Below are 63909 nucleotides of genomic sequence, written 5' to 3' on the forward strand. Positions count from 1 at the left end.
CAGAGACTCAGGAGCAGCGCTCATCAAACGGGGATCCGCCCAGTAGCAGAAAGGTAAACGCTTGAAAACCCGCGGGAGGAGCCGGGTCCTGCGAGTGAGGATTCATTCTGTGGCCTGGAGGAGGGTTGCAGGTTAAGAGCCCGGAAGGAGAAAGGCGCACTTGCCTGTGGCTCTCCGGCATAAGTAAGCACCACCCTGAGCCCCTTTCTCTCTAGTCGTACCTGCGGCCCGGGCCCTGTGGGGCTCCAGGATGACCTAGGGAGGGCATTAGTCCACTACAGAGAGATGACAGCCCCAAGGGGCCCCTATGGAATCCTCCCCCAATAAGTTCTCCCCTTACTTGGCCCAGCTGGCGGCATCCATGAAGGATCAGGGCAAAGGCAAGTCGGATAGAGGAGTTCAGGTACCCATTATTTTTTTGTTGAGGAGATAACACCTTGGGCTCCTTGTTACTGGGAAGCTCCCCTATAGCCCGGGTTGTGAGTTTCATTATAGTGAATGCTGCTGCCTCCTCTTCACATTCCTTGGAACAACCAGCAATCCCAGGAAAAAGAAGAGCTAACCCAGCCCTGACTGCTCCGCCCCAGGTAGCTGAGCCTTCCCTGCCTCTCTGCCTTTATAGCCCTTGGATGTAGGGTGTAGCAGGTAGGAGTGCCGAGTCTTTTGGATCTCTGGGCCACAGGTCTGGCAACTGTCAATAGCCACCCCTGTTGTCCTGACAAATGAGTCTTCTTAGTGACCAGAGTCCAAAAAAGGGACCTCTGGGAAACAGAATCTCTCTCCAGCCAATACAGGGCAGAAGCCCTCCTCACCTACAAAAGGTTCAGAGAATACTTCTCAACCCTAGACTGCAGAGAATACTCCCCTTCTTTGAATCCTTGATTTTCCCCATGCCCATCAATGTGTGTAAGTGTGGGTTCAGCTAACTCAAGAGAAAATTTAACTTATTTTCAGGGATACTGGATAGTTTACAGGATCAACAGGAAGGCTGAAGAATCGAGGAAAATCATTTCAGGAAACACCACAAGGTCACACGCAGGAAAGCCTGGTTAGTACACTGCTGCTGGCATCCCTGTCACTAGACTCTTGGCATAAGTATCTCACACTATGTGTAATCTTTCAAGTCTACTTCCATCCTTACTGACTTTAATCCTTCAGATTCAAATCTTGTGTGGGATTGTTTGATTGGCTAAACCTAGGACATATGTAGGCACCAGCTGTCAGAGATGGGTAGAAAACAAACATAGTCCTTTAGGTTTCTAAATAAAAAGCTAAAACTCCCTCACCAATATTGACCTTCTTTGGGGAGAGTCTCCTCAATCAGGAAGAGTGTTCAGAATCTAGGAAAATTATAAGTGCCACTACAGTCCATCCCTTTGGCTGCCCAACATCCACACATGCATTTCTTTCTAAATTTACAGTCTTTTCCCCCACAAAATGCTCCCATCCAACATCATGCTACTGTCATTCATACAGAATGCATTCAACTTGTCCCCAAGGGAGACAATCCAAACCCTCATAGCTCTAAATTCAGGATCTTCATTCTATTCCTCCTCTAATTCTTCTGGAATTCTATCAGCATTCTGCAACCTGTGAACTAGATAAATTGTAAAGTTAATCATCGTCACACTTAATAATACAATAGCAAGGGAATAAGAACTAGAAGAAAATGCAAATGAGTTCAAATATATAAATGTCTAATATGATAGAAGGTCAGGAGGTAAAAGCCACTTTCTGCAATATGAGATTCTATTTTGTATTTATGACATCCCTCCTCCTTTTTCCATTCTATGTTTCTTTTGCCTTCAGCTATCACCTGAGCTGGTTTGCTCTTTACCCAGGGGAGGAGCAAGCTTCTGTTCCTGAGTGATCTGGGCCCTTGATGGTCCTGCCTATGAAGGGTTGTAGTTAACTTTACCTTCCATTAATGTTTTAAACTTTAATTTCCATTAACTTTTACCACTGGACATAACAGCATTAGGAGGCACCCCAGGGGAACACCACCATAAAAAGCTAAGTTGTTCTAACAAAGAGTCCCAAAACACAGTGACTCAAACTAGATAAAAGTATTTTTCTTTTACAACCAGGGAAGAGAGATAGCTCTGCTCTATGAACACATCTCAAGACCTAAGCTAATGAGGAAGCTCTGCCATCCTCAGTAAGTACCTTCCAAAGTTGTTGGTCCTGGCCAGCAGGAAGGAAAGGGTGCAGCAACTCCAGGGCAGGCTCTTCAAGATGACTTGAGGGCTTCCCTGGTGGCGCAGTGGTTGAGAGTCCGCCTGCTGATGCAGGGGACGTGGGTTCGTGCCCCGGTCTGGGAGGGTCCCGCGTGCCGTGGAGTGGCTGGGCCCGTGGGCCATGGCCACTGGGCCTGCGCGTCCGGAGCCTGTGCTCCGCAACGGGAGAGGCCGCAGCGGTGAGAGGCCCACGTACCACAAAAAAAAAAAAAAAAATGACTTGAAAGCTGTACTTATCAATTCTACTTATATTCCATTGAGGAGAACTAGCTACAAGGGAGGTTGGGAAATGTAGTCCCTATGTGGACAACCATATGCTCAGGAGAAAGGGAGGATGGGTTTGAGGGGACAAGCCATAGTCTCCACTACACCATTTCATTGATCTGTAAAGTCAGCTGCTTCTGGGTGATGGAATACATAAGTAAGATCAGTGAATATCACGGACGTTAGCCTGGATTTTAAACTGCAATATGAATTCTTGTTAAGAAGCGGTGTTGTGTAGGAAATCAGTTATAGGGCACAGACTAAAGTCATGGGAAATAATATTGGCAGAAGCTTGATGTTCAGTGAAGGCACATCCAAACCTTCTACTAGATCCCTCCCTGGTCCCCCTGGGTTGATAGAATAGGGGACCTGGGGTTGATTGCTGCTGCTGCTGGCAAATTGGGCACTTTGCCGTGATGGTAACCAGGTTAGCTTTGGTGAGATGTTGAGTTCAGGTATAGCTTTCATTTCAGTCTTGGGGCCATTTGTTTGGGAGAAGATTGAGCAGGCCCTGGAGTTCCCTGGGGAGAGAGACTCAGATCCAGAGTGTGTTATCTTGTCTGCCTGATTATTAAGAACCCGTTCTATAGTGGGAGGCTTTTGGTGCTCAATTTCATAAAACATGAATATTTTCACACTCTGTATCCATCTCCAAAGATTCTTCTTTATACTTTTTCTTTCCACTTCCTTGCCCCACGTCTTTAATCTCATTCATTTCAAGTCCTTGACCATCTGTCTAAACCATCAGCTACCACCCATATATTCACTGCAAATCCTTACCTCAGGCCAGCTTCTGTCGACAGACAGAGAGAGCCACAAAATGTACTGTTTAACATTCTGCCCACTGGAAAAGTTTCTCTTCTCTTGCTTTTCACGGCCACCCTTGAATGGGACTGTACAGCAATGGTCTGTTTCTGACCAGGATTGGTGTATTGCACTATAAACTAGACTTGAAACTTTTCTTCCTCTATCACCTGGTGTTAGGGTATTCCTCATGAGATCATAGATGTGGAGTGAGGGGTGGCATATTGTAGTATGCGTGAGGGTGAGGCAAGTTGGCTGCCTGTTGTGAAAAATACAAGGAGGCATTCACTCTCAGGGTGTGCAAGTACTGGGTCAGCACCTGAGTGAATGCCTCCATAAATTTTACACCGTAGGTATCTTGTCTACCTCCTAGTCCAGACCCTGGTCAGGGCCTGCACAGACACTTACTTATGCCTTCAGGACCTACTTGGACCTGATTCCGTAGATTCCACTTCTACTTGATGACAGACTCTAAAGGGTACAGCCAACACATAGCTAGACAGATCAAATAGCAGCCAGCTCAGTTCATCTTGGTGTCTCGTGTACACCTAGTGACTTACAGCAAACCAAGCCCCCTTCTGTGAGTAGCTATTTTCTTTTCGGAAAAAAAGGCTCTTGGTTCTTTCATGGACCATGAGAGTTACCTACACTGTGATTATTATATCGTGACATGCCATAGGCTCCACATAGCACCCCTATGTGCTCTAGAAACTTTGAACTTTCTCCGAGCCTTATCCATGTTCTTCTGTCTCTTGATAATTAAATGCAGATATGATAGGAATCATCACCCTTCACTTTTATAGTCTTTCATGGTATAATTTTTGCAGTTCACTCAGGATGTAGTTTTTGATCTACTATTGTGGTACAAAGTGAGAGCTCCAGGGGCTTCCACTGTGCCTTTCCAACTACTAGATTGCCAATGTGTGTTTTTTGCTAGTTCCTGAGGATAGAAAGGAAGATAACCATGGAATGGTTTATATTGGGCCTGCTGTAGGGCAAATTGAGTCAAAAATTATCTCATGGAGACTGGTTCAAGATGGCGGAGTAGAAAAATGTGTGCTCACTCCCTCTTGCGAGAGCACCAGAATCACAACTAACTGCTGAACAGTCATCGACAGGAAGACACTGGAACTCACCAAAAAAGATACCCCACATCCAAAGACAAAGGAGAAGCTGCATTGAGATGGTAGGAGGGGCGCAATCACAATAAAATCAAATCCCAAAACCTCTGGGTGGGTGACTCACAAACTGGAGAACACTTATACCACAGAATTCTACCCACTGGAGTGAAGGTTCTGAGCCCCACGTCAGGCTTCCCGAGCTGGGGGTCTGGCAACGGGAGGAGGAATTCCCAGAGAATCAGACTTTGAAGGCTAGCGGGATTTGATTGCAGGACTTCAACAGGACAGAGGGAAACAGAGACTCCACTCTTGGAGGACACACACAAAGTAATGTGCACATCAGGACCTGGGGGAAAGAGGGTGACCTCGTAGGAGACTAAACCAGACCTACCTGCTAGTGTTGGAGGGTCTCCTGCAGAGGCAGGGGATGGCTGTGGCTCACTGAGGGGACAAGGACACTGACAGCAGAAGTTCTGGGAAGTACCCCTTGGTGTGAGCCCTCCTGGAGTCTGCCATTAGCCCCACCAAAGAGCCTGTAGGCTCCAGTGCTGGGTCATCTCAGGCCAAACAGCCAGCAGGGAGGGAACTCAGCCCCACCCATCAGCAGACAACCAGATTAAAGTCTTACTGAGCTCTGCCCACCAGAGCAAAACCCAGCTGTACCCACCACCAGTCCCATCAGGAAGATTGCCCAAGCCTCTTAGATAGCCTCATCCACCAGAGGACAGACAGCAGAAGCAAGAAGAACTACAATCCTGCAGCCTGTGGAACGAAAACTACATTCACAGAGAGAGAAAATGAAAAGGCAGAGGACTATGTACCAGATGAAGGAACAAGATAAAACCCCAGAAAATCAACTAATGAAGTGGAGATGGGCAAACTTCCAGAAAAATAATTCAGAATAATGATAGTGAAGATGATAGAGGACCTTGGAAAAAGAATGGAGGCAAAGATCGAGAAGATGCAAGAAATGTTTAACAAAGACCTAGAAGAATTACAGAACAAACAAACAGAGATGAACAATACAATAACTGAAATGAAAAATACACTAGAAGGAATCAATAGCAGGATAACTGAGGCAGAAGAATGTATAAGTGACCTGGAAGACAGACTAGTGGAAATCACTGCCGTGGAACAGAATAAAGAAAAATGAATGAAAAGAAATGAAGACAGCCTAAGAGACCTCTGGGACAATGTTAAACACACCAACATTCGAATTATAGGGGTCCCAGAAGGAGAAGAGAGAGAGAAAGGACCCGAGAAAATATTTAAAGAGATTATAGAAAACTTCCCTAACATGGGAAAGGAAATAGCCACCCAAGTCCAGGAAGGGCAGAGAGTCCCAGGCAGGATAAACCCAAGGAGAAACTCACCGGGACACATAGTAATCAATCTGACAAAAATTAAAGACAAAGAAAAATTATTAAAAGCAACAAGGGAAAAACGACAAATAACATACAAGGGAACTCCCATAAGGTTAACAGCTCATTTCTCAGCAGAAACTCTACAAGCCAGAATGGGGGGTGGCATGATATATTTAAAGTGATGAAAGGGAAGAACCTACGACCAAGTGTACTCTACCCAGCAAGGATCTCATTCAGATTTGATGGAGAAATCAAAAGCTTTACAGACAAGCAAAAGCTAAGAGAATTCAGCACCACCAAACCAGCTCTACAACAAATGCTAAAGGAACTTCTCTAAGTGGGAAACACAAAAGAAGAAAAGGACCTACAAAAACAAACCCAAAACAATTAAGAAAATGGTAATAGGAACATACATATCGATAATTACCTTAAACATGAGTGGATTAAAAGCTCCAACCAAAAGACACAGGCTTGCTGAATGGATACAAAAACAAGACCCCTATATATGCTGTCTACAAGAGACCCACTTCAGACCTAGGGACACATACAGATGGAAAGTGAGGGGATGGAAAAAGATATTCCATGCAAATGGAAGTCAAAAGAAAGCTGGAGTAGCAAGACTCATATCAGATAAAATAGACATTAAAATAAAGAATGTTACAAGAGACAAGGAAGGACACTACATAAAGATCAAGGGATCAATCCAAGAAGAAGGTATAGCAATTATAAATATATATGCACCCAACATAGGAGCACCTCAATGCACAAGGCAAATGCTAACAGCTGTAAAAGAGGAAATCGACAGTAACACAATAATAGTGGGGGACTTTAACACCTCACTTACACCAATGAACAGATCATCCAGACAGAAAAGTAATAAGGAAACACAAGCTTTAAATGACACAACAGACCAGATAGATTTAATTGATATTTATAGGACATTCTGTCCAAAAACAGCAGATTACACTTTCTTCTCAAGTGCACACAGAACATTCTCCAGATTAGATCACATCTTGGGTCACAAATCAAGCCTTGGTAAATTTAAGAAAACTGTAATCACATCAAGCATCTTTTCCAACCACAACGCTATGAGATTAGAAATCAATTACAGGGGAAAAAGTAAAAAACAAAAACACATAGAGGCTAAACAATACGTTACTAAATAACCAAGAGATCACTGAAGAAATCAAACAGGAAATCAAAAAATACCTAGAGACAAATGACAATGAAAATGTGATGATCCAAAACCTATGGGATGCAGCAAAAGAACTTCTAAGAGGGAAGTTTATGGCAATACAATCCTACCTCAAGAAACAAGAAAAATCTCAAATAAAAAATCTAACCTTACACCTAAAGGAACTAGAGAAAGAAGAACAAACAAAACCCAAAGTTAGTAGAAGGAAAGAAATCATAGACCAGAGCAGAAATAAATGAAATAGAAACAAAGAAAACAATAGCAAAGATCAATAAAAATAAAAGCTGGTTCTTTGAGAAGATAAACAAAATTGATAAACCTTTAGCCAGACTCATCAAGAAAAAGAGGGAGAGGACTCAAATGAATCAAATTACAAATGAAAAAGGAGAAGTTACAACGGACACCACAGAAATACAAAGCATCCTAAGAGACTACTACAAGCAACTCTGTGCCAATAAAATGGACAACCTAGAAGAAAGGGACAAATTCTTAGAAAGTGTAACCTTTCAAGACTGAACCAGGAGGAAATAGAAAATATGAACAGACCAATCACAAGTAATGAAATTGAAATGGTGATTAAAACTCTTCCAACCAACAAAAGTCCAAGACCATATGGCTTCACAGGTGAATTCTCTCAAACATTTAGAGAAGAGCTAACACCCATCTTTCTCAAACTCTTCCCAAAAATTGCAGAGGAAGGAACACTCCCAAACTCATTCTATGAGGCTACTATCACCCTGATACCAAAACCAGACAAAGATACTAAAAAAAAATAAAATTACAGACCAATATCACTGATGAATATAGATGCAAAAATCCTCAACAAAATACTAGCAAACAGAATCCAGCAACACATTAAAAGGATCATACACCATGATCAAGTGGGATTTATCCCAGGGATGGAAGGATTCTTCAATATACGCAAATCAATCAATGTGATACACCATATTAACAAATTAAAGAAGAAAAACCGTATGGTCATCTCAATAGATGCAGAAAAAGCTTTTGACAAAATTCAATACCCATTTATGATAAAAACTCTCCAGAAAGTGGGCATACAGAGAACCTACCTCAATGTAATAAAGGCCATATATGACAAACCCACAGCAAACATCATTCTCAGTGGTGAAAAACTGAAAGCATTTCCTCTAAGATCAGGAACAAGACAAGGATGTCCACTATCATTCAACATAGTTTTGGAAGTCCTAGTCATGACAATCAGAGAAGAAAAAGAAATAAAAGGAATACAAATTGGAAAAGAAGAAGTAAAACTGTTGCTGTTTGCAGATGACATGATACTATACATAGAGAATCCTAAAGATGCCCCCAGAAAACTACTAGAGCTAATCAATGAATTTGGTAAAGTTGCAGGATACAAAATTAATGCACAGAAATCTCTTGCATTCCTATACACTAACAACGAAAGATTAGAAAGAGAAATTAAGGAAACAATCCCATTCACCATTGCAACAAAAAGAATAAAATACCTAGGAATAAACCTACCTAAGGAGGTAAAAGACCTGTACTCAGAAAACTATAAGACACTGATGAAAGAAATCAAAGATGATACAAACAGATGGAGAGATATACCATGTTCTTGGATTGGAAGAATCAATATTGTGAAAATGACTATATACTACCCAAAGCAATCTACAGATTCAATGCAATCCCTATCAAATTACCAATGGAAGTTTTTACAGAACTAGAACAAAAAATCTTAAAATTTGTATGGAGACATAGAAGACTCCGAATAGCCAAAGTAATCTTGAGGGAAAAAAACAGAGCTGAAGGAATCAGACTCCCTGACTTCAAACTATACTACAAAGCTACAGTAATCAAGACAATATGGTACTGGCACAAAAACAGAAATATAGATCAGTGGAACAGGATAGAAAGCCCAGAGTTATTCCCATGCACCTATGGTCAACTAATCTATGACAAAGGAGGCAAGGATATGCAATGGAGAAAAGACAGTCTCTTCAATAAGTGGTACTGGGGAAACTGTACAGCTTCATGTAGAAGAATGAACTTAGACCACTCCCTAATACCATACACAAAATAAACTCAAAATGGATTAAAGACCTAAATGTAAGACCAGACATTATAAAACTCTTAGAGGAAAACATAGGAAGAACACTATTTGACATAAATCACAGCAAGATCTTTTTTGACCTACCTCCTAGAGTAATGGAAATAAAAATAAACAAATGGGACCTACTGAAACTTAAAAGCTTTTGCACAGCAAAGGAAACTATAAACAAGACAAAAAGACAACCCTCAGAGTGGGAGAAAATATTTGCAAATGAATCAACAGACAAAGAATTAATCTCCAAAATATATAAACAGCTCATGCAGCTCAATATTAAAAAAACAAACAACCCAATCCAAAAATGGGCAGAAGACCTAAATAGACATTTCTCCAAAGAAGACATACACATGGCCAAGAAGCACATGAAAAGCTGCTCAACATCACTAATTATTAGAGAAATGAAAATCAAAACTACAATGAGGTATCACCTCACACTGGTTAGAATGGGCATCATCAGAAAATCCACAAACAACAAATGCTGGAGAGGGTGTGGAGAAAAGGGCACCCTCCTACACTGTTGGTGGGAATGTAAATTGAAACAGCCACTATGGAGAACAGTATAGAGGTTCCTTAAAAAGCTAAAAATAGGGCTTCCCTGGTGGCGCAGTGGTTGAGAGTCCGCCTGCCGATGCAGGGGACATGGGTTCGTGCCCTGGTCCGGGAAGATCCCACATGCCACGTAGCGCCTAGGCCTGTGAGCCATGGTCGCTGAGCCTGTGCGTCCGGAGCCTGTGCTCCGCAACGGGAGAGGCCGCAACAGTGAGAGGCCTGCGTACCGCAAAAAAAAAAAAAAAAAAAAAAAGCTAAAAATAGAATTACCATATGACCCTGCAATCCTACTCCTGGGCATATACCCAGAGAAAGTTATAATTCAAAAAGACACATGCACCCCAATGTTCATTGCAGCACTATTTACAATAGCCAGGTCATGGAAGCAACCTAAATGCCCATCGACAGACGAATGGATAAAGAAGATGTGGTACATATATTCAACAGAATATTACTCAGCCATGAAAAGGAACAAAATTGGGCCATTTGTAGAGATGTGGTTGGACCTAGAGACTGTCATACAGAGTGAAGTAAGTCAGAGAGAAAAACAAATATCGTATATTAACGCATATATGTGGAATCTAGAAAAATGGTACAGATGAACCAGTTTGCAAGGCAGAAATAGAGACACAGATGTAGAGAATGTATGGGCACCAAGGGGGAAACTGGGGGGTGGTGTGGGATGAACTGGGAGACTGGGATTGACATATATACACTAAGAGGTATAAAATAGATAACTAATAAGAACCTGCTGTATATAAATTAATTAATTAATTAAATTTAAAAAACTTATCTCATGACCTCCATGAGCCTCCACTCTGATGGATCACAGGGACATTCATGTTAGCTGAAAGTCAGTGACTAATAATTTCTCAAAAGAAGGAGTGTTCCTCTTTCTCTAGGGTTTAATTCCCCATGGAATGATTGAGGATTCCTTGAAGGAAGGCCGAGAGGAGAATTCAATATAGTTCTGTGGTCAAGAGCACAGGTCTGAAGCTGTAGTGTGTGAGTTTGAAATTTGTGTCTTAGTTTCTTACACTGTAGAATGGGAGTAAACAGTGCCTACTTCATAGAGTAGTTTCCCCCCGCCAAGTCATGTTTAAGATGTAACTTGCATACAGCAAAGTTCACCTGTTTTAGTGAACAGTTTTATGAGTTTTCACAATGCATCCATTTGTGTAACCGCTGTGGAGACTCACAAAGTAGTAGTAGTGTGTGGTGAATACTCTTCTCAGTGTAGCCAGCCAGAGGTACTCTCAAACTGACCTGGGAGGGGCGACGGGATAGACTTATTGGAGGATGTGATCTCTCAGCTGGGTGTTGAAGGGTGAGGAGGAGTTTGCACAGTCAAGATATAGAACATTTTGGGGACTTCCCTGGTGGCACCATGGTTAAGAATCTGCCTGCCAATGCAGGGCACACAGGTTCGAGCCCTGGTCCGGGAATATCCCACATGCCATGGAGCAACTAAGCCCGTGTACCACAACTACTGAGCTTGCACTCTAGAGCTCACGAGCCACAACTACTGAGCCCGTGTGCCACAACTACTGAAGCCCACATACCTAGAGCCCGTGCTCCGCAACAAGAGAAGGCACTGCAATGAGAAGCCTGCTCACCGTGGCGAAGAGTAGCCCCTGCTCGCCGCAACTAGAGAAAGCCTGTGCGCAGCAACGAAGACCCAACGCAGCCAAAAAGATAAATTAATTAATTAATTAATTAAAAAAGTATAGAACATTTTCAACACCATCCCCCTTAAATTCCCTTATACCCTTTTGTAGTCAGCCCCTCCCTCATCCCCAGCTCCTGGCAACATCTGTTCTGTCTTCTGTCCCAGTAGTTTACCTTTTCTAGAATGCTATGTAAATGAAGTCATACTGTAGGTAGCCTTCTGAGCCTGGCTTTTTTCACTTGGCATGATGCAGTTAAGATTCATCCATGTTGTTGTGTGTGTCAGTAATTCATTAGTTTTTATTGCTGAGTAGTATTTCATTGTATGGATGTACCACAGTTTGTGTATCCATGCACAGTTGAAGGACGTTAGGGTTGTTGCCAGTTTGGAGCAATTAAGAACAAAGCCAATATGAACATTCATGTTCAGGATTTTCTGTGAACGTTCAAGTTTTATTTTTCTTGGGTTAACTACCCAGGAGAGGGATTGCTGGGTCGTGTGATAAGTACGTATGTATATCTTTATAAGAAACTGTCAAACTGTTTTCCAAATTCCACCAGCAATGTGTGAGAGCTGTAGTTACTCCATACCCTGGCCAACACTTGGTATGTTTAGTTTTTAAATTTTTAACCATTTTAAGGTAGTGGTATCTTATTGTGGTTTTAATTTACATTATCCTAATGGTTAATGATGTAAAATCTCTTTCCATGTGCCTATTTGGTAAAGTGTCTGTTCACTTTACCAAATCATCTGCCCATTTAAAAAATTGGATCGCTTACTTTCTTTTTATTGAGTTTTGAGAGCTCTTCATAAATCCTGGATACAAATCCTTGATCAGATATATGTTTTGCAAATATTTTCCTCCAGTCTGTCTTGTCTTTTAATTTTCTGAGCAGTGTTTACTGAAGAGCAGAAGTTTTAACATTTTTATGAAGTAGAATTTATCACTTTTTTCTTTTATGTATAGTGCTTTTGGTGTTATGGATAAGAAATATTTGCCTAACCCAGAGTCATAAAGATTTTCTCCCATGTGTTCTTCTAGATGTTTTATAGTTTTAAGTTTTACATTTAGATCTGTAATGCATTTCAAGTTAATTTTTGTTTAATATGCCAACTTTTTTTGGTATATGGAGTATAGGGTAGTTTTGAGGATTAAATAAATTAATATATGTAAAGCAGTTAGAACAGGGCTTGGCACATAATGAAATTCAATAAATGATAGCTATAATTATAATTTTTAAAAATAAATTTATGTATTTATTTATTTTTGGCTGTGTTGGGTCTTTGTTGCTGCGTGCAGGCTTTCTCTAGTTGTGGTGCGCAGGGGCTACTCTTTGTTGCGGTGCGCAGGCTTCTCATTGCAGTGGCTGCTCTTGTTGTGGAGCACCAGCTCTAGGCATGCAGGCTCAGTAGTTGTGGCTCGCGGGCTCTAGAGTGCAGGCTCAGTAGTTGTGGTGCACGGGCTTAGTTGCTCCACAGCATGTGGGGTCTTCCCGGACCAGGGCTCGAACCTGTGTCTCCTGCATTGGCAGACGGATTCTTAACCACTGTGCCACCAGGGAAACCCTATCTTCCTTTTACTTAAGGGTCTTTGGGTCTGTGAAATGACTCAGGTCTGGGAATTGAGGGAGGTGCCTCATTCTCTATCATTGGGGTTTACTAATCTATCACCATTACTTACCTGCGAATGACAGAGACCTAAAATAACAGTGTCCTAAGTGAGATAAAAGTTAATTTCTTTCTTATGTGAGTGTCCAAATGTAGGCTGTCCAGAGCTGGATGGTATCTCTATTCCACAAAGTCATTCAGGGACCTACACTCCTTTTTATCTTGTTTTCTCACCACACTACAGTATTGCCCTTGTCCACATTCCAAAATGCCTCATAACCACTTCTATATTGTGAGCAGCGGGTTGGAGAAAGAGGAAGAAGAAGGGTACAACCCCTACTTTTAAGACCACCCTGGGAATTATACATGTTACTTCCACTCATATTCTATTGGTTAGGGTTTTGTCACATGGCCATACCTAGCTGTAAGGGAGGCTGGGAAATGTAGTCTTCATTCTTGGTAGCCATGTGTTCTGCTAAAAATCAGAGGTTCTATTTCTATGAGAGATAAGGGAGAAATAGATATTGGAAAACAATTAGTTGTCTTTGCAACAGTAACTCAACTCAAGCCTCTACTCACTGATTTTTACTATTAAAAAATATTGATCAAGTGGCATCTTAGTGGGCTGTTTTGATTCAGGCACTTAATTTAAAGAAGAAGCAAAAATAATTATAATGGTCAGGGACCTTTGTCCATGGGGTACCTATTAGCTCTGTTGACTAATGTGTTGTTTATGTTCATTTGCCTGTGCTATTAAGTGTCACTACTTGGTCTAAAGCACACAGAGTTCTTCATTTTCTTTGACACAAAGAGTCACACACCATCTTCCAGTAGCACCCACAGCCTGCAGAGAACAGCTTACAATGCTTTTTGGTGCTTCTGTTATTTTCTTCACCAAAATATTTTTAAAGTTATTTGATAACAAAACGTATGGGGCTTTTTCCAGGGACGTAATGGGGGGTGGGGTGGCCAAGTTGCACACAGTAAATCTTCTCCAATGTTCCTTTCTTCATAAGTCTTCAGATTCCTTTGAGGTTATACTGTTTCTGACATTGTAACTTTAGATGAGGCTGAATTTAATGCTGTATGAGAACATATCAAAGATTCTGAAATTGCTGTTCTAGTTTGAGCAGTTGGGAGTCCAGGTTTCTGTCACCCATCTGCTCCTTCAAACAGAATCCTCCCCTAAATTGGCATGCTGGGATTTGACATATCTGGAGAAAATGTTGGGTCGGAGGGGTGGGGCATGAGGATAAATGATGTCCTCTTGCAAGGTAACTCCGGAAGTCACAGCCTTATCAGTCCAAGGGAGGGGCATTGTCAGACAATGGACAGGAGCTGCTTCAGCTGATAAGGGAATGCTTGGGGATTCCCTCAGAATGTCTCTTATATAGCCCTATTGCAGTTCTTGGGGTTCCATTTTTTCCTATCAATATCTTAATTTTATGACTGTGATTTCTCTAATATTATGATTCAAGAACCATTAGATCAAATTCTGAGACTGGTTTTTACTTATGTTAGCCCCGTTGCTACAAGATTTTTCAGCAACAATAGAAAGTCCATGGGTTTAAGTCATTACTTTGAGCTGATAATTTAGGGCTTGAGATTGTTAACCAGTTTCCATAAGCTGTGCTGTGGTTTTAGAAGCAGGTACCCCATCCCATATAGTCTCCTAAAACCTGTCCTCAGTGGAAATTTCATTTTCGGTGACCACAGGCAATAATTTAATTAGCTGGTTTGCATTATATGGCATAGGCTACCAAATTCCCATTCCTGAATCCCAGTAGACCTACAGCCCTAAGGCAAATAACCAATCCCCATTTCTTCCATGCCCCTGATAACCTTTCGGCTACCATCTTTTTTCTTGTACCAACTTATGTCCCAGTTAGGGTTCTTGGCAGCAAGCACAAAAATTAACTTTGGCTACTCTAATGATAAAAGAGTAAAGAGTTCTTGGAAAGATTTTGGGTAGCTCATAGAATCCACATAAATGCCAAAGAACCAGTGTGCAGGAACCAGGAAGGCAGCAAATGTAGCCAAAGTCAAACTACAGGGTGTTCTGGCTGGGAGTCCCCACGGAGCACTTAATGCTGCTGGTGCTGTGTTCTCAGCCCCATTGCCCTCACTTTGAAAATTTTTTCCGCTGTCCCTATATCTTTGAGTTATCCTTGGTAGGAGCATTAACTGGCTCACCTTGGGTCATGTGCCCACAAGCTAGCTAAGAGTGAGGCAGAGAAAGCAAGCTCCGGTCCCTTTGCAGATGAGAGTCTGCCTCCTTCCAATACACGTACAAAGGGGGTACCTCCCAAACTGGAGGGAACTCAAATGTGGAATAACCAAGCATACACACACACACACACACACACACACACACACACACACCTGTTCACTGTAGTTGGGAACTGCCTGGCTTTCCCTTCCTTCTCCATGCAGCCAAGAACCCCTCTCCACCTGCAGCCTGTCCTTTCATCTAACCCAAACCACTGACAAACCCAGGCCTGGAGCCGCATCACCATGTCCTGCATTCTCTCTTCACCAGGCCACAGAGCACTGATGGAAAAACTCACACAGATGGAGGACAGGTACATCCATGGGGTCCAGCTTTTGTTAAATCTGCCCAGGGCTTAGAAACCCTTTTATGTGAGATATCATACTATTTACCTCTAAAAAATAAGATTATTTTCATACTTGCCTAAAATTAACAATAATTCTTTAATAACATCTAATATCCACCCCACATTCAAAGTGTTCCCCAAATCTTGTGAAGGAGATCTTTCTGTAAGGTAAATATGGGTATATCACTTCCTTCATTAAATTATTTTAATATATTAGTATCATAAAATAACACAAATGCAAACAGTACGAAGTGGTATGGAGTAAAAAGGGGGCGCACCCATCTTCTCCTCTCCCCTCCTTCTCAGCCCATTCCATCTGCCCTGAAGTATCAATTGTTTATTTCATGTGTTTTCTTCCAATAAGTTTTTAGACATTCACATGCAAGCACGTACGTATATATGTATAGGTAGATCCTTGACACAGAATACAAAGGGATCACAGCATACACATTCTCATGTGACTTGCTTTATTCATTTGATCACCTATCTTGGACATCTTTCCACGTCAGACAGTGCCTCCTGTCTCCCTCTCTCACTGGAGTGTAATCTTTACCAAAGAGCGTGGATTTCCCTGAATACACTACATTTCTCATACTCCATGGCCATGTACATATGATTTCCTGTCTGAAAGGCCTTCTTCTCTTTTATGGGGCCCAATAAACTATTACTCACCCTCTATGAAGCCTTCTTTGTCCTCAGGAAAGAATTAGGCTTTCTTCCCAGCTCTCAAAATGCCCTTGGTATTCTTCTCTCATCACACTCATCATGGCGTTTTGTGAGTGCTCATTTACTTGTCTTCTTCTCCCACTGGACTACAAGCTCCCAAGGCCACCCTTGGAGTTGTAACCAACTCTGTCCCAATGCCTGTCTCAGGGCTGAGTCAGAAGTGGTGTTCAATAAATGGTTGTTACTAGGCTTCTTCTCCCATCCACAGAGATCAAGGATATCTTAGGACAATAGAAATGCAGGGACCCCACTCTGCCCACATTATTCAGTCAGCAGGATACTAGGAGACAGGACTTGAAGACCAAGAACTGAGATTCTCCAAGACTGGTTGGTGTTGAGAGGGATGCTCTGAGTGGAAATGAGCCAAGATCCCTCCACTTTGGAGCTCTTTCAGGTTCATCTCAATTAGGGCCTGTGAAGTAAGGGCAGAAATTTTGGTAAGAATAGCTGGGGACATGGGTAACAATGATCCCAAGCCCAGCAGACTGACCTTGGCATTTCAGGGGTAGGCAGAGTGAGAACTGCTGAACAGTGATTCTAATGGGAGAACAAGGCCATGTTGTTGTTTTTTTCTTGCGGTACGCGGGCCTCTCACTGTTGTGGCCTCTCCCATTGCGGAGCACAGGCTCCGGATGCGCAGGCCCAGTGGCCATGGCCCATGGGCCCAGCCGCTCTGTGGCACGTAGGATCTTCCTGGACCGGGGCATGAACCCGTGTCCCCTGCATTGGCAGGCAGACTCTCAACCACTGCGCCACCAGGGAAGCCCAAGGCCATGTTTGACCAAAATAGATAAGAGGTCTTTACAGTCAGTGGGATAGGGAGGGTCCTTCCTTCTTGAGATAGTTAGGCTGGGGCTGGGGAAAATGGAGGGGGTGGTGGTGGGTGTGGGGTGGTTGGGTTGAGTCCATGGAATTTCTGGGAGGGAGAATGGAGTTCCACCATCACTTGGAAGGTGTGGTGGATACCGTGAATTAGCCCATTCTGCATTCATCCAACCCTCTTCTTGTGTGCATTCCTCTCACAAGGCCACAATCAAGGTATTACCTGGGGCTGCAATCTCATCCGAAGGCTTGACTAGGGAAGGATCAACTTCCAAGTTCATTTACATGGTTGTTGGCAGGATTCAGTTCCTTGTGGGTTATGGGACTGAGGGCTGAGGACTTCAATTTCTCACTGGCTGTTGGCTGGTAGCTTCCCTCGGTTCCTGTCCCTCAGTTCCATGTGAGCCTCTCTGTAGGGCTGCTCACAACATGGCAGCTGGCTTTATCAGAGCAAGAAAGCAAGAGAGAACTTCCCTGGTGGCGCAGTGGTTGAGAATCTGCCTGCCAATGCAGGGGACATGGGTTCGATCCCTGGTCTGGGAAGATCCCACATGCCGTGGAGTGGTTAAGCCCGTGCACCACAACTACTGAGCCTATGTGCCACAACTAATAAAGCCCGCACACTGCAACGAAGAGTAGCCCCAGCTCTCTGCAACTAGAGAAAGCCCGCGTGCAGCAAAGAAGGCTCAATGCAGCCAAAAATAAAATAAATAAATAAATTTATTTATTTATTTTAAAAAAAAGAAAGCAAGAGAACCTGAGAGAACAAGAGGGAAGCCAGTCTTTTTGTGACCTCATCTCAGAAGTGGCATCACTTTTGCTATATTCTATTCATTAGAAGCAAGTCTCTAGGTACAGCCCACACTCAAGGGGAGGTGATTCCACAAGGAGAGGGGGATTACACAGAAAGCAGGGATCACTGGGCACCATCAAAGAGACTACCTAACACACCCCCACTTGTAAAAACCCTCAGTACCCAGGCTAACTCCTTTCTCTTCCCACCTGTACCCCTGCTCTCTCCCCTATGACCCTAACCATACAAACCACAGCCTCCCCCTAGTCCTTGCTGCCTCTCCCAATTGAGGATCCAGGACAGTTTCGGAAGACAGGGACCCAGAACTAAAGAGCCCCAGCTCATGGAATGGATAGAAGTATTTGGTATGGCCATTGTCTTTGGTTAGCAGACAGGCTGGGTATGGAGAAGAGCCGAGGGCCAGTCTGGGGCCTGGAGGCACTGTCTCTCCTGAGGCTGGTCAGATGCAAAAGCCATACCAGTCCATAAGTCAAACTCAGAGTCTTTTGGACTTCCCTGGTGATCCAGTGGTTATGATTCCTTGCTTCCACTGCAGGGGGCTTGGGTTTGATCCCTGGTGGGGGAAGTTTCACATGCCATGCAACGTGGCCAATAAAAAAAAAAAAAAGACTCAGAGTCTTTTCCCAAATGGGGGACTGATCCTGCCCAAGTTGGCCGGGTTTAGGCCCTGCTTGGCTGGATGCTGGTTTGAACATCACCGTCTTAGTTCCAGAGAGCGGGGTGTCTGGGAACTGACAGAGGTCTATAAGGCTGGAGAATGAAGAAAGTACAGTCTTCGTAATTTCCCTCTAGGGGCAGCCTATTTTGGTGCACCCATTTTTCCATCTCCAACCCTCCCGTGTTTTTTGTAATCTCAAAAGATTGGAAACAAAAGACCATCAATAGAGAACTGGGAAAATAAATTATGGTATACCCATCAGTGTAATGTGTGCAGCCATGAAAAGAATGAGAGAACTCTAATTACACTGATGTGGAGCAAATTCTAAGATATAATTATGTGTAAAGAACAAGAGTCAGAACAGGGTGTGTGCTAGGCTGCCCTCCACGTGTGTGTGTGGGGAGGGAAAATATGTGGGCCTGAACATGTATAGAAAAGCTTGGGAAGGACACACAAGAAAATGATAACTCTGGCTCTCTGGGGAGAGCAACAGAGTGACTGAGAAAGAGGGTGGAAGGAAGGCTGACATCACTGCTTTGAACTGTTTGAATTTTGTGTTGTGTGAGTATATTATTTATTCAAAAATATTTCAAGAGCACACATTTGAAACCACAGACTTGGATTGCCATCCCCGTTCTGCTACTTACCAGCTGTGTGATGGTGAGCAAGTTACATTACTCTTTGAGTCACAATTTATTCATCTGTAAAACTGAACTGTTGGAAGTCTTCCCAGCACTCTGAGAGTGTGCCAAAGGTGTTTCTGTGGCACATTTGGGGAGCCCAGGATGGCACTGGACATCTTTCCATGTCAGACACTGGCACTGCTGCCATTTCCACCACTACATACAGATGACCAACGAGGATAAGCCTCTGACCAGGAGAGGCCAAAGTCACTTACTAAAACCTCACAAAAGGTAATATGGTGAGAGATCGGCAGTGTGATCCCTGACCCCACTGAACTTGGCCCCAGTTCAAAGAGCCAGCTTAAATGACCTCTTGGGTTTCACCTGCTGGGTAACGTTATCTGATGGACCCTCTTCCCCCACTTCAGTGACCATGCCCAGGACCAACCCTCAGGGACTTCGTCCCAACTCTAGGTGGTTATGTCCTAAAATTCCTCCCTTGTTTCCTCTCTTGCTCTGTCTAACCAGTGAGAGAATAGTGCAAATATGAAGGAATATAACATGTAGTCGTCTGGGGTTTTGCAGGGAGAAGTGCTCAAGATTTCAAGCTTAATGGTCTTTAGAGAGTTTCTCCCTGGAGTGGCCGCTTGGGGCACTTCGAAACTCCACTGCTGTGATGTTGACCCTGTGTCCAAACTATGCATGCCAGGCCAGGAATACTCTCTCTTTCATCATTTATTCATTTGACACAAATTAATTCAGTCCCTTCTCTCTGCGAGGGACGTAATGGAGACTAAGATGGAAGTAACAGTCCATTGCTGAAGCTAAACAATCAGATAAACAAATCATAATGAAGTGCAATAAGCATCAGAGAGATAGCCAGGCTTTCTAGAAGCACTAGCAGAGGTACAGGACCCAGGGGCAGGGGTCAGCAGGCTCTTCTGGGAGGAAATGAGGTTTCAGCTTGCACCTGAGTGTAGGGGTTGGAGGACGAGACCAGGTGAAGAGAATAGGTTTTCCTTCAGCTGTTGTGAAGGTGAGACGGTAGGTGTAAGGCTCGTGCAAGGCCCAACACACTATCAACACTCCATAAGTTCTGGATGGTAGCTGAAGGAATCTCCCCAGATTCCCAGACCTGAGTTCAGGGCTGTCATTTTGCCAAAATGCCACAAGAGGGAGCTCGTCCCCTGTTGTTGTACGTTCCTGCTCCTGTCCCTGGAGCAGCAATGTAGCCGTTCTCCCCACTAAGGGCTAGTTATTTACACCTTACAAAGCTGTTACAAAGCACCCCAAGACACCCACAGCCCCTGCCAAGGCCAGTGTGTGCCTGAGCCTAAGTGGCTCCTGACAGCCTTGTCCTCGTGTTTTCTCTTAAACCCCAGAATTTGTTCCTCTGAATTCTTACCACCTCAAAATAACTCCAATTCCCAAAAATAGCCACCAATTATGATCGTTTCACTCTTCTTGGTTCTTCCCACCCACACGAGGCATCCACAGGGCCCATCCCCTAGAGCAGCACCCATGGGGGTGAGGCACTGGCCACTGACGCCTCAGGGCCATCTAGGCCAGCAGAGCTTCATTTCTCTGCGTCTATCAACCCCCAGCCAGGCCCCCAGTCTCTCTCCAGAGGGGATGAGAAGGTATCCTCCCACAAATGTCCTTCCTCAGTTAGGAATGTACTCTTTGTTGAGAACCCCACAATCTCCGCCCTGATGGCTTCTGGAGAGGATTTGATGGCTACATGCTCTGGAGTGAGACGGATCTGTTGTCCAGTTCTCACTCTGCGGGTGACCTTGGGCAACTCCATCCCCTCCATGGTCATCATCCGTGAAATAGAGATGAAAAGATCTAACGTCTTACTTATAGGATGGTTGAAAGGACCAGGTGTCCCCGGAAAAAGGAATATTCATAGGTGACCTTATTCCTTGTCTCCTCTCCCCCATGGAAGATTTTGTTTTGTTTTGTTTTGTTTTGGTTTTGGTTTTTTTTGTTTTATTTTTTTTTCCCCATGGAAGATTTTTAAACACACGCTGAGACTGACATACAGGTAACTCCCGAAAGGAGAGGGGCCATGACAGATGGCTTCAAGCCAAAGAGATAAACGTGGGTTCAGGTGGAGGCTGGCAGGAAGTTACTCCCTTTCAACTTTCTCCCGGGAGGAGTCTGGTGAGGTTGAGGACTGACAAGCACAGGACCTGACGAGGTCAGAAAAGGGACAGTGGAAGGATTTCCAGGTGGAGGAAGCACAGACATGGATGGACTTCACAGGTCAGTTATTGGGGACTGTCCCCTCGGGGGCAGGAAGAAGACCTCAACCACCTGTGTCCAACTCAGTGCCAGGCACATAGAGGGCAGCCTCCTGGGGTCCAGAGTGATCGGAGCCTTTGTCCCCTGGGCACTGGTTCCATCAGTACCCATTACAGCCAACTGACGATTTAGCCCCCTTTGGAAGGTGACAGGCCATCCAAAGGTGCCGCATATGAACTTCAGTTTGCCCCCCAGTGAAACAAGGGTTGGACCAGTTTGAAGGTTTTGAAACTGTTCCTCAGAAGCCCTCAGAGACAAGGAGGCAGGGAGAGGGAGATGATGAAGTGGGCAACAAATGCTCAAAGCCCCCTGTGTCTACTTCACAAGAGAATTACAAAGAGATCATGTTTAAAAATGAGGGGGAAAAGAACAATAAAGAAAATCCATACAACTTATTTGTGCAGTTTAACAGTTATAAAACAAACATCCCATCATGCAGGGAAAGAACTAGAACATTACCTACACCCCAGGATCCCCCTGAATACCCTTCCCTTGCCACCCGAGAGGCCCTAGACCTGATTTTAAGGAAGCCAACTGGTCTCGTATAAGATGTAGCTTTATTGTGTGTGTGCGTGCGCGCGTGCAGTGTCTGTTTTAGCTGGGGTGGACCTCAGATGCAGGGTTCAGTTAACTGACCCAGATCATGCAACGTAATCATAGGCTCATACATGCCCTTTCTTTTATATGCTTATTTTTTTTCCCTTCATCTCCACCACTGCTCATATTTTCCCATTTCCCCCATAGACACTTAATATATTGTATTTGGCCTATGTCCTTGGGTATATGTGTCTTTGAAAAATATATTGTGTTTTGAATGTGTGTGCATTTTAGATCTCTTTTTATTCCTTACTTTTTCACTGCTTTTAAGACTTATCCATGTTGTTATACATACCTCAAACCCATTGCTTCCAACTGCTACTTATTTATTCCACAGAATGCATTTACCTGTCACGGTTTACTTATCCATCCTCCTAATGATGGATACTTAGGAGGCCTCCAATTCTCTGCTGACGCAAACAACACTTATACATGTTCCCCCATGGACCTGAATTTGGGTTGCTCTGAGGCATAAGACCAGGAGGAGATAAGACAAGACAAGGCAGGCAGGTTTAGGATTGGTTAGTTGAAAAAATTTCATTGGCCTCTTGGGTATAGGATCTGTCTCTAGTTGCCTGATACCTGGCCCTGAGTGATTAGGGCAAGGGAATAGTGGCCTAGAGTGAAAGAGCCCAGAGAAGATGGAGTGGGGTGTGTGGGCTGTGGATTGGTTAGTTTGCAGATGAAAGGCATGCTCACAGGTGAGTCCTTTACTATCTCTAGGAATTGTCTGGCCCTTGGATGTCAGTCTCTCCAAGGTTAGCAAGGTCCCAGATATTAAAGCATCAGAATAAAAAGACATACTTAATACCATGGGTTTGGTAGAACTTAGCTACAAAGTCAACTGGCTGAGAAAAAAATTTTAAGGTGTTAATTTTGATTACCATTTCAGTTATTTTACTGGTTGTTGGCTGATTTGTTATTTCTTCTTGTTCAAAGTTTGGCATTTTATGTATTTCAATAAACATTCATTTCTTATAGATTTAAAATTTTATTGGTATAAAGCTATTTCTAATATTTTTTTACTTTTAACTTTGTTGTGTAATTATGAAATTTTCTAACAAGCAAGAAAAGAGAATAATGTAAGCACATCTGAGTATCCACTATCCAACTTTGTCAAATTTTAATATTACAAAATACCAGCTTCAGAAGTTTTACTGAAAAACTTACAGATACAACTGAGGCTGCCGTGTACCTCTCCTCTCTCCCACCCCACTCCCTGCTTTACGAGAGGAAACCTCAATCATCAATTTAGTCTTTATCATTCCCATGTACACTTTTATATTGTACTTTCATTCCATTTTTGTGTTTCCCTAACTATCATATAGTTTTGTTTTCAGAAAGTTTAAATTCAATAAATAGTATATAGGAGCTCAGTGCTTTGTGACCACCTAGAGGGGTGGGATAGGGAGGGTGGGAGGGAGATGCAAGAGGGAGGAGATATGGGGATATATGTATATGTATAGCTGATTCACTTTGTTATAAAGCAGAAACTAACACACCGTTGTAAAGCAATTATACTCCAATAAAGATGTTAAAAAAAATGATAGTAGAATGGAAAAAAAAATAGTATATAAGGACTTCACTGGTGGTCCAGTGGCTAAGACTCCATGCTCCCAGTGCAGGGCGCCCAGGTTCGATCCCTGGTCAGGGAACTAGATCCCACATGATACAACTAAGAGTTCGCATGCCACAGATAAAGATTCCACATGCCGCAACTAAAGATCTTCAGTGAAGATCCTGTGTGCTGCAACTAAGACGCAGAGCAGCCAAATAAATAAATAAATATTTTAAAAAATAAAATAAATAAATAGTATATAATGCACATATTATTCTGTAACTTCTCTCTGGCTTCCCAAATTGTGTTCTGGAGAGTGTCCATGTTAACAGATCATTTTAACTCCACTTCATTTTAACTGCTGTGTAGAACTCCATCATGTGGCTGTACATCCAGTCTGCTGTTGATGGACATTTAGATCATTTTAAACTTGTTGCGATCAATGGTGAACATTTTAGTACATGTCTTCTTGTGAACACAGGTGAGGGTTTCTGCAAGGTATACACCTGGAAGGGAAATGCAGGGCTGTGGGCATGCACATTTTCCACTTAAACTCGTGTGAATTTACACTCCCATCAACGTGTGAGTTCCTCTTTCCCTACTTCCTTGACAACACTTGGTCTGGTCAGATGTTAAACAATTTTCCAAACATCCTTCTGAATTGGTATCTCATTTTTAAAATTCACACTTACCTCTCTTCTAGTAAGGTTGGACATTCTTTCACATGTGCCTTGGCCATTGAATTTGTCCTTTCTACTGGGCTGTTTGTTTCTTATTGACTTGTCAGAATTCCTTATATAGTACTCTGTGTTCTGACCCTTTGTAGGTTACGTGCACAGTAAATTTCTTCTCCCAGTCTATGCCTTATCTTTCAACATTGTCATTTTTTATGTGCAATTTAAAAATTTGAATGTAGGCAAACACATCAGCATTTCTATTAATGATCTGAGCTTTTATTCCTTCTTTAAGAAATCTTGCCATCTCCCATGATACTAAAAAATATTCTCCTATATTTTTTCCTAAAGAATTTTGTTTTGCCTTTCACATTTATGTCTTTAGTACATCTGATTTTTTTTGTATATGATGTGAAGTAAGAATCTTATTTTTTCCTATATGGAGAGCTAACTAATTCAGAACATGCCATGCCAACTCTGTTACATTGCATGTATCCCTAGACAAATGAGTCTTTTTCAGGGCTCATTATTTTGTTCCACTAGATTATTTACAAGTCTAATCTACAGCACATAGTATTAATTGCTTTTACTATTTTTATAATCTTTGCTGTGACTGTAGTTATCTTCCCCTACCTTATTATTTATTTAGTTTATTTGCATCTTCTTCCTTTTTTCTTGATCAGTCTTTCAGAGATACCCCTATCCTGTCAATTGATTCAAAGAACAGGGCCTTAGTTTTGTTAATCTTTTATATTTTTTGTTGTAATTTTCAATGTGATTGATTTTTCCTTTTCTTTTTTTCACATTTGTATCTTGGTGTGTATTCCACTGCTTTTTTATCTTCCTGAGTTAAATGCTTAGCTCATTTGTTTCTATTTCTTTATTATTTTCTGATAAACATTTTTGAAGCTATATATTTTCCTCTAAGTACTGTTTTAATTTTGTCCCACAAATTATGACATGCAGTGCTTTCACTGTTTATTTTCAAGTATTTAAAAATTCTCCTTATCATTTCCTCTTTAAACAAAGAGTAATTTGGAAGTATTATTTTAGTTATTTTAGGATCTATTAAAAATCTCTAACTACCATTGTTGATTTATCTATTCCCACCCCAAACCCAAGTTTTGTCAGTTGCCATTCATATACTTTAACCTGTAACACTAGGTTCATATGTATTCATAGCTATTTTATCCCTTTGACTTATTCTTTTACAAATATATACTATCCCTCTTTGTCCTTTATGATGTTTTTCACCTTAAAATCTTTTTGGTCCAATATGAAAACTGCTACACGGCTTTATTTTGGTTGATGTTTTAGTTTATCTTTTTTTCTCTTTATTTTCAACCTTTCTGTATCCCCTTTTAAAATAACATGGTTTATTTCAATATATTATTTACTTTTAATTTAATATGAGATTCTTTGTCTTTTGATTTATAAATGTAACCCATTTATATTATTTGCTGTTATATTCAGACCTATATCAGGGCAGCATGTGGGATCTTAGTTCCCTGACCAGGGATCGAACCAGTGCCTGTTGCTGTGGAAGCATGGAGTCTTAACCACTGGACCGCCAGGGAAGTCCCTATATCAGCCAACTGATTTCATATCTCCTATTTACCATATTGGATTTTTCTTTTTGTCTCCTTTCATAACTTTCATTGGATAGATTGAATTTTCTTTTGTTGGTTTGAAAGTTGTACATTCTATTTTCATTCTTTTGGTGTTACCCTTAGCTTATGATAACCCTTACTTGTGTTTATTTTTCCTTGTCAATTTTGAGCTTATCAATAGCTATATCTTTCTCTCCAAAAAAAAGTGTGTGCTCACCTCCCAGTGAACTTCACAAACTTCCAGACACACAGCCCTGTCATGTTGTATCATCTAGAAATTTAGTGCTTAATGATGGATATAGCTTTTTGTCTTTTTATTTTATACTTACTTATCTAGACAAATATATACCTTATTAAATACTTTAGTCAACCTTCATTCCAGTGTCTTGTGTCCTCTGGGATTTAATTCTCTTTGCTAGTGTACTTCCTCCAAAAGTATTTTCAAAGAGGGCCTTTAGGGAAGTAAATCTTCTAAGACTTTGAAAGTTTGAGAATATCTTTATTTCACTTTCATACTAAAATTCTAATTCTAAAGTTATTTTTTTTTTATTTCTGTATTGCTACTGAGAAAACTGATGTCAGTATAATACTTGTTCCTAGTGGGTAGTGTGTGTGTGTGTGTGTGTGTGTGTGTGTTTGGCTGCATTGGGTCTTTGTTGCTGTGTGCGGGCTTTCTCTAGTTGCAGCAAGCAGGGGCTACTCTTCGTTGCAGTGTGTGGACTTCTCATTTTCGTGGCTTCTCTTGTTGTGGAGCACGGGCTCTAGGCACGCAGGCTTCAGTAGTTGTGGCTTGCGGGCTCTAGAGCACAGACTCAGTAGTTGTGGTGCACAGGCTTAGTTGCTCCACGGCATGTGGGATCTTCCCGGACCAGGGCTCAAACCCGTGTCCCCTGCATTGGTAGGCGAATTCTTAACCACTGCACCACCAGGGAAGCCCTGTTGTTTTTTATTTTGTTTGTTTGCTTGTTTGTTATGCTCTAGAAGCTCTTAGAATTTTATTTAATTTTATTTAACAAAAATTTTTTTTATTTAAACAAGGAATAAAAGCTCACACTTTATTAAATTTTACTTTAATATGTTCAAGTGGTTTTTTAAAAAATTCCATCTTGTTGGTACTCAGCCTGAAATCTTACACTTTTCTCTAATTCTGGGAAATTCTGGGAATTGTTTTACTCATTTTTTTCAAATATTGCCTTCCTTCCAGCTTTTTTTCCCCTCCTCTTCTAAAACTTTCATTTTAAAGACATATCTATCTTCCATATCTATTAACTTTACCCTTGTATTTTTCATCTCTTTATTCCTTCCTGATACTTTTTGGGAGGGTTCATCAACCCTGTCTTCCAGTTTATGAATTCATTCTCAGTCTGAATCTATTTTGCCATTCAACTTATATATTTAGTTCTTCACTTCAGCTATTATATTTTTCATACTTGATAGCTTCTTTATACATTCTCATTCCCTATTTCAAAGTTATAATATTATCCATGATCTCTTGGAGGATTTTTATTATGATTATTTTAAAGCCTTGTTGTTGATGGTCCATTAATTCTGCTTCATTTCATATATGTTCATTTTTCTGGATTTTCTTTTATAGGGATTGTACTACTCAATGTCTTCTTATTTTTCTTTATGAGCTCATGTTCCCCTGGGGTATCATTCCCTTGGCTGATGGTGTGTACCTAGGAAGGGAACTACTACTATCTGGATCCTTAATTTTGCCACCACCTCCAGTGACCACCACCCCCCCGACCCTGTTTGCTTAGGCAGGAGAGGATGTGCCTTTGGATGAGCCCACTGGGTTTCGATCTGGGCTCTGCTACTCCTGAAATGCCACTCTCCAAGGTGGTCCTACCTTTACTCTGGAGAGAGGTTCAACATGGGGTGGTTAACAGGAGGTGAGAATGCCTAGCAGTGAGCTAGAAGGAGACCATAGAACACTTATGTAAGAACTAGGAAAAAAATGTCCCTTTCTCAACACACTTTATGACATCTGCTAAAACAGCATCATTATGAATATGCATATTTACAATGTTTACAATGCCAGTGGGACCCCTTGGAGTTATATTGGGTTGGCCAAAATGTTCATTTGGTTTTTTCCATAAGGTGGCTCTAGTAGCACCTAGTTGTCTTTAACCTCATTCGAAACAATTTTGTTAGATTGCATGTGACAGCTGTCATATCAGCGTGCATTTAAAAAAAATTCTTGTCAAAATTGGTGAATTTTTGTGTAGCCATTTTAATATTGAAGATGGAAGGAAAAAAGCAACATTTTCGGCATATTATGCTTTATTATTTCAAGAAAGGTAAAAATGCAACCGAAATACAAAATGGAGAAGGTGCTGTGACTGATCATGTCAAAAGTGGTTTGTGAAGTTTTGTGCTGGAGATTTCTCGCTGGACGATGCTCCACGGTCAGGTAGACCAGTTGAAGTTGATAGTGATCAAATCGAGACATTAATTGAGAACAGTCAACGTTATACCACGCGGGAGATAGCCAACATACTAAAAATATCCAAATCAAGCGCGGAAAATCATTTGCACCAGCTTGGGTATGTTAATTGCTTTGATGTTTGGGTTCAAAATAAGTTAAGCAAAAAACCTTCTTGACCATGTTTCTGCATGCAATTCTCTACTTAAACGTAATGAAAACGTTCTGTTTTTAAAACAAATTGTGACGGGCAATGAAAAGTGGATACTGTACAATAATGTGGAAAGGAAGAGATCGTGGGGCAAGTGAAATGAACCACCACCAACCACACCAAAGGCCAGTCTTCATCCAAAGAAGGTGATGTTGTGTATATGGTGGCATTGGAAGGGAGTCCTCTATTATGAGCTCCTTTCAGAAAACCAAACAATTATTTCCAACAAGTATGCTCCCAATTAGACCAACTGAAAGCATCGCTTGACAAAAAGCAACTGGAATTAGTCAACAGAAAACGCATAATCTTCCATCAGGATAATGCAAGACCGCACGCATTGTTTCTCTGATGACCTGGCAAAAACTGTTGCAGCTTGGCTGGGAAGTTCTGATTCATCCGCCATATTCGCCAGACATTGCACTTTCAGATTTCCATTTATTTAGGTCTTTACAAAATTCTCTTAATGGAAAAAATTTCAATTCCCTGGAAGACTGTTAAAGGCACCTGGAACAGTTCTTTGCTCAAAAATATAAAAATTTTGGGAAGGTGGAATTATGAAGTTGCCTGAAAAATGGCAGAAGGTAGTGGAACAAAAGGGTGAATAAAGTTGTTCAATAAAGTTCTTGGTGAAAATGAAAAATGTGTCTTTTATTTTTACTAAAAAAACCAAAGGCACTTTTTGGCCAACCCAATACATTCTGCACAGTCTGCATAACCGTATGTGGATATATGTCCTGCCAGCCTCCCCACTGGCCTTATCGGCATTATGTTACCCTGCCTTCTTTTGGAGCCAGGTTGATTGGACCAGAAATGGATACCTAACTCAGCTGGCCAATCAGATTGGTTCTCCCAGGAACCTGAAGTTGGGATACAGAGCTCTATTTTGTCATTATTGCATTGAGAGAAAATGCAGATTCGTGGCTGGGACAGCCATTTCCTGACATACGTCAGTTAGAACTCCCTGATTCCAAGCAACAGAAACCAAGTTAAACTTAACTAGCTAACTTAGTTTAAGCAAAATGGAACGTTTTGGAAGGAGTCTGGGAAATCTGGAGAACCCAGGGACCAGGAAGGAGGAACAACAGGAGTAGCTTCACACAAGAACAATCTGGCTCGGGCTCCACGCGGGGGTGAATGACCTCCATCCATTTCCTCCTCCCCTGTGTCTCTCGCTTAGGACCCAAAGTCTTGGGAGAGAGCATCTGACCAGCCAAACTTCACTCCGGTGCCCAATCCTGGATGTACAGTGATGATGGAAAGAGGGGTCCATCCTTGGATTGTTGGGTTTTTTCCTAACTTAAAGGACACTTTTATAAAATTATTTCAAAAACATGAAACAAAGCAACATTTCCTCTTGGTTCTCAACTTCTGATGTAGGATCTGGTGGTAGCGCCTCCAGACACTGTTGCTCTCCCAGCCAGTTTCACCATCACCGTTCCCTCCCTCTGCCATACTGTCCACCCCTCCTGCCCACTCTCCTTGTCCTCAGGAACAGATGTGCCTTCTTCACTATTCACTTGGCTTTCTGTCATTTCTTCAAGGTGTCCCCTCTATCGCCAGTGGAATGCTCTTCCTTTCTTTCTTTTCTTTGGTTTATTAGCTGCTTGCTCTTCCCGGGAACAATACTGATTGGACCGCAGTCAGCTTGCTCTGCTGCCTCTTTCTCCCTTTCTCTGCCCTTTGTGGACATGTTTCTCTGCCTGTGCAATTTCAGCTGCGATTCTCTCCATATCCACTTCTAACTTTAAATGGCACAAGCTTTTTTCTTTTTTTTAAAATTGAAGTATAGTTAATTTACATTGTTGAGCTGGTTTCTGATGGACAGCAAAGTGATTCAGTTATATATATATATCTATCCTTTTTCAGATTCTTTTCCCATAAAAGGTATTACAGAATATTAAGTAGAGTTCCCCATGATATACAGTAGGTCTTTGTTGATTATCTCTTTTATATATATTAGTGTGTATATGTTAATCCCAAACTCCTAATTTATCCCTCCCCCTGCCTTTCCCCTTTCATAACCATAAGTCTGTTTTCTATGTCTGTATGTTTCTGTTTTGTAAATAAGTTCATTTGTATTTTTTTTAGATTCCACATATAAGTGATATCATATAATATTTGTCTCTCTCTGTCTGGCTTACTTCACTCAGTATGAAAATCTCTGGGTCCATCCATGTTGCTGCAAATGGCAGTATTTCATTCTTTTTATGGCCAAGTAATATTCCATTGTATATATGTACCACATCTTCTTTATTGATTCATCTGTTGATGGACACTTAGGTTGCTTCCCTGTCTTGGCTATTGTAAATAGTTTGTATCAGCTTTATTCATAATTGCCAAAACTTGGAAGCAACCAAGATGTCCTTCACTAGGTGAATGGATAAATAAGCTGTGGTGCATTCAGACAGTGGAATATCATTAGCACCAACAAGAAGCTATCAAAGTAGCGTACTATCAGGATTCTGCTAGTGGTCCAGTGGTAAAGAATCCACCTTCCAATTCAGGGGACATGGGTTCAAACCCTGGTCGGGGAACTAAGATCCCACATGCTGCAGGACAACTAAGCCGGCACACTGCAACTACTGAGCCAGTGTGCCACAACTACTGAGCCCACGCACCACAACTACAGAGCCCATGCACTCTGGAGCCCCCACGCCACAACTAGAGAGAAGACTGCAGGCCGCAACGAAGATCCCGAGTGCCACAACTAAGACCCAACACGGCCAAAAATAATAAATAAATATTTAAAAAAAAAGTTTGCAACAAGTAACCACCTCCCTCCCTCACCTTTCTTATAATAGGGCTTTGCTGAAAGCTTTCAGGGAGTTCGGGGGTTTTGTTTTTATTTTATTTATTTACTTTTAAAAATAAATTTATTTATTTATTTTTGGCTGTGTTGGGTCTTCGTTGCTGCGTGCAGGCTTTTCTCTAGTTGTGGCGAGCAGGGGCGGTGTGCCAGCTTCTCATTGCGGTGGTTTCTCTTGTTGCAGAGCATGGGCTCTAGGCGCACGGGCTTCAGTAGTTGTGGCTCGTGGGCTCTAGAGTGCAGGCTCAGTAGTTGTGGCGCACAGGCTTAGTTACTCCGTGGCATGTGGGATCTTCCCCAACCGGGGCTCGAACCCGTGTCCCCTGCATTGGCAGGGGGATTCTCAACCACTGCGCCACCAGGGAAGCCCTTGGAGTTTTGTTTTTTTTAAAAAAAGGTAGCGTACTATCAAGCATGAGCTCTCAAGCCATGAAAAGACATGGAGGAAACGTAAGTGCATATTAATAAGTGAAAGAAGCCAATCTGAAAATCTACATACTATGATTCCAATTATATGACATTCTGGAAAAAGCAAAACTATGGAGACAGTAAAAAGATCAGTGTTTGCCTGGGCTTAGAGAGGAGGGAGAGATGAAAAGGCAGAGCACAGGGGATTTTTAGAGTGGCAAAACCATTCTATATGACACTATAATCGTAGATACATGACATTATGCATTTGTCAAAACCCATGGAATGAAAAGAGTGACGCTAATGTAAACCATGATCTTTGGGCAATAGTGATGTGTCAATGTAGGCTCATCAGTTGTAGCAAACGTACCACTCTGGTAAGGGATGTTGATAGTGTGGAGTGCTGTGGAAGCAGAGGCAAGGGGTATACAGGAACTCTCTGTACTTTATGTTCAATTTCACTGCGAGCCTAAAACTGCTCCAAAAGTCTAATTAATTAATTAATTAAAAGAGACTCTTCCTCTAAAACAGCTCCTGCATGGCTTTTTTTACTTATGTAAGGAAGGTATGATGTGGAGGAATTATGATAGGCCTTCATAAATTCATTCTGTTCTATATTTTCTGCTTCATATTTGTTTAAATATCTTTGTTTCTCTTCATCAGTGAGTTCTTGCCCTATGCCACCAATAATCTTGCCAACTTCCCGCAAGTTTAGGTCAGGGTTAGAAGCCTCTACTTGGTCCCAGACTTTTGTGCTGTTTGTCATGTAGGGCATCAGTGGCTTATCTTTGGTGGTTTTGAATCATAATACCAGAGGACACCATGACCCAGAGGTTAGTGCCCAGGTTCCTCTCGGCCTGTAGTTCTAGGCGAGATGACTCTATGGATTGTTTCCCACAAACCCTCGTCTGCTGGGCATTTAGGTTGTAGGAGCTGGAGTGGGAGGTGGTGTCATAAGATGATCTTTCTGACATTGTGAAAGATTAAGTTCTCAGTTCCTTAAGAATGACTATGAGACACAGAAACTGTGCCCACAGCTCCAGCTCCACTCCCATCTTTCTGGTTTTATAGAGGGAGGAAGAATGCCTGCACTTACCATCCCACCAAGGTCACATCCAATGTGAGTGGGCTAAGTTCCTGTATTCATTATAATTTCTTATTTTCCATATTCTTTTTTTTAAAGAAGTGTTTGATATTTGTTTGTTTGTTTGTTTATTTGGCTGTGCAGGGTCTTAGTTGGGGCATGTGGGATCTAGTTCCCCAACAAGGGGTCAAACCTGGGCCCCCTGCATTGGGAGTGCAGATTCTTACCCACTGGACCTCCAGGGAAGTCCCTTATTTTCTATATTCTTGATTCTCTGGCAGCTGGGGCCTTACTGACTGGGGAGAGATGGCTCATCCTAGGGTTAACCAGTTCTTAGAGATCACAAACAGGGAGGGTGCCTTTCATATATAAACTAACCAGTCCATAGTCCATACTCCAAACCATCTCCTCTTACGCTCCAGGAGACAATATCCCTCTGCCCTAATCATCCAGGGCTAGATACTAGACTACTACAGACCATCCTATAGCCCAGAGCCCACTGAAATTATTCAAATTTGCAAATTCTAAATCTCCTTACCCTCCCTTGCCTTGACTTTCCCACAGAAACCGCAATAAAGGCTCATGCCCATGCATTCTTCTTGCTCCTTCTGCCTCCTGAATGACCCTGATGCTTCCCCATGTGGACCTGTGTGGCAGGTATGGCCCCTCCTCTTGGGATCTATGAGTAACAAATTATCTTTTCAACAGCAGTCATCTCCTGATCAGTTGACCTCATCATACCTGAATAAAAACAAAAGCCAGGGTACATTTAAAAACAGTCCTCCATAGGAAACAGGGGTTACTAGGAAGGGGATATAGATGTTGAGTAGCCCCAAAGTGACAAATGTCCACAACAAGAGTGCAAAGAGAAGCAGATAAAACCAATTGAGAGAGAGAGAGAGCGGGAGAGATCATATGACACACAGTGGGTAAGCTTGCATGACATTTGGGGATAATAATCCCAGTTATCACTTTCAGGTGCCTGTATCTAGGTCCTTATTAGGCCCAGCTTCATCCCTGAAACTTGAAGTCTGCGACAGACTTGCTGCTATTTCCTTCTAGTAAAACCTGTTTTGGTTGAGCACGTTGAGTATGTTTCTGCTCCTTGCAGCCAGTGATTCCTCGAACAGGGAACTTTGTTCCCACACAGATGCACCTCAACCTATAAAAAGGTTTTTTCCCAGATGGTGGCCAGTCATTGTTGGCCCAGGCACCTCCTGCCTCCCCCACTGCCCTGCCCTCCTTGCACCCTGTCTTGTCCTCTGGTCTTAAGATTCAAGGCCAGTGCATTTCTAGCCCTGATGCTCCCTCCTCTTCTCATTCAGCTCCCTCTCACCTTGTTTGCCTTGCCCCCTAGTTTGACCTCAGGGTGGGGTTTCCTTTTGCAGAGCAGAGGCCCCTCATTCCCCCTTTCCACCACTGCTGCTGGGGCAGCCCCTCAACCCTGGCTGGCAGATGCTGGCTCTGTAACTTCTGATTGTCGCCCCCCAGTCTTGCTGCCCTACCTTTATTAGCCTGAATTCCAGCCCCTACCTTTAGGAACTGTCACCGCCTCGGGAAGACCCCCTCCACCTCCCTAAATGGAAGGTATTCCATTACATGGTAAAGTGTGGATTAAGTAGCTGTAGGGAAATGTGACAGAATGTCTGTCAGAGTTGGGCTGGACTTGCCAAAACTTGGTGTAATGTGGGGACCCCATCAACATGCCCCCTAAGGAAACATGAGTTGAGTGGAGCCTGGGGCGGGTCAGGATGCTCCAGGTGAGCGGCAGGAAACGGTGTGGGGGAGGGGCAGACAAAGATCAGGCGGGGGGGGGGGGGGGGGGTGTCGAGCAGAGAAAGAAGGGCTCCCGGTGGGTGGGGGCAGGAACTTCCCCCTCGCAGCTGTCGGAGGCAGTGGACCCTCAGGATGTCCCACTGCATTAGGGTGGGTTGGTTGGGGCCCAGCTCAGCTGCTGGTGGGGTGGGGGAGGGGTATGGAGGGGGTTGGGAGGTGGGGGAGGACAGTGAGCCAACATGTGATTCAGCCTGAGGCCAGAGGCCCCTGGACCCCAGAGGAAAGGCCCTCCCTCCAGAGACGAGAAGCTGGTGGTTGCTGCTGGAGAGGGCCTGCGCCTTGGGGCAGCTGGACGGCCCAAGACTGGCCAACAAGAGCATCCAACAGGGTCGTCTAAGCCCCAAGAAAGCAACTGAGCAAATCCCAGAAATGGACCAGCCAGATTCTGAGACCTTTTGGTCTCAGTGCCCGCCCCACCCCCGGGGCTCCTCCCACATTCCTTTGTCCAGAATGGACACTCCCAGCCGCCAGCCCCTCTGTCCATCTGGGCTGGTGGTCAGTCAGGGCTCAGCCCAGCTTTCCCTCCTCGGCCTCATCCCTGCCATCCTCCCCCGCACGCCTGGAGGTCGGCCCTCCTCCACCTCCGAGGCAGCCCAGGGCCTGCCAAGCCGAGCCCACCTCGCCCCAGCCTCGCCTCAGCCGGGACACAGCCCCTCCCCGCCTTGGCAGGCTGAGGCACCTGAGGCTTCAATTACTGCAAAGGCTTTCTGGAAGCAGGCGAGAGAGAAAGTTTAAACTAGTTAGTGAGTGAGTCATCTGGCCCTCCCAGCCCGCATGACCGGAACACCCTTCCTGCCTCAGTCTCACCCTCCCCACCAGCCTCTCCAGTGACCAACCACCGGTTTGCTCCTCATGTGGACACTGTCCTGGGGCCAGGGCCCTCCAAGGCTCCTCTGTCGCCCACCATCACCCACAGCATGTCACGCTGCAGCACACCCCCACCGTCGATGGAGCCAAAGCTCCCCCGCGAAGCGCTTTCCACAGATGCGTCCATTTAACCCTCACAACGTCCTGAGGTGGGTACTATTATGTCCTTTTTACAGATGAAAAAAGCGAGGCCTAGAGATGTTAAATAATGTATCCAAAGTGACACAAGTTGATGGTGGACCCAGGTTCAAATCCCAGCAGTCTGACTCCAGATCAGCACTTTTAAGCAAGACCTAGCCTCTCTTCTCTCTCCCTTTTAGAATTCCCAGCTGTAACACACACACTCACTCACACACGTGTGTGACATTGCAGTGGCCCTGCAGCTTTGCCTCTGGCTCTCCTCCCATCACAAGCACTTCTTGTGCACATTGCAAAGCCCGGTTCATCCCACACTTACTCTCCCTCTTCTCCCAGATCAGGAGAGGAGAGAGCCTCTTAACTCTAGTGTGTGTGTGTGTGTGTGTGTGTGTGTGTGTGTGTGTGTGTGTGTTGGGAAAGGGGGCAGTTTAATTGAGGTGACATTTTTTTAAACCAAAGTATAGTTGATTTACGATATTGTGTTCGTTTTTGGTGTACAGCATAGTGATTCAGCATTTTTGCAGATTGTACTCTATTATCGGTTATTACAAGATAATGGGTATAATTCCCTGTGCTATACAACGTATCCTTGTTTCTTATCTGTTTTATATATAGTAGTTTGTTAATCCCATGCCCCTAATTTGGCCCTCCCCCCATTAAGGTGACTTCTTTGTGAGATTTCTGCTCTGAATATCAGTTGTGGAAGGATCATGAGGAGACTAGGAGGGAAAGGCTGGGACATGGGCTGGGGGGGGTTACAAAAATGACCCTAAGCCCCATTTCTTTCCATCCAACTGTGACCAGAGCCTCAGCCTCAAATTTAGGGAAAGGAACAAGGAAGTAGCGTGTTCAGTGGGGCAGACAGGGTTGAGAGACCATCTCCTCACCTCTCACAGCTGATGGCTTGGAGGGGCAGCATAGAAGAAGGGCGAAAGCACAGGCTCTGGAGTCAGACAGGCCTAAGTCTGAATCTCACTGCTTTGTGGCCTGGGACCTTTAGAGCCTCAGTGGTTTAATCTGTAACCTGAGATAATAAATAGCAGCTGATTCTAGCTGTTGAAAGGCGTGAACTCCATTTGGCAACCGTCATAGTACTTGTTGATCCAGGAAAGAATCATCAGTGGATGCTAAAACTACTGGGCAAGAGTTTATGGGGCGAAAAGACAGTCTCAAAGCATCTCTCCACAGAGCATTTATTAATTTCAAAGGGAAGGGACTTCCCCGGTGGGGCAGTGGTTAAGGCTCCGCACTCCCAATGCAGGGGGCCTGAGTTCGATCCCTGGTCAGGCAACTAGATCCCACATGCATGCCGCAAATAAAAGTTCACATGCCACAACTAAGGAGGCCACATGCCACAACTAAGGAGCCTGCCTGCCACAACCAAATAAATAAATAAATTTAATTTAATTTAAAAAAAATTCCAAAGGGAAAAAAGTAACCTTTGGCAGGGACCACATTAACCTAGTGACCAAAGTTAATATCACCAATAATGGGACCAAATGACATCCTGTGCCTCTTGATGGATGCACCAAGGAGGATGCAGAATCACTCATATGGTATCCCTGTCTAAATGCACAAACCGAATCTAACCATGAGAAAGCTGTCAGACGTCCAAGACTCTTCCAAAAAGTCAATATTATAAAAGGCAAAAGAGATGAGAAGAATGTTTGCAGATTAAAGGAAACTAAAGAGACATGACAACTAACCACAGTATATAATTCCGGATTGGATCCTGTATCAGGAAAAAACAAATGCTATAAAAGACAGTATGGGACAAAGGGCAAAATTTGAATATGGACCATATATTAGATAATAGCGTGTATCAATCACATTTCCTTAGTTTGGTAGTTGTCGCAAGGAAATGTCAGAAAATATACTTGTTCTTAAGAGATATGTGCTGCTGCGGGGTGGTGGGGGACATGAATTGGGAGATTGGGATTGACATATATACACTAATATGTATAAAATGGATAACTAATAAGAACCTGCTATATAAAAATAATAATAAAATAAAAATTTAAAACAAACAACAAAAAAAAGAGATATGTGCTGCTGAAGTATTTAGGGATATGATGTTTGTAACTTACCCTCAAATAGTTCCAAAAAAAAAACCTAAAATAATTACATCTCTGTGTGTGTGTATGTGTGTGTGTGTGTTGGAGAAAGAGAGGGAGAATAAAGCCAATGTGGCAAAATATTAGTTATCAGTGAATCTTGGTAAAGGTCATTTGGGCGTTTATTATACTATAGTTCTAACTTTTCTGTAGGTTTAAGATTTTTCAAAATAAAAAGGTTGTTAAAAGAGAGTTACTGATTAACACAGCCTGGCACTGATTTAGACCTTGTTAGATGATAGTTCATATTTTTGCAGGACAGTGGGTCCCAAAGGCAGCACAACCCTGGGCTTGCAGTGAGACCCAGGGTCAAGGTCCTCACCCATCATCTGGCTTCACTGAAATCCCCAAGCTTCCACCTTTGTATCCACTCTCAGAATCTTCCGGCCAGAGCTGAGAGGTGGGAAACGGGAGGAGGTGGCCGAGGGGTGTGAGGAAGACAGTCCTTCCTCTTTCCTCACCCTCAAGAATTGTATCTTTTGAGAGTCTGGACAGATTTGTCCACATGTATTAAGTGGTTTGTGTTGAGCGATTTGCCAACAGAAAAGATATTGATTGAGAAGCAGGAATGTTCCACTGGCTCACCCTCCTGCCTCTTGGCAATGCCTGCACCTCCGAGTACCAGAAAGGTGCGACACCGTCCCCGCCCGCCAAGGCATCACTCAGCCCTGGGAAAGCCAGCCTGAGTGTCAACACTGCGGCAGAGAGAAGTGCTAAAATGTATATTTAAAGATGTCTGAACAGACTTGTTTGAGAGACAACTGGAGCTGTGAAGTAATCCAGATGTCTCCCTATGTCTCAGTTTTGAAGGCAGGGTTTGCCTGCAGGCCTCTGACCTTTAATGTCTTTCTATTATTTTTAGCATTTAACAAAACTTTGCTTAAGACTTGGGGATGACAGAAATCAACGCAGAGAGGAGCTTATAACTGCTGCTAGCAAGGCTACTTACCTCTTAAGACCCTCTCTGGGACAGAAGTCAGCTCAACGTAGGATTCTCCAGGCCTAATGCCTGGGCCAGTGACGCTGCACCAGGTACAAACATTTCTTCCATAAATTGACGTCCTCTGAAGCCCTAGTGGCCCCGTGAGCCAACGTCTGCAGCCCCAGTCGGCAATACTAACCCATGGGGAGAGTTAACAGGCTCTTGCTCAGAGCCCTGCTTCTAGAATCCTCCCCCAGTGTAAGCAAGGGTCCAAGAGCCAGTGGGCTGAGCCCAGGCAGAATAAGTCACAGCAGGAGATTAAAGTTCCAGGGAGAACAAGAACATAGGAAACCAAAGGGCTGTTGGCAGAATGATTCAGATCTACAAAGACAGGGCTCTGAGGGAGAGCTGATCAGGAAGACAGAAGAGGAGGATCTGGAGCCATTACTACCATTTTTCTCACCCAGCTTCCCTGCTAGTTATCTGTCACACCCCTGGCCCCTGAAATGAAAGGGTGTGGGTGGGCTGGGGGGTGGCAGGTGGTGTCTCACTGCAGACCAGTGGACACTCCCAATCAGCTCTATTCTTTAAGGAAGCCCCCCCCTTCCATGTGTGCATTGAGGGGCTGCCATCGCACTATCCTTGCCCTTCTGGCTACAATGATCAGCCAAAGGAAGGGAGTGTGACTCAAACTGAGTCATTAGCTCCTTAACTGGGATTTTGCATACAAGTAACAGGAGAGAGAAGGCCTTTTTAAAATCTGGGATCCCTTTATTTACTCTGGGTGATACAAGCCTAGAGTTGTCAGCCTTCCCCATATTCCATGTAAAGGTCCAATATGAGGGAATGAGGCCAACACAGAGGGGAGTAGAGCCCCAGTGACATTGTTGGCATTTCTCGATCCAGTTGTTCCTGAAGTCCTTTCCAGTCTGTTCATATCAGTTACATGAACTAATCTGTTCCCACTTTTCTTCTTGGGATACTTAGAGTTGGACTTCTGTCTCTTCTTTAAAAAAAAGAAAGAAAGAAAGAAAGAAATGGTCCCTGACTAATACACTGTGTGAGACTCCTTGTCCCCCAGGCTAAGCAGAATCTCTCTCTCTCTCTCTCCCCGCCCCCCTCTATCATATTTTAACTACATGCAGAGATTACAGTTTAGTGGCTAAAGCTAAAAGGTTGTATACATTCAGGACTAGGGCAATCATTTGGTTTGAGATTCACTGCTGGAAACAAAAAAGAAAATTGGTCTGTTGAGATAAATATAGGCAAGAAAAAGAACCAGATGGGCACATTGAGAGAGACATGATTTTTCCAATTCCTGAGCCCCAGTGTGCTTCCTGCATTTCCTTTCTGTGATATTCTGAATTCCTACAATACCTACAATGCCTTAGGCTTTCTTGGGTCTAAGTGACAGAAACTCACCCAGGCTAACTTAGGCAAAAAGGGTAGTTATCATAAGGATAGGTGTCTCCTGGAACCCAGGGACAGGGGCACCCCTGACCCCAGGAGGGCCTGGAAGCCAGGCAGCCTTCTCTCTCCTGGTTCCATGGTCTCAAGCATCTTACTTGAGACCCACTTCCTTCAATTCTCCATGGGCACGAGGCTGAGCATGGCTGCTTCACAGCCCCTGAGTGTACACATTCAAGCGGCCACAGAGATGACCTGATCACCCTCTGGCCTTTGTCTAAATGAGGAGAAAGGCTCTGGTGGGCCCAGTCTGGGTCAGTCTCCACCTCTGCTCTGATCAGCCACGTCTGGTAGAGTGGGGGTCGCATTGTACCCCGGTTTCTGCAGCCCACCTCCGGGGAAGGCTCAAAGAGGAGTCCTCTATGGCTGTGTTATATCAAGCTCCTTTGGGTGGGTTTCCACTCACTGCCATCAAACAGAGTTGACGAAAACAGCTACCGATAGCCTTGGGGGCCAGTTTGCCCCTCACCTCTCCCTATCAGGATGTGTGGCTCAGGGGCGTGACCAGCTGGATCGAAGGGCCCGTTCTTCCTAAATGAGTGCAGAGAACATTCTTCCTCAACCAATCTCATGTGAACAACCAGCATTCATGGTGGTGGCAGTTGACTGTCCCTTCCTCCCCCACCCACAACCACCCCGAGGAGAACTGGCCAGATGTTTCCCACCTGGACCCATCATGCATCCTGTGTAGTGTGACTAAGAATCCTACAGACATTCCATAGGCAGGCTCCTACCTGGCATGTACATGACAGTTGTTCAGGAAGGACAAGTACCAATGTTTTACCATCTCTGGACAATCCTGGAACCATACAGACTTAGCACTGAATGGAGAATTCTGGAAGTTGAACATGATTCTACAGATTTCACTAGGGCTGCAGGGGCTGAGGCAGGTCAGCATGAATCTTGGGCACCTCTCCCAACCCTGCACTGAGGACTGTAAAAGATATCAGTTCCACCCGGAGGCCAGAGGTTTCTTTCCTGAGCACCTAGTCTGCTTGGTGAAGACCCTGGAGTATGTCTTTAACGTCTCCCTCTTCCATGATTACTTGGCAACAGGAAGCCCTGGATGTAGGGTAGGATGGGGGCTGCCTGATGGAGCACAGGCCGAATGAAGGCTCAAAGTGGGAAGGGCAGCAGGATGTTTCCCATTCAAGGCTGTTAGTATAAAATGAAAATATGACTGGCTTGCATCAAAGCAGAAGCACATAATTACAGCCTAATATGATTGAAAGGGATAATTCAGAATTTAGAATAAAATATAAAGAAATGCAAACATTCAGGTGTGTCTAGATTCCCTCACTCATCCAGTATTGTCCTGTTCCCCATCACTTTCTAATCTAACTCTAATTTTATCCTTCAACTTGAGTAGAATACACTTTCCTAAATCATTCAGAGCATATCTTGGCTTGTTCAAGGCCCAACCTCCTGTTTGCCTCCAGGCCCCCGTGGGCAGCTTCCATTTAGCTTTTAGGATTCATGCTGGCAGGAGACATGTGACTGCCTCAGTGCTTCCACTGGCAGAGGATGTGTTCCAACAGGACACCTCGTGAGTAATAAAAGCATCAGAGCAACAGCCTAAGTGGCACAGGGAGGAATGCACTGGAGAGGGGGTGGGGGAGATCCTGCGGTACAAACATGTCATTAACGACTAAAATGATGACAAACCACCAGGAAGGAAACGATAGAGACTTGGGGAAAGAAGAAAGGGAAGGTTAGGCGAGGCAGGACCTCGGCCAGGTGATGGGGTTTAACACCATCAGTGATGAGTCATGTTGATTACATGTCCCCAGATGTGATGTGATATGATGAGGAGGGCACTTCACCTCTGCGGTCTTCTTCCCAAAATCCATAGCCCCAGTTTAACCATGAGAAAACCACCAGGCAAACCCAAATTGAGAGACAGTCTACAAAATCCTTGACCAGTACTCCTCCAAACTGTTAGGGGCATTAAAAAACCAAGGAAATCATGAGAAGCTGTCACAGACAAGAAGAGACTAAGAAGACGTGACGGCTAAATGTAATGAGGTATCCTGGATGGAATCCTGGAACAGAAAAAGGACATTAGTGGAAAATCTAGTGAAATCAAATAACGTGGAGTTTAGTTAAGTAGTAACACACCAATATTGTTGGCTTAGTTGGGATGAATACACCATGGTAATGTAAGACGTTAACAACAGGGGTGCTGGGTGAGGGGTATATGGGAACTCTGTACTACCTTTGCAACTTTTCTGTACAGTGTTGGTTTGGTTTGGTTTGGTTTGGTTTTTTAAGGTAATGCGGGGATTGTGGGGGTGGGGGTGGGGGCAGGGAGGGCAGGAGGACCTGGCTTTCTGGTTGGAAGGAGAGGGAAGTTTTGAAAGGAAGAAGTCCTAAGGAATCTGAAGTAGGACCAGAGAGGCTGCGGGTCTTGAATGAAACAGGCATCCCTGCCCCAGCAGCCCCGAGGAAGCGGCTTCCTACAGATAAGGTTAGCACGGTTTCCCTTACCTGTGGATGGCAGAGAGAGATCTAGAGCTGAACTTCTCCAACTCCAACGGGCACACGAATCACTCAGGGAAATCCTGTTAAAATGCAGATTCTGACTCTGCCCTTCTGGGTGAGGCTGAGATTCTGCTTTTCTCACTGGCTCCCAGGTGATGCTTGATGCTGTTGGTCCCAGGACCACACTTTGAGTTGCAAGAGGCTGGAGAGACGGACGTCACCGCTCGCCTGGGAGGAGGGAAAGAGATGCTGAAAGGGAAGCTGCAACCTGAAGGCACGATTCCCAACCTCCACAGGGCCTGAGTAGAGGGGCGGGCTCGCGCGGTGGCCGGAGCAGAGCAGGAACAGAGCGCAGACTGCAGAGTCAGGAAGCAGGTCCAGTTCTGATCGCCTGCAAACTGCCACACTGGGCGGTGCCTTCGTCCTCAGCCTCGCGTCCCCATCTGCACAAAGGGCATCCTAACTCCCGGTGCCTGTGTCTCTAGATTGTTCTGGGGATTGAATGTGAGGGTCTCGGCACACAGAGCAAGTCCTTGTTGAAATAACTGAGGCCCTCCAAAACAGCTTCAGATGACTTACAAAGATGGTGTTTCCCGGTTTTTTTTTAACATGGCTGTACCCTCATGAAGCTACTTTTGCTTTATTTATTCATCATTCAGTCATTCAACAGATATACATCGAAAGCCCACCATCCAAAAAATTTGCTGTCTGAAATCTCCAGTCTCGTGGAATACAGATTTAGAGGTTAGAGCTGAAGAAAAGGGAAAGGCCAGCTGGATCTCACCTCTACTTGCCAAGTCCCCCTTAGTCTTTCTCCATCTGCTATGCTCCCTCCCTCTGACCTCCCTCCCTGGCTGGGTCCACAGAAGAGAGAAAACTGCACCGGTGGGCCACCTCCAGGGACCCTCCTGCTGGTGAAGGTGTGCCCTTCCCCCCCAGCCTCCCTTCTCCCTGGCGTTTACCTCCCCTTTCTCTGGCTGTAGGGCTTTGGCCGAAACCTCAGCCACATCCTGACCACTGTCCTCTCAGGGGCCAGGGCTATGGAATTCCTGCTCATCCTCAAATTTAACGTATACAAACACATTTATATGCACAGTCACAGGAGTTTCAAAATCAAATCAAGGTGGTTTCCTCACAGCAGATACAAGGAAAAGAGAAAGAAATCGAGGCTGTTGACTTCTGCTGTGTCACAGACACTTTAGGAATCTGATAACAGCATAGAATGCGTCACCACCCAGAAAAACACACTTAAGCACAGCTGCAGGGGTTTCTAGGCACTGGGTTAAGAATGCCAGGTCTAGAGGCTCCTGTAAGCTTAGGGATACAGGGAGAGCACAGCCAGACAACAGGCTAAGGTGGTGGGTATGATGAAAGCCCCTAGTTTTCTGTGTCATCACACGGTCTGTATGCCCTCAAGTCCCCAGCTCCATCGGTGGTCACCCTCAGCCACACTTCACACCATCCCACAGGTCAGGGTGAAGACTTGCCCAGCGGTGCCTCCTGTCAGCTGCTTCTCCTGGGACCTTCAGGAATCTCAGTGCATTGTCCCATTGGTGTGGAAACCCTGGGCCACTTCTTTCTGGCCTGTGGCTGATTCCACTCTCACTGCCCTCCAGCATTATTCTTGGTCTTCCTCCTCTTGGGCTCAGGCTAGCACAAAAAAATAATGCACCTTTTTTCCCAGCACAGAAGTCCACAGACCTTTACTCAGAACCCAAAGAGATTAGAAGGAAATAAACAAGAAGATACAAATGCATAAAAATAGTCCATCATCCCCAGGACATCTCCTTGACTCCAGACCTTGGCCACAAGCTGGTGGCCCTGGGTCTTGGTTTCTGCCCTCCCATCTCCTTATCGCTGATCTCAAGGACTTTCCTTCTTTGCTTGCAGGATCTTAGCTCCCCAACCAGGGACTGAACCCAGGCCCCAGGCAGTGAAAGTGCTGAGTCCTAACCACTGTACCACCAGGGAATTCCATCAAGAACCTTCCTTCCTAAATGATCCCTTCACTGCTTTTTTCCTCAGGCTCCCTCTCACGCATCGCTCTATCACTGTCTTCCTCAGGTGCTGTATATGAGGAAGATGTGGCTGCCCCCAGGAACAGAGAAGAAAATGCTAGTTTTTCTACCAATATCCATGATCCCGGTCTTTCTTTAGCACACCTGAGTTTTATAGCTGGCGCATGGTCACACAGCTGAAGACTACACTTCCCAACATCCTTGCAGCTAAGGTGAGTCCGTGCAACTGAATTCTGACTGATGGCTATGAAGAGGTCAGCTGTAGGCCACTTTTAAGTTATGAGCTTAAAAGAAATGGGTATGTGCTCCTCTTATTCTTTCCTTCTTCCCACTGACTGGGAGGCAGACATGATGGCAGGAGCTAGAGCAGCCAATTTGAGCCCTCTCATGGGAGCCACCATGGGCCTCAAACAGTGACTGATACACAGTAGGTGCTCAATAAAGAATTTTTGGAGGGACTTCACTCATTTACTCTTCACAAAAACCCTATGAGGTAGAATTACTGTGTCATTAACTATTATCATCCCAACTTTACAGATGAGGAACCTGAGGCACAGAGAGGTTGAGTAACTTCTGTAAGGTCACAAAGGGTAGGATTTGAGCCCAGGCAACCTGGTTCCAGAGTCTGCTCTTAATTGTGATAGCATATAGACTGTTACATGAGAGAGAATAAACATCTATCACATTTAGCCTCTGTATTTGGGGGCCTCTTTGTTATAGCAGCTTAGATATCCCTTAATATACCCTCTGTGACATCCCAGAGGTGACTGTGGGTCTCCCCATTGCCTAAGGCCCAAGAATGAGCCCCTTGAAGGCCAGTTGCCAAGGAGGCAGACTTCTAGGAGGCAGCTGAGGGCGGCTCTCTAGGGGCTGAAGACTCCAAATTGAGTCCCTTCCTTTTCACTCCAGGCTCCGTACCATTAAAAATCAGCAGAGTCCCCATCCTGCTTGGGTCAGCAGCTCCTGAAGCACCCACACGTGCTCACTAACCCTCCCTTTCCTCCAACTTATCACCTCAAAGACATGGGCACACTCACACTGCACCCCAATGAGGACACGACCCCTGAACCCTCCCCAAAGGGTAATGTTTTTTCTGTTATTTAAATCAACCAACATTTCAACAGTTTTGCAGTTTACAATTTACAAGGTACCACCACAGAATCTAAGCATGGAAAGATATCCAGGATCTATTATTAAGTGAAAAAAAAAGTAAGTTTCAGAACAATATGCATGTTCTTTTCTTATTTCTACATACATATGCACACATCTATATGTCTGTGAAAATGCAACCCCCTCTCTGGAAATAGTGGCTACTCATGACCATTCTGGAATGGAGCAGGTCTGACTGTCACCCCCATTTTACAGATGAAGAAACTGGCTTTAGACAGGTCAAGGCCCAGACCATAAGGCTAGCATGGTTGAGACCCCTGTCCCGCACCTCAAAGCCCTGCTGTTTCCAATAGACCTGCCTCCTGTCTTTCTAGGTCAATGTCTAGGTTATTGTCCCCACAGTTCACCCAGCTCACTACTCCCTACCCCAACCCCAGCGTCTGCCCTAGAACGAAACCAGAGACAGGCGGTCTCGGGGGGAGCTTTTCTGGCAGGGCCTCACTGCCTTCTTATGACCAATAACACTAGATAGTCTTGGGCAGTGGATCTCACCCAGTGACAAAGGAATCCCAATTGCCTGGAGAACATGATAAAAATGTACTAGCCAGCACCCCCCGAACCAAACTGCTGATCCAGGCTCAGCCTCCTGTGGGGTTTTTTAATAACAAGTTCTCCCCCACCCCTGGCAGGTGAACTTAACCCACAGCCACTTTGTTAATATTGGAAAGTGACGTTAGGTAAGCCCCTTCGTGTGAAGGGTAAGGCCATGGCCGTTTTCCCCTTTTTTTTCCCACAGAGATCAGTTACATTTCTTTGGTGGGAGAGGTGGGCTGGGAAGAAAATGTGGGAACAATGTGGAAACCTTGGGGCACTGCAAGAGAGATGGCCTCACGTGCCCACAAGGAGGAGAAATCTCTGAAGGAGGGTCCCCCTGAACTTATTAACATCTTACATCTGGCACTGAAGTTCTTGAATAATAGCCGGCATTTGTACTGAAATGTGCCTTTTACAAAGCTCTTTTGGGGAACATTAGGCTCACCCGGCCCTCAGTGCAGCCCTCTGAGGCAGGGATTACTGTCCCTAACTCACAGATGGAGAAACTGAGGCTTAGAGAGATGAAGTGACTTAAAGTCCCACAGCTAGGAAGTTACAGGCTTAAACCCAGGATGTCTGATCCCTAATGACAGACATGATTTCCTCAGCTGTAAGCCATTGTGTGTATGTGGGGGGGCCGGGTATGGGAAGCTGGGGATTCTGTTCTTCTCACAGACTAGTGCGCATAAGAATCCAGGAAGGGGGCTCCCACACCACAGGGAAGATTCTCAGGCCTGGTTCCCAGGGATTCCATTTCAGTGGCTCTGGAGTACAGCCCTGAAATCTGCATTTTCTCAAGCTCAGATTGGCATACAGCTGGGCACATCAGCCACATCTCCCCTGCTGCCTTCTCCCAGACCTATGGAGAAGGGGACACGAGGTGTCCTGGCTCAAAGTGTGGTGACTCTAAGGCCTCCCAGATGTCCACACTGGAGAGAGGAGGAAGCACCGTGCCCCCTCATGGGAAACTACTGAAGACCCCAAGAGAGAAAGGATAGGAATGGAAAAGGGCAGAAGCCCCACCACCACTTTCCCCATCTAAGGCCTGGGTTTAAGGAGTCTCATCTTCCTGGACTACTTAGAGTAACTGGAAATTTCCAATAGTTGTGGCTTACTTTGATCTGTGTCCAGATGAGCAGGAGGGGCCTGGATCAGAGCTCTGGGAGACCTATACACAATCACAGAGCATCACCTCAAATGAAAGGTTGTCACCAGATCTCATTACAGGGGGACCTTCGAAGTCCTGTACCCCTCCTTCTGTCACACACACACACACACACACACACACACACACACACACACACACACTGCCCCCCTCTCTTCTCTAAGGACAGTGCCAAAATCAAGGGCAAAGACCTAGAGTGACCTTTACGGACTGCCTCATTCCACAGCTGACCAAGGTTCCTGCCCACTCTGACCTTGCTTCACCTAGTTGTCCAGGGCTAGAGAATGCCCTGCAGTGGCGTGGGAGCAGATCCTGGGAGTGGGGCTCTGGTGAGAGTAGCTGTGCCAGGGTCAGGGGCTCAGGGTCAACAGGAGATGGTGGCAGCCTGGGTCAGCAGGAGGAAGTACTTTGTATTGGGGGAGTCAGTGTGTGTCAAGCATGAGAGGGACCTCGTGGGGTTCTCTGCCAGGGAATGGCTGGCTGTCACCTGGAAACTCAGGGATCTTGGCTCTTGTAGAAGTGCCAGACAGCACTGTCACCACCTCTCACCACTTTTTAGATAGTCTCTGAATGGACTGACCTGTTGGCACTCACCCTTCCCCTGACATTTCCATCTGTAGATTTTACTACCTAGAAAATACAGCCTGTCCTGTCAGGCTTGACAATCATACTGTGGAGGAAGAAATTTATAACTTTCCAGACACCGTATCAGTTGGGCAGGGAGGCAGCTGGCCCAGCAGCAGAAGGGAAAGAGCACAGAACTAGCAGTAATGGTGGAACTCAGTAGCACTGAGTCATTTCTTCCCTGTGCAAACCCATAAAGACCAGAGAAGCCTCTTCTTCCCGTTTGGGTAAGGGACCTCCTCCCTGAAGGCAGAGGGATGGCTAAGATGACCACCGGCAGATCAGATCAGGATCAGAGAAAAACAGATCCTGCTTTTTGCCTGAGTTTTGCAGCCCCTCAGGGCGGCAGCCTGCAGCAGTGCCGAACTATGGACAGCAGAGGGAGCTCTTGCCCAACCTTTCCCGCGCGGAGGAGGTTGCAAGGACCTGAGCTTTGCGAGCCGAAGGGTTCTGGTAATTTGCTTCCGAAGTCTGGGTGACTGCAGAGCAGCGCATGGCTGGAGTAGGAATAGGGATGACTAGAGGCTCATAACTTCGCTTTTAGGCACTCACCCGGAAGTAGTGGCCTCTTGCGATGCCCCAAGGAGGACCCTTTTTATGCCCCGCGCCAGCAGAGACATGGGCTTGCGCCTTTCTCAGCCCCACTCCATATCCGATCCCTGAAAGAGCGTCCCCTGCATCTGAGGGTTCCAAGGAGGTGCCCCCCGACCCCCCACCACCAGCTGCACCCCTGCTCTTCCTTGTTGTGGCCCTCTCCTAATGTCTCAGTGCCAGAAAGTGGAGGTGTAGCGTTCTCACGTAAGGGCTTGTGGTGTGAGAGTGGGACTACGTCCGGGTGGGCTTTGGGGTTTCAGGTGGGTTGCGGGGAAAGAGGTGGCTGAAAGGTGCATGCAGCTGTTGAGCACCTCCACAAATGCCGCTAGGTGGCGCTCGAAGCCCGCATCTCAGAGAAGCGCAGGTTTTTGAAGACCCTGGCTCAAGTGCAGGGGATTTGGCTTGAAGACTTAGGGAGGGCTGCAGGAAGGAGCCAGCTGAGTCCAGGGATCCTCCTCACTGCAGCAGAGGGACGGACTTGGTATTTGGGAGCTATGGAGCAGCCATGGTTTCCAGGAGGCTTGGAAAGGGCGAGGAGAAGAGCGGGGCCGAAGGCATGGCACATATTGCGAGGGATAAAGGATGAATCCCCCAGACCTTCCCCAGGAGCTGGAGAGGGGTTGGAGGATCCTCCATCTTTTAATCTGTCGTCGGATTAAAACCTATAAAACCTCCGGATTTATAGGTTTTGTTCTGAGGCCACTGGGAGAAGAATTCGGGGTCTCAGAATCCAAATTCGGCCCGGGAATTAAAAAATCCAAGATAATTCCCGCGTCTGTCCATCTGTCTGTTTTTCTCCCAGGATTTGTGGGTCTGTGTATCACCTCCTGCTCTGGGCCTTCCATACTCCACCCCGTGCAACCGGAAGGCGGGGGGAGGGGTGGCGGGGGAGAAATCTCCGGATCTTTGGCTTCTCTTTCTTTGCTCTTCCTTCAGATACCCTCAACGGCTTCCGCTGACTCTGGGAAATGTGCCCCAAGCTTTGAAGAACGGCCCTCACCCCCCTCAGAGTCCAGGACAGAAGGGGAAGGGGCTCTAAATGCATCTGACTCTGACACATTCCCTGGGTCAGAATTTCTCTCCAGGACACCCTGGAGTCAGGTGCCCTTCCTCTGCTTGAGGCCTTCCCTGAACTGATCCATCGGGCCCCAGTTTAGCTTCTCACCAAGGCCTGCAAATTACTGAGACTGTGATGCCCCAAACTTGTGGGATCCTCCCTTGGCACCATCCCCGTATTCGGAGGCTTGACCCAGAGGTCTCATTCCCTCCCGGCTCTCACCCTCCGCGTTCAATCCGGAGCCCGTCTGGAGGGAAGGGAAGACCTGAAGAGGCCGAGGGAACCTGCTGCCAGCTGCGCAAGCGTTAATCCCACCCAGCCGTCCAGAGATCGAGATCCGATGAGGGGCGATAGAAACTGTCACGCGCTGGCAGCCTCACGAAGTGCGGAACGCGGTCTGGCCTGGCGGACTGGAACTCCTAGGTGAGACCCAGACCCGCCGGCTTCCTCCCCTAAAGTAGCGGGTGGCGGGGAGAGGCTGCGTTCTCGTTATGGGGACATAGAAATGTGGGTTCAGAGACTGAAGGGAGCCGGGACTGGGACCCGGAGAGGTGGTGCTTCCCCTGCGGTCCACGCTTACCCGCCTTGCTCCAGAGGCATTAACAACGTCCCCAGAGGTTGCCAACCTCCTGGAATGGGGTAGGTGGGCTTGAAAGGACGCTGAATCTCCCTTTGGGCCTGCAGAGTCCCCTCAACAATCCGGGCCCTAGCTCCCTGTCCCTAGCAGTGCCAGCGCGGCGGGAGCTCCAAGGTCAGCGCGCTGGGACACGGGAAAGTGAGGGCCTGCCGAGTGGGTGGCCTGGGGCAAAATGAATCCAGGGTTCTGGGAGAAATTGGGAGAAGTGGGGGTTTGAATGACCGCCGCCCCAAGGTGCCCGTTTTCCAAGCTTCGGCACCACATGCTGCCAGGCCTCGGTGGGGGCGGGGGGGCGGATAGAGCCCGCCCCTGAGAGTCCCCTCCCCCTCCCCGAGGCCGGAGGTATTACTGCTGCTTGATCAGACCTCATTTCCTGCGAAAATGGAGACATATCCAGGGTCCTTAATAAGTGAATGACGAGGCTTCGGCTGTAATTGGGCTTCCGGTTGGTGGCTATTTCCTTAAACTGACAGTGGAAACAATGTAAAGCCACAGCGCCCAAATATAATTATATGATTATCAGAAAGAGGTGCAGAATGGATTTGCCCAGACCCGGAGGCAATCACCTGAGAAATGGGCACAAACGCTTACCCAGACCAAGGGACCCAGGAACCCCGGACCTCCACACCGACCCCGCATCCAAGCGGGCGCCTCAGCAAGCTTTGGCTTCTCCTCCCATCCTGAGCCCCGCTCTGCCGCCGCCATAGGGAGACGCAGGGCCTTTATACGCTGGGGCGTGGGTGGGTCTTCTCCTTCTGAGAGGAGGAGGGTCCTCCAGTTCCGGGGGTGGGGGGCGGCCTGGCTGAGAGTCCCCGGACCGGTGCCCCGGACCGCGTACGCCGGCTGCATATTTCTATGCATAATCCGATTTTCTCCATGACTATTTAGTTAAACTCTTTTAACAACAGCTACATAATTAGAATTTGGATTGCCATTAATTTTCCCTGGGCCTCGAACCATTTGCAGCTCACACTGGTAATTAATGCGATACATCACTAACTTTACCCAGCGCCGGCCAGCCGGGCTCAGATCGCTCGGCCCGCGCCTGGCACCCCTGTGCGGGTCCCTGACACTGGACCCGGCTTTCCGAGTGGGGGCCGTTTTCCTCCCTCCAAAGCCAAATGCCTCGGCCCGCGCAACCAAAGCCTTCTTTCCAGGAAATTTCACAATTAAAAATATTTATCGGGAGCAGATTTACGTTTCTGGGTTTCCAGTCTCGGGGCGTCTGGGTAGGCTATTAAGAGTAATTAGCATCTTTTGCGCGTGCAGATTTACTTCGCTCATTGCCACATCACTCATCCCTAAAAGCCAGCGCAGGCGAAAACAGGCGCCGCCGCCAAAGCCGCTGCGAGACCCGTCTGGGTCTGACTAGGGCTCCCCCGGCCCTGAGCCCCCGTACGCTGCCCGCTCCTAGTTAATCTGGCCGAACTGCTTGCTCCAGGCCCAGGAGGCTGCGCGCCAAGCGAAAAGGTTCCCACCCTGGAGACGACTGACGCAAGGTCGACCTCAGGCGGCGGGGGAGAAGGCCCAAGCCAGGCTCTCCCCGCTGCCTGAGCCCACGGTCTGGACCCGAGGCTTCGCGACAGTGCACTTGTGTGCGCGAGCGAGTAGGCGTGTCTGTATATGCAAGATCTCGTGCGCGCAAGTGCACGTGCATGTGGTTGTTAGTGCGCGTTCCTGAAAATGCACGAGGCGCGCGTGGAAAACGAGCGCCTCAGCCCCCACATTAAACAATCCCTTCCCAGGACCGCAGCTCAAATGCCAGTCCTAGGCCATTCAGCTAGGGCACTGAGGTTCAGAGGGAAACTCGGACCCCTCCCTTGCCTTGATTTCCTTTCTACAGAGCCGGCCCCAGCCAGCCTGAGGGCCTGGAACGCGCAGCGCAGGGCGAGAGGGAAACTGGGAGGCCTGACGCCCGCTCACGTCCCAGCGCAGGTTGCCTGGTGCTGGTGAGAGGCCGCCAGAGAGAGGGCAGGCGGAGCAGGGAGTCACTGAACAGCGGCTGGCAGGACCGCTGGGGGCTGCGGGAGAGGTTGGGACCAGGTGGGAATGGGGTGGGGGTGGGGGTGGGGTGGGGGTGGGGGGGATGGGAATGGGGGGCGGACCAAGGTGCAGAGTGGTGGTGGGAGAACCAGGGCCAGCAAGCGCCGCGGTGGCTCCCGAGCTCCCGGCCGAGGCACCCACTCCGGGTTGGTTATTAACGCGCTGGGAGGTCCTCGAGCCGCCCAACTTTCTTCTCTTTAATGAGCCTAGAAGAAGAGGCTGCCCTGAAGGGGTTTGTTCATTAAAGATGTAGCTGGAGGAATATTGTCTCATTAATTATCTGGTTTTAATTACACTCCTACCCTTTGAATCCAGAGATGGGAAAAGTTGATTCAGTGGCGCCGCCCCCTTTAGCTTAAAGAGTCGGGCGGGGCAAGGAGACCAGGAGGGGGCGGTGAGGACTGCGTGTGCCCGGGAAGATGTGAGCAGGCCTTCGGGGTGTATCCGCCTGCGAATCCCCATGCGACAGGGTTCTAAGCCTGGGGTGGTGTGTGGATGTGGCCTGCGTGTAGATCTGAAAATGTGCGTGTGTCTGAGTGTGTGTGACCACGTGCTCCTGAAAGGCCGCGTGGACGTGACTTGGGTGTCTATGTGTGCTCCCCGCCTGTGTGGGGTTCTGTGCGTCTGGGTGTGCTTGTGGGTAGCTGAGTGTGTCTACGGACGGGGCCGAGTGGGGGTCTAAGTGAACAGGAGTGTGACTGCTGCGTAGCAGTGTCTGCATGTGTCTAAGAGGGTGGCTTCCTGCCTGTCAGCTCAAGTGACAGTGGCTGACCGCGTCTCTGGATCTCTGCTGTGCCTGTATGTGGCCCCATGTCTATGTGTTGAGGGGGGATGCTTCATGGCTAGAGCCTCCCAGGAGCCAGGACCTTCTAAGGACATAGCTTGGTTCTCCAGGGTCCCCAGAGCTGGGGTGCCATCCAGAAACCCCAGTCCTTCTGGAAGGGGAGTTATTTAAAGGGGTGCTCGTCCCTGCCTCATCCCTTGTCAGGCCAGCTCGGCGCTAAAACGGGGGCCGTTTTCCCTTTAAATTGCGGACACTTTGACAGGGGACATTAAGGACCCGGCTGCTCAGGCTGAGCAGATCATAAAACCGGACAGGCAATTTCTGCTCCCGCCAAATAGCCGGGCAAACTCGTTCTGCATCTTTGGTTTTAATGCACTAAACTGGCAGCTAAGCAGGGAGTGAGCAAAGAGGGGGTGGGGAGCCCCCCACATACACGGGCGCACACACCAGCACATGAACACGTGCAAACACCCCTTCACATCCTCTCACGACCCACGCCCCGCCCCGACCCCCCCACCGGTGGAATTATCAACTAGAATTTGATTAATATGCAAATCGCAGGCAAACAGCTCCATATAATTCTTTCAGTGGAGAGTAATTAATCACCAGTTAAAGCAAATTAATACATATATCAATTTTGTCAGAAACATGCTTAGTTCAATCGCCCGTAAAATTGAAGTTTGAAGTATTAAGAGGCTCTGCAGAAACGCCAGGACTAAAACTTTCAAATTGATCCTATTTAGTAATCAATCAGGCTCTCCCCTCAGGTTAATCTGCCTAATTTTTCATCTCAAATCATACACTTTACTGACACGCCATCTAGCAAACAGTCGATAAAAAGTTAACAAAAATGATAACGACTCCAGCCAGAGCCATGGTGCAGGGTGGGTGGGTGACGGGCAGCTTTGATTGCATTTCTGGGGCGGTTGGGGACTTGGGTTTTTCCTGGGCCAAAGGCTAGGAGTTCTCCCGGACAGCCTCAGCCTCCCTGCCTGCCACCCTTGTCTGTGATTTGCTACCCTGTATCGCTTTTGGGTTCCTCTCAGAACGTCAGAACATTGGCAGCATTTTCCCCAAAGTCACCTAAACCAGCTAGCTCCCTCTCCACGCCTGTGGTTTTACAGAATGTCTGGAAGCACGTGTGTGTGCTTGTGGTAATTGTGGGCTGTGCCTCTGTCACTGTGTCTGTATTGTGTGTATAACAGTGGGGATGGTGTAACCATTTAACAGCAAAGGTTTATCTGTTTAACTGTTGTGTGTGCTACTGGCTACATATATTTCCATGGGTGTGCTGTGTCATATGTGTCTGCACTGTGTCTGGGCATTCTGTATGTCTGCATCACTGTGTATGTGTTTGGGGTTTCTGCATTGTGAGTCTGTGCAACTCAGTGCCTGCCCTTTGTGTCTGCATTGTTTCTACGATGTCTGTGTGACACCGTGTGTCTGTATTGTGTGTGCCCTGGATTGGCCGTGGCAGTATCCCTCATCTACATGTGGGCATGTGGTCCCAGGGGGTCCTCAGGCAACCCGATCAATATGCCCCATCACAGACATCAGGAGAGAAGGAACAGTCCCTATGGAGATGTAGGCACTTCACTGTGAGCAGCCTCTGAGACGTGGGAGGGGGTCACTTCTTCTCCACCCTACCCTCCCTCCTAGCCTCTGTGTTGGGGGGTTGTTGGGGGGATGGGTAAGGAAGGGGAGGGAAGGCCTCTCTAGAGGAGACTCCCAGCCCTAGATCCCTCTCCACAGAGCCCTGGACCCACTGCTTCTGACTTGAGCCCTTGAATTTTGAACCCAGTTGGGTATAGGCATATATCCATGTATTCAGATGATACAACCACACCCAGATGCGGTGACAACTCATCTCATCTCTATCTACACATGCTCATAACTAAACCCACACAGGTCCCAGGATACTCACAGGTAACTACTCTTCCTTCCCTATTGCATTCACACTCACTCACAAACAACTAGCCACATCCAGCTCTCCACAGGGAAACCTGCACATGTCCACATGCACACACCAGTGCACAGCAATCCCTGCACACACTCGCACATACACACACCGGATTCCAAAGCAGGTGGGACTCATTCACTCCCAACACTGCCGGCAGCCTCACCCACCCACCATGCACACCTGTGCACATTGCCATTTGTACCCTCCCCATTTGGGGCAGGGAGGAGCCCCTGCAGGGAGGAGTAACTTAGCTGGGGGAGGCTGGGACTTCTAGGGCAACGTGGGACTGGTACAGCCAAAGGTAGGTCTGCAAATTACACTAAGGCTCAGCCTGGGGACCAACTTGAGTAGGAGAGGGCAGGCTGCATCCTAGCCATTACCCAACAGCAAACAGAGGACAGCCCCACCCCCCTTCAAAAGAAGCAGAGTCTGTGTCTATATAGTGTTTATTCACTGCCCCAACTGCCTTCAGAGTAGACTTAGGCTCAGGCTGAACTTCTCCATCCCACTTTCTGCTCACTCCTCTCATAAGCCCCCCTCCCTTCCCATCATGTGCTCCACTCCACCCCCCACCATAAGTGTAAATTTGAGAATTTGAGTAGCCAGCTTGGTCAACCTGTTTGGAGCTAAGATTCTGGTTGTCTGTAGCTTCAGTTCCACATCAATGTTCATTCTCCCGGTTATCTTCTCACACCCACTCCCTGCATACATCACACACCCCGGGGGGCATCACTCACCCGCTGGTCACACCCACCCCAGTGACAGCTTTACTTCTTTTCTGTCCATTGCACAAACTTAGTCACACCTAGTTTGCAACAATCAGTTATATGCACACAGCAGCACACACTCAGTCACCCCCAGTTGCACAGGCTCCGTTTCATCAATCAGCTGCACATGTCCAGTCTCTCGGCTGCACACACTTTCCTGACACACTCAGTTGATGCTGGAGAGCTTGGCCACACACACACACACCCTCAGCCCCAAGGTCTCTCTCTGGACTGGCACCTGTTAGGCAGAGACAAGGTAACTTGCTAATGGCAGCCCTGGATCTGGAAATGCAGAGCTGGGGCCCCAGGAAAACTCAGGGTGGGAATTCTCCATCCCGAGTATTGCTCCCCCCTCATACACATGCACCAGGCCTAGGACCACCACCTTCCTTTGCTCTAGTCCCAGGAGCCTCATCCGTGGGAGACACAGCCTGTGGACCCATCCGGGATCAGGCTCCCAGCTCCCCCAGGCCTGCTAACCTCTGCCCAAGACCTCGTTCGTGCACATGCACAGTCTAGGGAGGCACCCATTTTGCACACAAACCAACCATCCACAGTTCTACAGCCCAACCATCACTACCCAGCACACCCACAGTTCTAACCTGGACTCACACCACCCGCAGCCGGCCAGGGGACTCTCCACTTTTCCACAGTGGCTTCCAACCTGCTGACCCTCGTGACGCCAGTTTGCTCAGGTTCCAGGTCCCCTCTCCCTCATCTTGCAGTCCCTGCCCCTGTCCATTCTGGGTCCCTTATCTAGTCACTCCCCTACACCTCATGCTCCCTTAGGCCCCTTCCCAGGTGTGTGTGTGTTGGAGGAACATCCGTATTCTCGGCACAAACCGCTTTCTGGGCCGCGAGAAAGAGTGGTTGGTTGTTGGAGTAGGGAGCAAAGTCAAAGTACCCTGGGTTCCAACGGCAGGAGACATGCAGGGCGATGTGAGTGGAATTCCCTGGACCTGGAGGCTCCGAAGGGTGGGGAGGAGGGGGTCCCCGCGGCGACTGGCAGGGGCGGAGGGGAGGCGCGCGGCCCCAGCCCGTCCCTTTCAGGGGGGACTCATGCATCAAACTTCAATTTTCCGGACGATTGAATTAGTGATTTTTTTTCTCCTGAACTAAAATACACTTAAGTCTTTGGGATTAATTACCACGTTCTGGTCCCTCAGACTGGAGTATTACTTATCGGAGCTGCGTCTGACACCGGCCCAACACCTCGTAAAATAAGGAACTGCGCCTCCTGGCCTCACCAGGCGCCGCCCGCTGGACCCCGGGTCGGAGAAGGCGGAGCAGGGAAAGCCGAGCCAGCCGGATCGCGGGGCCAGGCCCATCCCGTCCGCACCCCGCGGAGTCCCGGGCCGGGAGAGCAGAACCTGCCCGCGTCCTGGGACTTGGCAAGCAGGGCCGAGGCCCCGGACCCAACCGGGAAGGAAGAGGCAGAGCCGGGCCGCTTCTCTTGGGCAGCCGGGAACCGAAAGCGGGTCTGCAGAGAGGCTAGAGTCCTGAGCACGCAGGCCTGCGACGGCCCCAGGCTATAAAGTAACTCCGCCACAGGGCTGGAGGCCAGGAGGGCCCCAAACCTTAACGAACCTCGCCCTGAGAATGGGCGCAGGGCCCACAGCCCCTCACACGATCCACGCCACACTTGTACATACACTCACACTCGGAGAACAAACACGTAATGCCCACGCCCGGCTCCCCGGAGCGCACACATGCAGTGCGCACACCACGCACAGCCGCACCCGAGGCAGGCCCGGCCGGCGCCTGTTAGGAGACCAGGGCCTGCACTTGGATTCGAGGCCCTCTCCCATCACAGGTCCCCGCTGAAGCACCCGAAGCGTGGCTAAGGCCATCCCAGCGCCCTGGGTGGCGTACGGGTAGCTGCTCTCATCAGAGCCGGGATTGCCTGGGAGAGGGTGGGCTAGAGCCCAGGCCTCCCTGGACCCCCAACTCCTCGCTCCCATCTCCAGACAAGCCCTTCAGCCCTTGCCCTCGGTCGTCGCCGCCTCCCTGCGCGATGGGGCCGGGAAACTAGCCCCGCGCCGCGTTGCCCGCTTGGACCGAGTCGGGATGCCACGGCCACACGCGCTGTCGGCCGGGTTCCGGAAGCCCACCGGCAGCCTGGCGGAGGCATCGAATCTAGCACAGACGAGAAGACTGCAGAGCGGCTGGAATCCGCTTCCCAAAAGGTGTGGGACCCAGCGCGGCGCGCTCTCTCCAGGGCTCCTTGGGGTCAAGCCCTGGGCTCCGCGTTCGCCTCTCTCCCCTCCCCTCCGACGACGGTGCGGTCCCTCCTTCTGCCCGCGCTCGTTCTGGCCTATAGAAACAACGAATTCCTCCTCATCTTTGAAGACCTGGGTCCAAAGCCACCTCCTCCGTGAAGCCCCCACTACCCCGGCCCCTAAGTCGGTTCTCTGAGCTCTGCAAAGGGAACTTCCCTGTCCCTCGGTCCAGGTCTCCTATCTGCCCTGGGGTGCGGCGGGTCTCGTCTGCTAGACTGGGAGCTCCTTGAGGGTAGGAACTGGATCTGATTCGTTTCCATTTCCCCAGCCCCCAGCGTGGCCTGGCGCCGAAAAGAGGCACAACAAACATTTGCTGAATTGAATGGATTTCCCCCTTTATTTTATTAATCCTTCCCCTTCTTTCTTTCCTTCCTTCTTTTCCTTCTTCCTTCCTCCCTCGTTACTTTTTATTTCTTGGTTATATTCAATTGTCATGTTTTTCAGGCTCATTAAATCCATTTAGAGACAAAAGAATAAAAGGCAGAAGGGGAAGGAGGGGGAGGAGGGAAGGGGGAGGGGATGGGAGGGGAGGCCAGAGAAGCAAACAAATAACCCGCTTTAACTAGACGGGCGGATAAATGGCCCCGTTTCTCCTCAGCCCCGATGCGCCTGCTTAGCTGCGCGCCCCGCGGGCTCTTCAGCTCGGGTGGGCTCAGCCCCGGGGCCGCCGCCCCCAGCCCGAAGGGACCCAGCAGGGCCCGGCCCGGGGCCGCGAAGCGGGCAGCGGCCTGAGGTGCCAGGGCCGCTTCATTGGGATTCATGGGCGTGTTGGGCGGGCGGCCCCGGGCTCAGGGCGCGGGGCGGGGGCCGGGCGGGGGCGGGGTGCGCACGGCGGGCGCAGATGCCCGAGTGACCGCCGCGCCGCGGTCCCTGCGCCGCCTTTGTGCCGGGGAGGCGCGCGCGGGGACCTAATCCATCAAATTGTCTACAAATTGTGAAGAAAATTCAAAAACCATATGGTCGCCAGCGCCGGCGCGCTCTGGGCTGCGGAGGGCCGTGGCCGCGCCCGCACCCGGAGCCGCGGGGGGCTGGGCCCGGCTATTGTCGCCTGTCAGCGGCCGCCCGGGTCCATTCGTCCCGGCCTTCATGGTCCGCGCTCCGAATTACAGACCCATCCATCCTGAGAGGGCGATTTATGTCGCTCGGGAGGAACCGGCCGCACGCCGGCCCCGCTACCCGGCCGCCTCTTTCCTTCTTTCGTTCTCGCCTCTCTTCTCTCCCTTCTCCCCATTCCACTTTTCTCCCTCTGTCTCTGTCTCTTTTTCTGTCTCTCTCTTTGTAGCTTTTCCTCTTTCTCTTTCTCCCCCGTCTCTGTGGCTCTCCACTTTCTCGCTCTGCTTTTGAAGTGTTCTGTTCTCTTTTCTTCTATTTCTCTCTCTTCGTTTCCTCGTGGACTCGCACGTTCCCGATTCAGGCCCCGGGGCCCCATCGCCTGCCCGAGACCAGATGCACATTTCTCACATCAATTTTGCTTAGAAAGAGAGCCGAGTGGCCTGGAGGCGGGACCCTCCTCTAGTGACAGCGGCCACTCGCCAGCCCAGCGACAACAAAAGCCCAGAAAGAAACCCGCTCCGTTCGGAAAAGTAAAAGCTGCCTGTGTTCCTGCCCCAGCCGCCCTCGGGGTGCGGGGACTCCCCCAGAGTCCTTGGGAGATTGATGTCTCTGTCCCCAGCCGGGTTCGGGGCCCAGAATTTGTGAACGTTACCAGAAATCCACCCCAACTCTCAGATGCTTCGGGCTCACATCTTCCAGTGCCCGTGTGAGTAATTCATCCTGCCCTTGGTGCCTTTGGCCTCATTTTCCTCCCTCACCCAAGGGTGAGGCCCTCTGGCGAACCGAAGCTTGGGGAGCTCTCAGGCTGCAGTCTGCTGCCCGACTGAGCTATATACCACACCCAAGGCTTAGCCGGTGTCCCGGGGAGCGCAGGAAGAATGCCCTTGGGTCCCGGCTGGGATGCACGAACCCCATGGCAAGTCCCCCCTCACCTAGCCTTTGCCCCATACAAATTAATTTTGCACCCGTGGTGCCCTCAAAGTACGCACACGTTTTCTCCCAGCATTGTACACCTCTCTTTTTACCCGGACCTGGCGAAGTCCGCTTCTCTCGCCCCCGCACCATTTGGTAGCTGCCACGTGTTTGTGGGCAAGAAGCGCCTCCTCCCTCTCACTAATTCCCCCTCACCCCTCATTCTCACGCCTGCCCTGAAACTCCTCCAAATCTCCAAGGCCTGGGCAGCCGGCGACCAGCAGCGGCGAGACACCGAGCCTGACGCGGCTTCACTGAATAAGGTCCACTCGTTCAGACACGGTCACCGCCGGTTCTAGTAAAATGGCAAAGACTTTATTTATCGGAGAAAGAGGCCTTGGGTACAGTCCGGGGAGGAGAGGGCAGGGCAGGAGCAGGGGAGTGGCACGCGGGACCCACCCTCATCCAGGCACCCTCGTCTGGCCAAGTCGAGCTAGGAGCAGGGCGTTGGATACCGCAAGACAGACCCAGAGCTGTGGAGGAGGTGGCGCGTGGGCTTAGGTCGGCCTCGTCTCAGTCTCTGTCACATGCAAAAAAATTCTAAAAAGAGTAAAAAATAATTCTTGGACTTTGGGTTCTGTTTTCGTTGGTTGGTTGATTGGTTGGTTGTTGGATTTCCCCCTGCTTTGTCCCTAAGACCCGGACCCCAATAGTCAGTCCCAGGCAACCGGGAGAGGGTGGGGAGGAATCTTAAAAATAGCATTACTGGGCATTAGGAGGCAGAAATGGCATCGAAAACAGACTTCTCTCGCTGGGGGGGAGGGGGAAACATCGATTTGAAACTCGCAAGTCAAGACCCAGTTGCCCCCCTCAGCCCCTTCCCAGGTGTGTGTGGGGCAATAAAGGCAGAAGGAAATAAAAGAAATCAACTGCAATAGGCCTAGGGAGGTGAGGAGGGAGAGGGCCGGTGCATTCGCCACATGCAGAGAAAAATCAAAAAGTCGGGGCGGCCCCTCCTCCAGACCTCGAGGTTAAGTGTTCATTACCCTCGATTCTATCTCGCCCTCAGCAAACCCGGCAGCCTGAGCTTTGAGAACATGGAAACTCCGAGATTTTAAAAAATAAAAGAAAGAAAGAAAAAAGGCTGCGGTGGGAAGAACCCGGTATATAGGTTTAAATATTTATACAGAAGCCATACAGAATTGCACGGCGAGGGCTCCCGGGGCAGCGGAGGCCGCGCGCGGCAGCCGGCTTGGCCGGCCAGCCCGGGTTTATTGCTTCGAGAGGAAAGAGGCGGCTGCCGGGAGCCGAGTCCGGGCCAGGGACAGGGGAGAAGGCGGGAGTTGCAGAGGAGGTCCCAGCTCCCCTTGGCGGTCCTGTCCGGGAGGTGGCGGGCAAAGAGCGCTAGGAGCCCGGGGCTGCGGAAGATGCCGGGCGCCGCTCAATCGTCCACGTCGATCTCTTCGTCTTCCTCGTCCTCCGAGCAGTCCTGGCTGCTGGCCGGCTGGTCCGTGAGCGGGGAGGCGGGCGAGAGCTGCAGGGGCACGGCGCCCGGGGCCTGCGGGGCGCCTGGGGGGAGTGCCGGAGAGCCAGGCCTTGACTTCGCCCTGCCGCAGCCGCCGCCGCCGCCGCCCGCAGCCTCCGAGTTCTGCTCGAGTTCGGCCAGCGCCACGATGTCCATCTGCCCGCTGGGGCCCAGTTTCTTGGCGGACTCCACGTCGGCCTTCATCTCCTCCAGGTCCCGTTTGAGCTTGGCACGCCGATTCTGGAACCAGGTGATGACCTGAGCATTGGTGAGGCCCAGCTGCTGCGCAATTTGGTCGCGATCGGCGGGGGACAGGTACTTCTGGTAGAGGAAGCGCTTCTCCAACTCGTATATCTGGTGGTTGGTGAAGGCCGTGCGCGACTTTCGCCGCTTCTTGGGGGTCTGCCGCTGCCCAAAGATGGTCATCCCGTCGCGGCCTGAGAGGAAACCAAAGTATAGGCTTGCGCCAGAGGAGAGGAGACCCCACCCCGGTCCTTACTCACCCCACCTAGACCCATCCGGCCTGCAGTCTGCCGCTGTTCCCTTCTAGGATTAGATTCGGCCACCCGGACTAGGGCAAGCCTAGGCTATGGCAAGCCCCCTTCCCCCATCTCTCGTCTACCGGAAGTCCCTAGGAAAAATTGGTTTGGTCTCTGCCGTTTCACCTGAGAGTTGGTTTGGAAGACCCGAGGTCGCTAGAACATGAGAGCCAGACAGGGACGCCCTGCCTGGGTGTGAATGTTGGCTCTCCACCTCGTCGCAATCAGCCCTGCTCTACCCCTACCCAAAAGGTCCCAGCAAAGGCTCTCCATTCCCCACCCCAGGAACAGGGCTAGCAGTACCCAGGCCACCGAGAACGGGAGGGAGTTAAGCAGAGCAGGCAGACTGCAGAGAGATCTTGGGTTCCTGCCTCCCCTCCGCGGTCACTCGACTCTGGCCTATCCAGAGGCCCTTGGAAATAGGGTTTGGGTCCTGTCCCACGCATCTCCACTCCCAGCGGCAGCGGCTTGGGCTGGAGGGCCCAGACAGCCGGCGCGGGAGGGGGCGGCCAGAGGCAGAGAGCACTAAGCGTGGGACACATGGAGCCGGGAGCCTGGTGCTGGGCGCCGGGGAACCCAGTGGCGGCGCCTACCTTCGGCTGCCTGCAGGACGCTGACCTCCAGCCCCTTAAAAGTCTTGCTGGCGAGCTCCTCCAGAGCGCACAGCGGCGAGGTCTGCGAGAGCAGCGCGCGGCCCGCCAGGGGCAAGCCGCCCGGAGCGTGCTTGTCCGCGGCCGCCAGCAGGTGCGCCGCCCCGCACAGCGAGTAACTTCTCCGCACAGACGGCTTGTTGAGGATGTCCTCGATGCTGAACGGCGTCAGCGGTTTGTTGGAGTTGGCGGGAGGCGGCAGGTGGTCCAGCGGGCTGCGCCGCCTCTCCTCCCCCGGCGCCGCCTTGCTGTCCTCCTTGGAAGTCATCTCGGCCTCGTTTGGGGGCCCGGCCGGGGCGGCTCGGGCCTCGGGGACCCAGCCCGCGGGCAGCTCGGGCGCCGGGAGGCGCGGGCGGGCGGCAGGCGGGAAGGAGGCCGCGCCCGGCAGCGCGCGGGCCGGGCTCGGGGCCGATTAGCGCAGCGGCAGAGGCGAGCACAGCCGCACGGGGCCCCAGGAGGAGGGCGCTGACGCGGGCGCTACCGCCGCCGAGGCTTCCAGCAATCCGGGGCGCGAGCCGGGGCGCGCCGCGCGGGGCTCCAGTTTCGCCAGCCCCGGTGCTATTTAAAGGTGTCAGGTGGCTCCGCGGCGGCTCCTGGCCCCGGGTCCTGGCGGCGGCAGTTGGAAGAGCCGAGGCGAGGGCGCCGATCCCGTACTGCGAGGGGAGGCGGAAAGATGGGGCAATTGACTATTGCTAACAAGTTAGCCTTGATCGAGGAGTAATCAATTATCTGCAGCGGCACTTCTCTCTCTCTTTCTCTCTGTCTTTCTCCTCTCTTCTTTCTCTCTGTTCTCTCTCCTCTTCTCTCTCTCCCTCTCTCCCTCCCTCTCTCTCTCCCTCTCTCTCCCTCTCTCTCTCCCTCTCTCCCCCCCTCTCCCCCCCCCTCCCCCCTCCCCCCCCCCCCCCCTCCTCCCCCCCCTCTACACACATACA

At 47.8% G+C, this 63909-nt stretch overlaps 1 protein-coding gene and 2 long non-coding RNA genes across 3 annotated transcripts; 2 read left to right on the forward strand and 1 right to left on the reverse strand.

The window, feature by feature from the left end:
- The first annotated feature begins 2083 nt into the window (after window positions 1-2083).
- LOC114883330 lies at window positions 2084-35490 on the forward strand. Its single transcript, XR_003790535.1, has 3 exons — window positions 2084-2158; window positions 33406-33498; window positions 35479-35490. It is a non-coding gene; the product is annotated as an uncharacterized LOC114883330 (long non-coding RNA).
- Window positions 35491-35500: 10 nt separating this feature from the next.
- On the forward strand, window positions 35501-51648 carry LOC114883329. The gene is made up of 3 exons (XR_003790534.1): window positions 35501-35693; window positions 44731-44896; window positions 49708-51648. It is a non-coding gene; the product is annotated as an uncharacterized LOC114883329 (long non-coding RNA).
- A 9699-nt stretch (window positions 51649-61347) lies between these two features.
- LBX1 (ladybird homeobox 1) lies at window positions 61348-63381 on the reverse strand. The gene is made up of 2 exons (XM_029201034.1): window positions 62921-63381; window positions 61348-62225 (listed from the first exon to the last, which is right to left on the reverse strand). The coding sequence occupies exons 1-2, from the start codon at window positions 63243-63245 to the stop codon at window positions 61705-61707; spliced, it is 846 nt and encodes a 281-aa protein (XP_029056867.1). The 5' UTR covers window positions 63246-63381; the 3' UTR covers window positions 61348-61704.
- Between the last annotated feature and the right edge of the window lie 528 nt (window positions 63382-63909).

Source organism: Monodon monoceros, unplaced genomic scaffold (genome assembly GCF_005190385.1).
Source record: "Monodon monoceros isolate NGI ecotype Baffin Bay Population unplaced genomic scaffold, NGI_Narwhal_1 Super_Scaffold_4, whole genome shotgun sequence".
In the NCBI taxonomy this organism is placed as follows: domain Eukaryota; kingdom Metazoa; phylum Chordata; class Mammalia; order Artiodactyla; family Monodontidae; genus Monodon; species Monodon monoceros.

Excerpts from the sequence above, each read along its gene's own strand:
- LBX1 (XM_029201034.1), bottom strand. The coding sequence starts at position 63,245 with ATGACTTCCAAGGAGGACAGCAAGGCGGCGCCGGGGGAGGAGAGGCGG. Across the intron at positions 62,226-62,920 it reads CGTCCTGCAGGCAGCCGAAG|GCCGCGACGGGATGACCATC; the intron begins GTAGGCGCCGCC and ends GTTTCCTCTCAG.